The sequence below is a fragment of the Pristiophorus japonicus genome, chromosome 23, assembly GCF_044704955.1.
Source record: "Pristiophorus japonicus isolate sPriJap1 chromosome 23, sPriJap1.hap1, whole genome shotgun sequence".
In the NCBI taxonomy this organism is placed as follows: Eukaryota; Metazoa; Chordata; class Chondrichthyes; family Pristiophoridae; genus Pristiophorus; species Pristiophorus japonicus.
The window spans coordinates 47,736,934-47,809,022 of record NC_091999.1 but is presented as its reverse complement, the minus strand read 5'-3'; the positions used below and the strand labels follow the sequence as shown (position 1 = coordinate 47,809,022).

At 44.2% G+C, this 72,089-nt stretch overlaps 15 non-coding genes across 15 annotated transcripts; all 15 read right to left on the bottom strand.

The window, feature by feature from the left end:
* Positions 1–14,539: 14,539 nt before the first annotated feature.
* trnaf-gaa (transfer RNA phenylalanine (anticodon GAA)) lies at positions 14,540–14,622 on the bottom strand. Its single transcript has one exon. It is a non-coding gene; the product is annotated as a tRNA-Phe (tRNA).
* A 12,215-nt stretch (positions 14,623–26,837) lies between these two features.
* Positions 26,838–26,918, bottom strand: trnas-aga (transfer RNA serine (anticodon AGA)). Its single transcript has one exon. It is a non-coding gene; the product is annotated as a tRNA-Ser (tRNA).
* Positions 26,919–33,001: 6,083 nt separating this feature from the next.
* trnad-guc (transfer RNA aspartic acid (anticodon GUC)) lies at positions 33,002–33,073 on the bottom strand. The gene has a single exon. It is a non-coding gene; the product is annotated as a tRNA-Asp (tRNA).
* Positions 33,074–34,957: 1,884 nt separating this feature from the next.
* On the bottom strand, positions 34,958–35,029 carry trnad-guc (transfer RNA aspartic acid (anticodon GUC)). Its single transcript has one exon. It is a non-coding gene; the product is annotated as a tRNA-Asp (tRNA).
* A 1,578-nt stretch (positions 35,030–36,607) lies between these two features.
* On the bottom strand, positions 36,608–36,688 carry trnas-aga (transfer RNA serine (anticodon AGA)). Its single transcript has one exon. It is a non-coding gene; the product is annotated as a tRNA-Ser (tRNA).
* Positions 36,689–38,545: 1,857 nt separating this feature from the next.
* On the bottom strand, positions 38,546–38,626 carry trnas-aga (transfer RNA serine (anticodon AGA)). The gene has a single exon. It is a non-coding gene; the product is annotated as a tRNA-Ser (tRNA).
* Positions 38,627–40,499: 1,873 nt separating this feature from the next.
* On the bottom strand, positions 40,500–40,580 carry trnas-aga (transfer RNA serine (anticodon AGA)). The gene has a single exon. It is a non-coding gene; the product is annotated as a tRNA-Ser (tRNA).
* Positions 40,581–40,799: 219 nt separating this feature from the next.
* trnad-guc (transfer RNA aspartic acid (anticodon GUC)) lies at positions 40,800–40,871 on the bottom strand. The gene has a single exon. It is a non-coding gene; the product is annotated as a tRNA-Asp (tRNA).
* A 3,536-nt stretch (positions 40,872–44,407) lies between these two features.
* On the bottom strand, positions 44,408–44,488 carry trnas-aga (transfer RNA serine (anticodon AGA)). The gene has a single exon. It is a non-coding gene; the product is annotated as a tRNA-Ser (tRNA).
* Positions 44,489–48,549: 4,061 nt separating this feature from the next.
* trnad-guc (transfer RNA aspartic acid (anticodon GUC)) lies at positions 48,550–48,621 on the bottom strand. The gene has a single exon. It is a non-coding gene; the product is annotated as a tRNA-Asp (tRNA).
* A 1,580-nt stretch (positions 48,622–50,201) lies between these two features.
* Positions 50,202–50,282, bottom strand: trnas-aga (transfer RNA serine (anticodon AGA)). The gene has a single exon. It is a non-coding gene; the product is annotated as a tRNA-Ser (tRNA).
* Positions 50,283–52,141: 1,859 nt separating this feature from the next.
* On the bottom strand, positions 52,142–52,222 carry trnas-aga (transfer RNA serine (anticodon AGA)). The gene has a single exon. It is a non-coding gene; the product is annotated as a tRNA-Ser (tRNA).
* Positions 52,223–54,060: 1,838 nt separating this feature from the next.
* On the bottom strand, positions 54,061–54,141 carry trnas-aga (transfer RNA serine (anticodon AGA)). Its single transcript has one exon. It is a non-coding gene; the product is annotated as a tRNA-Ser (tRNA).
* Positions 54,142–55,979: 1,838 nt separating this feature from the next.
* trnas-aga (transfer RNA serine (anticodon AGA)) lies at positions 55,980–56,060 on the bottom strand. The gene has a single exon. It is a non-coding gene; the product is annotated as a tRNA-Ser (tRNA).
* Positions 56,061–58,198: 2,138 nt separating this feature from the next.
* Positions 58,199–58,270, bottom strand: trnad-guc (transfer RNA aspartic acid (anticodon GUC)). Its single transcript has one exon. It is a non-coding gene; the product is annotated as a tRNA-Asp (tRNA).
* Between the last annotated feature and the right edge of the window lie 13,819 nt (positions 58,271–72,089).

Here is a 72,089-nt window from a genome sequence, read left to right as displayed (position 1 = left end):
CATCCATCTCTGTACAGCAGACGGCCACAGAAAAAGTCTCCGTTTGCTAAAAATCTGGAAGAGGCAATCTCCTCTTCCTGTATTTGTACTGTTCTGTATTGCTCTGGAACTTTTTAACATGAATCAACACCAAGAAACAGAAGTACAATTCTACATTTTGTAAATGCTGCCACCGCGTCGGGAAGTAGAACCACGGTCTCCGGCGGAACAGGCGGGGATACTCACCACGATACTAACGAGCATGAGTTCTATCAGAGCAGGAATCGAGCTGTGAACAGAACTGGACACCATGAGAAGTCGACAGACACATTGAGCTACAGATACAAACCGACAACCAGGGAGAGACAGACAGCGAGATAGAGACAACGAGAGACAGAAAGTGTGAGACTGAGAAGGCGAGGCAGACTGAGTGAGCAAAAGACTCAAACACATACATATATAGAGATGTATGTGTGTGATCTATTAAGAGAGAGAGGGAAAGAGTGAGAGAAAGACAATGATAAAGACAGTGACAAGGAGAGAGACAGATAGAGAGAGAGAGATAGAGATTAAAACAGAAAATGATAGAAATACTTTTCAGGTTAGAGGCAGGGACTAACAGAGACTGGCAAAGACATGGACAGACCGAAATGATGGCAAAGAGAGAGCCAGTCAGACAAAGAGTCTGAGAGAATCCCATTGGAACAGACGTGGACACCGTGAGAAAGAGCCAGATTCAGAGACAGAGACAAATGGAGATACAGGGACAGACAGAGTGAGTCAGACTGAGAGAGACAAAGACTCAAACATTCAAACACAGATACAGCTCTCTGAAGAGAGAGAGACAGGTAGAGACCGAGCGACACAGATAGATTTCACAATTTCATTTCATTATCGGTTCAGAGTGTCACACAGTTACAGAAAATCGTTGATTCAACCGATGAAAATCTGGCACTACTGATCAGAATGGGAGGAAATATGTGTTAAATTCAAGAGATATTAGGAGTGGGGTATGAACCCACGCGGGAAAAACCCCATTGATTTGTAAGGCCAACACCTCAGCCACTCGGCTATCCTGGTCGTGTGCGAGCCTCGATTCGATCTCTGTGAGAATCTGGGCTTCAACCCCAATCCCACATACAAACGCATGCACATCGGCTTTTAGTGAGCATTTACGAACATTTTTAGTAATATTGACACGGGGGCAACTCTCCTATTCTGTTTCGAGTCATGCTCTGGGACCTTTGATATCGACCCGAGGGTGCAGATGGAGCTTCAATTTAAAATTTCATCCGAAAGTCAACAGCTACAACATTGCAAAATTCCCCAAGTGGTGCACTTGAGTGTTAGCCAAGATGATATGCTCAAGTCTCAGGAGTGCGACTTGACCACACACACGCCTGATTCAATCGAGGATGCTGCCACTGAACCAAAGCCGATACAAAAGTTCACAACCGTATTATTTTCCCCAAGCCTTTTTTATAAGTTCCAGGATATACCAAATTCATGGTTATAATTTCCATAGACAGTTGCACATACACAGAGACATATATAGAGATAGACAGACACAGAGACGCACACACACACATACCCAAAAAATTACACGCACCAACGGGCATGCACAGATGCTTTCGACATCTCGAGGGATAGACAGGCTGAATCACTGTAGCAACTTTGACTGATTTTTGCGATTTTTTTAAACGGATGTATCGTGAATATTTCAGATTAATAAAAACGAGAAAAAAATTTCAGTGTTGAAAGTTATTCCATCAATCTCAGGATCAGTTTGGCAGAGAACTGGAATGAAAAATGCTGAGAATCGGAGTCGAACCAGCACGGGAATAACCCAATGGATCTCTAGTCCATCGCCTTTACCACTCGGCCACGACAACTGTGTCGCTGCTGGGTGCAACGTTACTAAGAAAAAAACGCACTCATCCATCTCGGTGCAGCAGACGGCCAAAGAATCCTGAAAAAGTCTCCGTTTGCTAAAAGTCTGGAACAGGCAAACTCCTCTACCTGTATTTAATATGTATCTCTACCAAGAAACAGAAGTAAAATTCAACATTTTGAAACAACTGCCTCCCCGCCAAGGGAATTGGACTCCGGTCTCCAGCGTAACAGGTAGAGATACTCACCACGATACTAACGAGGAACTGACAGGTACCATCGCTGTCAGAGCAGGAATCGAGATGTGAACAGAACTGGATACCATGAGAAGTCGACAGACACGTTGGGAGACAGCGACAAACCGACAAACAGTGAGAGACAGACAGCGAGATAGAGACAACGAGAGACAGAAAGTGTGAGACTGAGAAGGAGAGGCAGACTAAGTGAGAAAAAGACTCAAATACATACATATACAGAGATGTGTGTGTGTGATCTAGTAAGAGAGAGAGGGAAAGAGTGAGAGAAAGATAATGATAAAGATAGTGACAAGGAGAGGGACAGATCGAGAAAGAGAGATCGAGACTAAAAGAGAAAATGATGGAAATACTCAGCAGGTTAGAGACAGGGCAAAGAATGACAGGCAGGCAGGGACATAGACAGATAGAGAGAGACGATGGGAAAGAGAGAGACAGTCAGACATAGAGGGATGATGGGAAAGAGAGAGCCAAATAGACAGCGAGACTGAGCGAATCCCATTGGAGCAGAACTTTGACACCGTGAGAAAGTAAGAGTCAGATTGAGAGATAGGGACAAACAAAGAAACATAGAAAATAGGTGCAGGAGTAGGCCATTCGTGTTTCGAGTCTGCACCACCATTCAATAAGATCATGGCTGATCATTCAGCTCAGTACGCCTTTCCTGCTTTCTCTCCATACCTTTTGATGCCTTTAGCCTTAATGGCCATATCTAACTCCCTCTTGAATATAGCCAATGAACTGGCATCAACAACTCTCTGCGATAGGGAAATCCACAGGTTAACAACTCTCTGAGTGAAGAAGTTTCTCCTCATCTCGGTCCCAAATGGCCTGCCCCTTATCCTTAGACTGTGTCCCCTAATTCTGGACTTCCCCAACATCGGGAAAGTTCTTGCTGCATCTAACCTGTCAAGTCCCGTCAGAATTTTTAATGTTTCTATGAGATCCCCTCTCATGCTTCAAATCTCCAGTGACTTCAAGCACAGTCGATCCAGTCTCTCCTCATTTGTCAGTCCTGTCATCCCGGGAATCAGTATGGTGAAACTTCGCTGCACTCCATCAATAGCAAGAAAGTCCTTCCTCAGTTTACGATACCAAAACTGAACACAATATTCCAGCTGAGGTCTCACAAAGGCCCTGTACAACTGCAGTAAGACCTCCGTACTCCTATACCCAAAACCCCTAGCTATAAAGGCCAACATACCATTTGCCTTCTTCACCACCTGCTGTAACTGCATTTCAACTTTCAATGACTGATGTACTACGACACGCAGCTCCCATTGCACCTCCCCTTTTCCTAATCTGCCGCCATACAGATAATATTCTGCCTTCGTGTTTTTGCCACCAAAGTGGATAACCTCACAATTATCCACATTATACTGCATCTGCCATGCATTTGCCCACTCACCTAACCTGTCCAAGTCAACCTGCAGCCTCTTAGCGTCCTCCTCACAGCTCACGCCGCCACCCTGTTTGTATCATCTGCAAACTTGAAGATATTACACTCAATTCCTTCATCTAAATCATTAATGTATATTGTAAATAGCTGGGGTCCCAGCACTGAGCCCTGCGGCACCCCACTTGTCACTGCCTGCTTTTCTGAAAAGGACCCGTTTATCCCGACTCTCTGCTTCCTGTCTGCCAACCAGTTCTCTATCCACGTCAGTACATTAACCCCAATACCATGTGCTTTAATTTTGCACACCAATACGTGTATGGGACCTTGTTGAAAGCCTTTTGAAAGGCCAAATACACCACATCCACTGGTTCCACTTATCCACTATACTAGTTACTTCCTCAATAAATTCCAGAAGATTTGGCAAGCTTGATTTCCCTTTCATAAATTCATGCAGCTTGGACCGATCCTGTCATTGCTGTCCAAATGCACTGCTATTTCATCTTTAATAATTGATTCCTACATTTTACCCAATACTGATGTCAAGCTAACCGGTCTATAATTATCCATTTTCTATCTCCCTCCTTTTTTAAAATGTGGTGTTTCATTAACTAATCTCCAGTCCATACGAACTGATCTAGAGTCCATTGACTGTTGGACAATGATCACCAATGAATCCGCTATTTCTAGGGACACTTCCTTAAGTACTTTCCAATGCAGACTATCAGGCCCCGGGAATTTATCAGTCTTCAATCCCATCAATTTCCCTAACACAATTACCTGACTGATAAGGATTTCCTTCAGTTCCTCCTTCTCGCTAGATCCTCGGTGCCCTCGTATTTCTGGAAGGTTATGCGTGTCTTCCTTCGTGAAGACAGAAAAAAAGTAATTGTTCAACTGGTCTACCATTTCTTTGTTCCCCATTATAAATTCACCTGAATCTGACTGCAAGGGACCTACGTTTGTCTTTTCTAATCTTTTTGTCTTCACATATCTATAGAACTTTATTATGTTTCCAACAAGCTTCCTCTCATAATCTATTTCCCCCCTCCTAATTTAACCCTTTGTCCTCCTCTGCTGTATTCTAAACGTCTACCAGTCATCAGGTTGCGGCTTTTTGTGGCCAATTGATATGCCTCTTCCTTGCATTTAACACTATCCTTAATTTCCCTTGTTAGCTACGGTTGAGCCACCTTCCCCGTTTTATTTTTACTCCAGACAGGGAAATACAATTGTTGAAGTTCGTCTATGTGATTTTTAAATGTGTGCCATGGCCTATCAACCTTCAACCCTTTAAGTATCATTCGCCAGTCAATTCTAGCCAATTCACGTCTCATACCATCAATGTTACTTTTCCTTAAGTTCAGGACCCAATTCTCTGAATTAACTGTATCACTCGCCACCTTAATAAAGAATTCTACCTTATTATGGTCACTCTTTCTAAGCGGCCTCGCACAACAAGATTTCTAATTTGTCCTTTCTCATTGCACACCAACCAGTCTAGGATGGCCAGCCCTCAAGATGGTCCCTCGACATATTGGTCGAGAAAACCATCCCTAATACGCTCGAGGAAATCCTCCTCCACCGTATTGCTTCCTGTTTGGTTAGCCCAATCTACATGTAGAGTAAGGTCGTCCTTGATAACTGCTGTATCTTTATGGCACGCATCCCTTATTTCTTGTTTGATGCTGTCCCCAACCTCACTACTACTGTTTGCTGATCTGTACACAACTCCTCGAGCGTTTTCTTCCCTTTGGTATTCCGCAGCACCACCCATAAATGTTCCACATCATCCAAGCTAATGTCGTTCCTTACTATTGCCTTAATTTCCCCTTTAACCAGCAACGCTACCCCACCACCTTTTCATTTCTGTCTATGCTTCCTGAATGTTGAATTCTCAGCCTTGGTCACCCTGGAGCTATGTCTCCGTCATGCCATTTATATCATATTCAGTAATTGCTGCTTGTGCAGTTAATTCATCCGCCTTATTACGAATACTTCTCGCAATGAGGCACAGAGCCTTCAGGCTTGTTATTTCAATACATTTTGACCCTTTAGAATTTTGCTGTAAATTGGCCCGATTTGATTTTTGCTGTGGGTTTCTCTGCCCTCCACCTGTACTTTTAATATTTCGTTCTGCGCTCATTCTACTTCCCTCTGTCTCCTGTCGCCCTGCCATATTACTTTAAACCCTCCCCAACAACGCTAGCAAATACTCCCCCTTGGACATTGTTTCTGGTCCTGCCCAGGTGCAGACCGTCCGATTTAGTTCTGGTCCCACCTCCCCCAGAACTGGTTCCAAAGTCCCAGAAACTTGAAACCCTCCCATCTGCATCACATTTCAAGCCACGTATTCATCTGAGCTATCCTGCGATTCCTGCTCGCACTAGCAGGTGGCACTGGTAGCAATCCTGAGTTTGCGACTTTTGAGGTCCTACTTTTTAATTTAACTCCGAGCTCTCTGAATTCAGCTTGTCGATCCTCAGACAGAGTGAGTCAGAGAGTGACAGAGACTCAAACACATAAAAATAGACAGGGCTCTCTAAAGACAGAGAGTGAGAGGCACAGATACATTTCACAATCCCATTTCATTGTCAGTTGAGAGTGTGACAGAGTTACAGATGCAACAGAAGGCAATCGGGTAACACTGAGCAGGATGGGAGAAAATCGGTGCAAAATTCAAGAGTTATGAGGAGTGGGGTTCGAACCCACGCGGGTATAAACCCATGAGATTCTAACTGCAATGACTTCTACACTCGGCCATTCTGGATTTGTGAACCTTTACATTCTGTCTCGATGAGGATCTGGGCTTGAGCTCCACCCTCACAGACACACGCATACACACAGGTTTTCAGTGAGCATTTCAGAATATTTATATAAAAGTGACACGGGGACAACTCACTACTCTTTTTCGAATAATGCTGTGGGAACTTTCACATTAACCGGAGAGAACAGACGGAGCTTCAATTTAACATTCATCCAAAAGTCAACAGCTTCAACAATGTAAAATCCCGCAAGTACTGCGCTTGAGTGTCAGCCAAGATTATATGCTCAAGTCTCAGGAGTGGGACTTGAAGTCGAAAATGCTGCCGCTGAACCAAAGCCGATATCAAATGTCACAACTGTATTATTTTCTCCAAGTCTTTTAAAAAGTTCCAGTACATACCAAATTCATGGTGATGATATCCAGACAGTTGCACATACACAGTGACATACATACAGATAGACAAACACACACACACATAACCAAAAATATACACGCACCAATGGACAACACAGAGTGCCTTAGTATAAAGAAGGATAGACAGGCTGAATCACTGTCGCTCATTTGGCTGATTTTTGCGTTTTTCTATCCGTATGTATCGTGAATATTGAAAATTAATGAACATGAGAAAAAATGTCAGTGTTGAAAGGTGTGGGACGTTATTCCACCGACCTCAGGATCCGTTTTGCAGGGATCTGTTTAAATTGTGAAATGGAATGAAAAATGCTGAAATCAGTAGTCGGCAGGATCGAACCTACATGGTGAAACCCGAATGGGTTTCTTGGTCCATCGTCTTAATCATCCAGGCACGACTACTGGGTTTCTACCTCTTTAAATGTTACTCAGATAAAACTCAATCATCCATCTCTCTGCATCAGAACGCCACAGAGTCCTGAAAAAGTCTCCGTTTCCTAAAAATCTGGAAGAGCCAATCTCCTCTTGCTGTATTTTTACTCTTCTATGTTGCTCTGGAACTTTTAATATGAATCTATACTGATAACAGTAGTACAATTCTACATTTCGAAAATGCTTCCTCCCGCGTGACAGGCGGGGATACTCACGACTATACTGATGAGGTACTGACTGGTGTAGATTTTGAGACAGCAGGAATCGAGCTGTGAAAAGAACTGGACACCATGAGAAAGAGACAGACACATTGAGAGACAGACACAAACAGAGAAACAGGGAGATACAGACAGCGAGCTAGAGAAAAAGAGAGAGATCAAGTGTGAGACTGAGAGGGATAGGCAGACTGAGTGAGACAAAGACTCAAACACACACATACACAGAGACGTGTGTGTGTGTGTGCTCCATAAAGAGAGGGAGGCAAATAGTAATGGAAAACCAGAGACAAAGACAAAGACATGGACAAAGAAAGCGACAAAGAGAGAGAGAGAGATAGTGAGAGAGAAGATAGAGAGAGAGAGACAGAGATAAAAACAGAAAATGACGGAAATACTCAACAGGTTAGAGACAGGATTGAACAGAGAGAGACAAAGAGAGACAGGCAGGCAGAGACATAGACATACAGTAATGATGGGAAAGAGAGAGACAGTCAGACAGAGAGACTGAGAGAATCCCATTGCAACAGAACTGGACACTGTGAGAAAGACACGGGCAGATTGAGACACCAAGACAAACAGAGAAACAGGGAGAGACAGAGTGAGTCAGAGCGAGGCAGAGTGAGGGAGAGAAAGACTCAAACACGCAAACACATGCACAGATCTCTAAAGAGACAGAGGTAGAGAGTGAGGCAGAGACTGAGAGACACAGATACATTTCACGATTCCATTTCTTTATCGGTTCAGAATGTCATAGAATTACAGTAAAATGCAGATTCAACAGATTCTTACTGCAGTTGTACAGGGCCTTGGTGAGGCCTCACCTGGAATATTGTGTTTAGTTTTGGTCTTCTAATCTGAGGAAGGTCGTTCTTGCTATTGAGGGAGTGCAGCGAAGGTTCACCAGATTGATTCCCGGGATGGCTGGACTGTCATATGAGGAGAGACTGGATCAACTGGGTTTTTTTTATACAATGGAGTTTCGAAGGATGAGAGGGTATTTCATAGAAACATAAAGATTCTGGCCAGAAGTATTGCTAAGCAGATATTTTTCTGAAGACCCAAATAAAAACTGTTAGTGAATATCTTAAGTGAAGTATGGATCCAAAATTAGAGCCGGCCAAACAATCAGCTTTGTTGATTGAAGAGAGACTTTTGTGAATGTCTGTCTTTGAATTAAAGTGCTTCTGTGATTTTTGACTGCGGAATATTTGAGGTGGGAATTAATGAATTTTTCAAGTGTCTGAAAGCCTGCTTCAGAAAGTGGTGGAGCTGTCTGTTGTTTTGGCCCCACCCACTTTTTCAAACAGAGTTAACGTTTTTTTTAACCCTTTACAGTGTTGTCCTGTATGAGGGAAGTTTTAAGAAAGTATGAACCTAGAATTGAATTACATTTTGATTTAGAAACCCAGGTGTGGATTTATTCGGATGATATGTTATGGAGTTAGGAAATGCACAAAGGATAGGTTTGTTGAGCAAAAGATAAAAAATGCGAGGTCCCGTTGGTGTAAATGTTTTTTTTCGACACGCATCACTTGTCAAAAGAAAACACGTATGCATTGATTACATTTGGTTGAAAGACAATACATTTAGTCTGGGAATGAAATAAAGAACGATGAAGGGAAATTGTAATGCCTTAAAAAAAGTAGCCTGCGTGGGTATCTCAAGGCTGTGGGCTGGGGAAATACGCCCCCATATTCCTTTGTGTAAAATCTTGATGTGAAAGCTTCTAGCTCAGTAAAAAGATTTTTAAATAAAAGATTAGCAATACAATATTTGAATTGGGACTTTGAGATATTTCAGGTGATTCTCCTTGACAAACATTTTGGTTGTATTGGAAAATATTGTGTTTGGAAGCCTTTTAATAAAAGTAAACATACTGCGTCAGAAGCTGAAGCTTACGAAGAGGTAATTTATGAGATACTGTATCACAAAATTGAAGTTACAGCGCAAAAGATTCGAGTTTTTGACGTTCAGCTTCTAAAACAGAAGATAGGCACATAATTATAAAACAAGTACTCTGCATTCTGTGACCTGTGAATTACTATAAGCATTAATGAGAAGTCCGATTAAAAAACAGTTTTACCATACTTGACATTTCATAATCCAACAATAAATACAAATACTACAAAAGGTGAGCAGAAATTATGATGGGAGCAATGAAGAGTTAATTTTGTTGTGAAAATTTTAAGTACCACTGTTTAAGAAAATATACAACAAAATGAGTTACATTTAACATAAAAAGTTAAATCTGATCTCTTAAAAAAAATAAATAAAACTATAATGTTTCGAAACAATGTAGAAATACCTTCCAGCATCAGGTCAAACTCCTGGGCAAGTGGGGAGCTATCTGTGAAAGTTAAAAGGAACTTTGAAAAAATTAAAATGTTAAAACGGCAGGCTTTAGCAGTTTAGAACAAAGGAAAATATAAGTTGAACTTGTGATTTCAGATACGGTGGTTGAAGAACCACAGAAAGTGAGACATGAAGGCTTTGAAACTGGAACATTTGAGATAACGGAAAGCAGTTATCAAAGCCTACATGTTAGACTCTGTTCTAGTTATGGAAAAGACATTTGAGATAACGGAAAGCAGGATTTAAAGTAAATCCCAAAAAGGCACAAATCGGACAAGCTGTGGTACAGTACCTGGGACACGAAATATCCCAAGGAACTCGGACCATGTCCAATGACAGGAAGGAGGACATTAGGATTATGCCCCGACTAAAACCAGCCTGAGGGGTGTGTAAGATATTGGGGTTCTTTAGCTACTGCAGGAATTTTGTGCCTAACCACAGCAATTGCAGAAGCAATACAGTGGCTAGTGAAAGGAAACTCCGGTTGAAATGGAAATGGAAAGATTCTAACTAAAACCTGGAATAGCCAGGATGTGTTTTATCAACAGAATATAAACGTGATCATCACCTTGCTTTCGATTCTACAAGGACAAGCTACAAGGCCGCCCCTTGAGGGCCCAGAAGTAATTTACCACACCGGAGGGTACAACAACTACGTAAAGCAGCCTCTAGGGGGCGGCATCTAAGTGTCAGGAGCGTTTGTCTTGAAGCCATAAGATAAGTGTGTACAAAATGTTACCTGAATATTGTAAACCAGGGGAATTAACCTTGGGAAATTGCGTGGTAGTTAAACCTGGAACAGAAGTCATGTTGTTATTGACAATGTCCAGCATGAAATGTGACCTGTGAGCATAAGTTGAACAGCCAGAAAAAAATAGCCACAAGACTAAAGCATTGTAAATACGATTGCTAGACACAATCCTGGGAATAGCTAGTGACACATCAGGAGCAAGGGAGTAACACAAGCAGCTGAGACACAAAGAAGGAAGACAGAGGAGATCTATAGCAAATGACGCATTAACTGTACAGGGACATCTCTAGTGGATACACCAGATATACAGGCGATCCAGGCAGTTGCAGATAGTTTGAGGGGAACAACGGAGTTACTAATCAGGAAACAGACCAGGATTGGGATACAATCTTCACAGTTAGGATCCAAAACATCCAAAAAAATGCTACAGGGTGTATCCGTATTGGAATCCCATGCACGAACAATTAACGAGCTAAATAAGCAGCAATTGAGAGGACGATGCCGAGGACAGGAAAAGAGACACATGTCATGCCTATGGAGATGGATGATTGGTCAGGTGAGACACAATATGGATCAGATACAAACCGGGCGAGTTACAGATTCAATAAATAGCACCCAGTTGAAAGAAATGGAACAACACACTGGGCCATTAGATGCATGCACCCTGAAACATAGAAACATGGAAACATAGAAAAAGGTTGCAGGAATAAACCATTCGCCCCTTCGAGCATGCACCAACATTCAATAAGATCATGGCTGATCGTTCACCTCAGTACCCCTTTCCTGCTTTCGCTCCACACCTCTTGATCCCATTACCTTAAGGGCCATATCCAACTCCCTCTTGAATATATCTGATGAACAGGCATCAACAACGTTCTGCGGAAGAGAATTCCACAGGTTAACAACTCTATGAGTGAAGAAGTTTCTCCTCATCTCGGTCCTAAATGGCTTATCACTTGTCCTCAGACTGTGACCACTGGTTCTGGACTTCCTCAACATCGGGAACATTCTTCGTGCATCTAACCTGCCTAGTCCAGTCAGAATGTTTCTGAGGTCCCCTCTCATTCTTCTAAACTCCAGTGAATACAGGCCCGGCCGATCCTATCTCTCCTCATATGTCAGTCCTGCCATACCGGAAATCAGTCTGGTGAACGTTTGCTGCACTCCCTCAATAGCAAGAACGTCCTTCCTCAGATTATAACAAAACTGAACACAGTATTCCAGGTGAGGCCTCACCAAGGCCCAGTACAGCTGTTATATTCAAATCCCCAAGATATGGGGCTAACATGCTATTTGCCTTCTTTCTGTCTGCTGCACCTGCATGCCAACCATCAATGACTGATGTGCCATGACACCCGGATCTCGTTGCACCTCCCCTTTTCCTCATCTGCCGCCATTCAAATAATATTCTGCCTTCGTGTTTCTGCCACCAGAGTGCATAACCTCATATTTATCCACATTACACTACATCTGCCATGCAAGTGCCCACTCAGCTAACCTGTCCAAGTCACCCTGCAGCCTGTTAGCATCCTCATCACATTTCACACCGCCATCCAGCATAATGTCATCTGCAAACTTGGAGATATTATACAAAATTCCTTCATCTAAATAATTGATGTAAATTGCTGGCGTCCCAGCACTGAGCCCTGCGGCACCCAACTAGTCACTACCTCCCATTATGAAAAGAACCCGTTTATCCCGACTCTCTGCTTCCTGTCTGCCAACGAGTTCTCTATCCACGTCAATACATTACCCCCAATACCATGTACTTTAATTTTGCACACCAACCTCTTGTGTGGGACCTTGTCAAAAGTATTTTGAAAGTCCCACTACACCATATCCACTTGTTCTCCCTTGTCGACTCTACTAGTTACATCCTTACAAAATTCTAGAAGATTTGTCAAGCATGATTTTCATTTCATAAATCCATGCTGACTTGGACCAATCCTGTCACTGCTTTCCAAATGGGCTGCTATTTCATCTTTAAAAATTAATTACAACATTTTCCCCACCACTGATGTCAGGCTAACCGGTCTATAATTACCCGTTTTCTCTCTCCCTCATTTTCAAAATGTGGTGTTACATTAGCTACCCTCCAGTCCATATAAACTGATCGAGAATCGATGGACTGTTGGAAAATAATCACAATGCATCCACTATTTCTAGGACCACTTCCTTAAGTACTCTGGGATGCAGACCTTCAGGCCCCGGGGATTTATCGGCCTTTAGTCCCATCAATTTCCCTAACACAATTTCCCACAAATAAGGATTTTCTTCAGTTCCTCCTTCTCACTAGCCCCTCGGTCACGTACTATTTCCAGAAGATTATGCGCATCTTCCTTCGTGAAGGCAGAACCAAAGTATTTGTTCAACTGGTCCACCATTTCTTTGTTCCCTATTCACCTGAATCTGACTGCAAGAGACCTACGTTTGCCTTCACTACTCTTTTTCTCTTCACATATTTATAGAAGTGTTTATGTTCGCAGCAAGCTTCCTCTCATACTCTATTTTCCCCCTCCTAATTAAACCCTTTGTCCTCCTCTGCTGAATTCTAAGTTTCTCCCCGTCCTCGGGTTGATGCTTTTTCTGACCAATTTATATGCCTCTTCCTTGGAATTAACGCTATCCTTAATTTCCCTTGTTGGCCACGGTTGAGCCACCTTCCCCGTTTCATTTCTACTCCAGACAGGGATGTACAATTGTTGAAGTTCATCGATGTGATCTTTATATGCTTTCCATTGCCTATCTGCCGTCAACCCTTTATGTATCATTTGCAAGTCTATTCTAGCCAATTCATGTCTCATACCATCGATGTTACCTTTCCTTAAGTTCAGGACCCCAGTCTCAGAATTAACCATTTCACTCTCCACCTTAACAAAGAATTCTACCTTATTGTGGTTACTCTTCCCGAAGGGGCCTCGCACAACAAGATTGCTAATTAGTCCTTTCTCATTACACATCAAGCAGTCGAGGATGGCCAGCCCTCTATATGGTCCCTCGACATATTGGTCGAGAAAACCATCACTAATACACTCCAGCAAAGCCTCCTCCACCGTATTGCTACCAGTTTGGTTAGCCCAATCGATATGTAGATTAAAGTCGCCCATGATAACTGATGTACCTTTATTGCACACATCCCTACTTTCTTGTTGGATGCTGTCAGCAAACTCACTACGATTGTTTGGTGGTACACAACTCCCACTAGCGTTTTTGTCCCTTTGATATTCCACAGATCCACCCACACAGAAGCCACGCGAATGTGCTTCCTGACTCTTGTGTAAATTTCCTCTTCAACCAGCAATGCCACCCCACCTCCTTTTCCTTTGTGTCTATCCTTTCTGAATGGTGAATACCCCTGGATGTTGCGTTCCTAGCCTTCGTCACCCTGGAGCCATTTCTCCGTGATGCCAATTACATCATATTCATTAATTGCTGCCTGTGCAGTTAATTTGTACAACTTATTACTAATACTCCTCGCATTGAGGCACAGTGCCTTCAGGCTTTTTATCTTAGCAGACCTTGTCCCTTTAGAATTTTGCTGCAATGTGGCCCTTTTTGATTTTTGCTTTCGGTTTCTCTGCCCTCCACCCTTAATTTTTTTACCCCAAAGGTTCCCATCCCGCTGCCATATCAGTTTAACCACTCCCCAACAACACGAGCAAACTCTCCCTCGTGGACATTGGTTCTGCTGAGGTGCAGACCGTCCGGTTTGCACAGGTCCCAGCTCCCCCAGAACGGTTCCAATGTCCCAAGAAATTGAATCCCTCCCTTCTGCAACACACATTCATCTGAACTATCCTGCGATTCCTACTCTGAAAAGTGGTAGCTATCCCTGAGATTGCTACCTTTGAGGTCCGATTTGTTAATTTACCTCCCAGCTCCCTGAACTCAGCTTCTAATTCCTCAGACACAGGGAGTCAGACTCAAACACATAAAGAGCACTCTAAAGACAGAGAGTGAGAGGCAGAGATACATTGCACAATCCCATTTCTTTGAATGTTACAATGTTAACGACAAATACAGATTCAACAGAATAGATTTGGATATAACTGAGCAGGATGGGAGGAAATCGGTTTGAATTTAAAGATGTACTACGAGTGGGGTTCGAACCCACGCAGGTATAAACCCATTGGATTTTCCGTCCAACGCCTTAACAACTCGGCCATCCTGGTTTTGTCAATGTTCGGATTTTGTCGATATTCGGATTTTGTCTCTGTGAGAATCTGGGCTGCAGCTCCAGTCTCACAAACACAGGTTTTTAATGAGCATTTTCGAATATTTATAGTAATATTGACAAAGGGGCAACTCTCCTGTTCTTTTTCGAGTAATGCACTGGGAACTTTGACATCCAACCGATGGTGCAGACGGAACTTCACTTTAACATTTCATCTGAAAGTCAACAGCTTCAACATTGCAAAATTCCCCAAGTACTGCACTTGAGTGTCAGCCAAGATTATATGCTTAAGTCTCAGTAGTGGGACTTACACACACAACCTCCTTATTCAGTCGAGAATGCTGCCACTGAAGCAAAGCCTATACCAAAGTTCACATCCGTATTATTTTCCCCAAGTCATTTAATGAAGTTTCAGGACATACAGAAGTAATATTCAACATTTTAAAAAAGCTTCATCCTCGTTGGGGAATTGAACGCCTACCTCGCGTGTGACAGAGAGGGTTATTAACTAAGACACGAATGAGGAGCAGACGGGTGTGGATTCTGTCAGTGCAGGAATCAAGCTGAGAACAGAAATGGACACCATGAGAAGTAGACAGGCACATTGAGAGACAGAGACAAACCGACAAACAGGGAGAGACAGACAGCGAGATAGAGACAACGTGAGACAGAAAGTGTGAGACTGAGAAGGAGAGGTAGACTGAGTGAGAAAAAGACACAAACACACACACATACAGATATAAAGAGAGAGAGGGAAACAGTGAGAGAAAGACCGTGATAAAGACAGTAACAAGGAGAGAGACAGATGAAGAGTGAGCGACAGATAGAGAGATATACAGAGATATAAACAGAAAATGATGGAAATACTCAGCAGGTTAGTGACCGGAACTAACAGAGACAGGCAAATAAAGACAGACAGGTAGAGACATAGACAGACAGAGATGATGGGAATGAGTGAGACAGTGAGACAGAGAGACTGAGAGAATCCCACTGGAACAGAACTGGACATCATGAGAAAGAGACAGACACATTGAGAGACAGACAAACAGGGAAACAGGGAGAGACAGACAGCGAGATAGAGGCAAAGAGAGACAGAAAGTTTGAGACTGAGAGGGAGGGTCAGACTGAATGAGATAAAGACTCAAACACATACATACACAGAGATGTGTTTGTGTGCTCCATAAAGAGAAGGAATCAAATATGATGCAATGAAAGAGACAAAGACAGGGACAAAGAGAGAGACAAAGAGGGAGACAGATAGAGAGAAAGTCAGTTCCAGACAATAATTCGGTTCTGTCTTTACAAAGGAAGATACAAAAAACCTTCCGAATGTACTAGGGGACTGTGCGTCTCGTGAGAATGAGGAACTGAAAGATATTCTTATTGGCGGGAAATTGTGTTGGAGAAATTGATGGGATTAAAGGCCGATAAATCCCCGGCTCCTGATAGTCTGCATGCCAGAGTACTTAAGGAAGTGGCCGTAGAAATAGTGGATGCATTGGTGATAATTTTCCAACAATCTATCAACTCTGGATCAGTTCCTATGGACTAGAGGGTAGCTAATGTGACGGCACTTTTTAAAAAAGGAGGGACCGAGAAAGCGGGTAATTATAGACCGGTTAGCCTGACATCGGTAGTGGGGAAAATGTTGGAATCAATCATTAACGATGAAATAGCAGCCCATTTGGAAAGCAGTGACAGGATCGGACCGAGTCAGCATGGATTTATGAAAGTAAAATCAAGCTTGACGAATCTTCTGGAATTTTTTGAGGATGTAACGAGTAGAGTGGACAAGGGAGAACCAGTGGATGTGGTGTATGTGGACTTTCAATAGGCTTTTGACAAGGTCCCGAACAAGAGATTGGCGCACAAAATCAAAGTGCATGGCATTGGGATTAATGTACTGACATGGATAGAGAACTGGTTGGCAGACAGGAAGCAGAGAATCGGGATAAACGGGTCATTTTCAGACTGGCAGTAAGTGACTAGTGGGGTGCCGCAGGGCTCAGTGCTGGGACTCCAGCTCTTTACAATATACATGAACAATTTGGTTGAAGGAATAGAGTGTAATATCTCCAAGTTTGCGGATGACACTAAGCTGGGTGGCGGTACGGGCTGTGAGGAGGACGCTAAGAGGCGAATTGGACAGGTTAGGTGAGTGGGCAAATACATGGCAGATGCAGTATAATGTGGATAAATGTGAGGTTATCCATTTTGGGGGCAAAAACACGAAGGCAGAATATTATCTGAATGGCGGAAGACTAGAAAAAGGTGAGGTGCAATGAGACCTTGGTGTTATGGTTCATCAGTCACTGAAAGTGGGCATGCAGGTACAGCAGGCGATAAAGAAGGCAAATGGTGTGTTGGCCTTCGTAGCGAGGGGATTTGAATATAGGAGCTAGGAGATCTTACTGTAGTTGTGCAAGGCCTTAGTGTGAGGAAGGACGTTCTTGCTGTTGAGGGTGTTCAGCGAAGGTTCACCAGAGTGATTCCAGTGATGGCAGGACTGTCATATGAGGAGAGATTGGATCAACTAGGCCTTTTATCACTGGCGTTTAGAATGATGAGAGGGGATCTCATAGAATCACATAAGATTCTGACGGGACTGCACAGGTTAGATTCGGGAAGAATGTTCTCGATGTTGGGGAAGCCAGAACCAGGGGACATACACTTAGGATAAGGGGTAGGACATTTAGCAGTGAGATGAGGAGAAACTTCTTCACTCAGAGAGTTGTTGACCTGTGGAATTTCCTACCACAGAGAGTTGTTGAAGCCAGTTCATTGGATATATTCAAGAGGGAGTTAGATATGGTCCTTCCGGTTAAGTGGATGAAGTGGTATGGAGAGAAAAACAGGAAAGGGTAACTGAAGGAATGATCAGCCATGATCATATTGAATGGCGGCGCAGGCTCGAAGGGCCTAATGTCCTACTCCTGCAGTTATTTTCCATGTTTCTATGTTTCAAAAACATGGAAACATAGTCATCAGATTAGAGACTCGTCAGATTAGAGACAAGTACAAAATGAGACAGGCAAAGACACGGGCAGGGATGATGGGAAAGAGAGAGACAGTCAGACAGAGAGTCTGAGAGAATCCCATTGGAACAGAACTGGACACCGTGAGAAAGAGACAGATTGAGAGACAGAGACAAACAGAGAACCATTCACCGACAGAGTGAGTCAGAGAGAGGCAGACTGAGGGAGACAAAGGATCAAGCACACAAACACATACACAGCTCTCTGAAGAGAGAAAGGCAGAGGCTGAGATAAACAGATACATTTCACAATTTCATTTCATGATCGGCTCAGAGTGTCACAGAGTTACAGAAAATTGCAGATTCAACAGATGAAAATCCGGTATCATTGGGCAGAATGGGAAAAATCTCTGTTAAATTAAAGAGATTCTAGGATTGGGGTTCGAAACCACGCGGGAAAAACCCATTGAATTTTAAGGCAAACGGCTTAACCACTCGCCCATCCTGGTCTTTGCAGCGTTTGGATTCTATCTCTGTGAGAATCTGGGCTTCAGCTCCACCTCCACAGCAACACAAACACATACAAATCGGGTTTCAGTGAGCATTTACGAAAATGTTTAGTAATATTGACACAGGCGCAACTCTCCTATTCTTTTTCGTGAAATGCTCTGGGAACTTTCACATCCACCCGAGGTTGCAGACGGAGCTTCAATTTAACATTTCAGCCGATGGTCAACAGCTTCAACAATGCAAAATTCCCCAGGTACTGCACTTGAGTGTCAGCAAAGATTATCTGCTCAAGTCTCAGGAGTGGGACTTACACACACAACCTCCCGATTCAGTCGAGAATGGAGCCAATGAACCAAGGCCGATACCAAAGATCACAACCGTATTATTTTCCCAAAGTTTTTTAAAAATTTCCAGGACATACCAAATTCATGGTGATGATTTGCATCGACAGTTGTGCATACACAGAGACATACATGCAGATAGACATACACGGACACACACACACACAATAACCAAAAATATACACACATCAACAAAAAAACATAGAAACATAGAAATTAGTTGCAGGAGCAGGCCATTAGGCTCTTTGAGCCTGCACCACCGTTCTTTAAGCTCATGGCTGATCATTCAACCTCAGTACCCATTTCCTGCTTTCTCTCCATACCCCTTGAACCCTTGAGCCGTAAGGGCCATATCTAACTCCCTCTTGAATATATGTAACAAACTGGCCTCAAGAACTTTCTGCGGTAGAAAATTCCACAGGTTAACCACTTTCTGAGTGAAGACGTTTCTCCTCATCTCGGTCCTAAATGGCTTACCCCTTATTCTTAGACTGTGACCCCTGCTTCTCGAACTCCCCAGTAACGGAAACATTCGTCCTGCCTCTCACTTGTCAAATTTCGTCACAATTTTATTTGTTTCTATAAGATCCCCTCTCATTCTTCTAAACTCAAGTGGATACCAGTCCAGTTGATCCAGTCTCTCCTCCTATTTCAGTCCTGCCATCACATGAATCATGCTGGTGAACCTTCGCTGTGCTCCCTCAATAGCAAGGACGTCCTTCCTCAGATTCGGAGACCAAAACTGAACATAATATTCCAGGTGTGGCCTCATCGAGGCCCTGTACAACTGCAGTAAAACCTCCCTGCTCCTATACTCAAATCCCCTCGCTATGAAGGCGAACATGCCATTTGCCTTCTTCACCGCCTGCTGCACCTGCACGCCAAATTTCAATGACTGATGTACCATGACACCCAGATCAAGATACACACAGGTTGCCTTAGACAAATAGATGGATAGACAGGCAGGGTCACTGTCGCTACTTTATCTTGCTTTTGAGTTTTTCAGTCGAGGATGCTGCCACTGAATCAAAGCCGATACCAAAGTTCACAACCGTATTATTTTCCCCAAGTCTTTTGAAAAAGTTCCAGGACATACCAAATTCATGGTGATGATTTCCACAGACAGTTGCACATACACAGAGAAATATATACAGATAGACAGACACAGAGAGACAAACATACATACATAACCAAAAATATACATGCACCAACGGACATGCACAGATGCCTTCCACATCTCGAGGGACAGACAGGCTGAATCACTGTCGCTACTTTGGCTGATTTTTGCATTTTTCTATCCGTATGTATCGTGAATATTGCAGATTAATAAAAATGAGAAATTGATGTCAGTGTTGAAAGATGTGGGACGTTATTCCACATATCTCAGGATTAGTTTTGCAAAAACCTGGTTAAATTGTAAAATGGAATGAAAATTGCAGTCGGCAGGATTCGAACCTGAGCGCAGAAAACCCAAAGGATTTCAAATTCATCACGTTAACCACTCGGCCACAACTACTGCGGCTCTGGCACTTTAAATGTTACTCAGTCATCCATCTCTGTGCAGCAGACATCCACAGAATCCTGAAAAAGTCTCTGTTTGCAAAAAATCTGGAAGAGGCAATCTCCTCTTGCTGTATTTTTACTGTTCTATATTGTTCTGGAACTTTTTAATATGAATCTATTCCAAGAAACAGCAATAAAATTAGACATTTTAAAAAAACTGCTTTTCCGTCGGGGAATTGAACCCGGTTCTCCTGCATAACAGGGGAGCAAAATCACGACTTTACGGACGAAGGTACGGGCTCTGTTCGAGCAGTAATCGAGCTGGGAACTGAAGTCGACAGACACTTTGAGAGACAGAGACAAACCGACAAACAGGGAGAGACAGACAGCGAAAGAGGGACAACGAGAGACAGAAAGGGTGAGACTGAAAAGTCAGGCAGACTCTGAGGAAAAGACTCAAACACTTACATATACAGAGATGTGTGTGTGTGATCAATAAAGAGAGCGAGGGAAAGAGTGAAAGAAAGACAGTGATAAAGACAGTGACAAGGAGAGAGACAGTAAGAGAGAGAGCGACAGATCGAGAGAGAGACAACGATATAAACAGAAAATGATGGAAATACTCAGCAGGTTAGAGACAGGAACTACCAGCGACAGGCAAAGAGAGACAGATAGGCAGAAACATAGACAGACAGAGATGATGGAAAAGAGTGAGACAGTCAGACAGAGAGACTGAGAGAATCCCATTCGAACAGAACTGGACACCGTGAGAAAGTGACAGACACATTGAGAACCAGAGACAAACAGGGAAACGGTGACAGACAGAGAGCGAGATAGAGACAAAGAGAGACAGAAAGTTTGAGACTGAAAGGGAGGATCAGATTGAAGGAGAAAAAGACTCAAATATATGTATTTGCATGCTCCATAAAGAGAGTGAGGCAAATAGTGATGGAATGACAGAGAAAAGGACAGGGACAAAGAGAGAGTAAAAGAGGGCGACAGATAGAGAGAAAGACAGATAGAGAGAGAGACATAGAAACAAAAACAGAACAGAATGGAAATACTTATCAGGTTAGAGACAGGGATTAACAGAGACAGGCAAAGCCATGGACAGACAGAGATAATGGGACAGATATAGGCAGTCAGACTGAGAGTCTGAGAGAATCCCATTGCAACAGAACTAGACACCGTGAGAAAGAGACAGATTGAGAGACAGAGACAAACAAAGAAACAGGGACAGAGAGTGTGTGATAGAGAGAGGCAGACACTCAAACACATTCACAGCCCTCTAAAGAGAGAGAGAGGCAGAGACCGAGCAACACAGATACATTTCACAATGTCATTTCATTGTCGGCTCAGAATGTCACATAGTTGCAGAAAATTGGAGATTCAGCACATGAAAATCGGGTATCACTAGGCAGGATGGGAAAAATCTCTGTTTAATTAAGGAATCACCAGGAGTGCGGTTTGAACCCACGCGAGTATATAACCCATTAGATCTTAAATCCAACGCCTTTACTATTCGGCCATCCTGGTCCTGATCCTGTTAGTGGTTGGACGCTGCATCTGTGAGAATCTGGGCTTCAGCTCCAGCCACACAGCGACACACAGACACAGAGGATTTCAGGGAGCATTTACGAACATTTTTCGGAATATTGACACGGGCGCAACTCTCCTATTCTTTATCGACTAAGGCTCTGGGAACTTTCACATCCACCCGAGGGTGCAGATGGAGCTTCAATTTAAAATTTCAGCCGATGGTCAACAGCTTCAACAATGCAAAATTCTCCAAATACTGCATTTGAGAGTCACCCAAGATGATGTGTTCAAGTCTCAAGAGTGGGACTTACACACACAACCTCCTGATTCAGTCGAGAATGGAGCCACTGAATCAAAACCGATAGCAAAGATCACAACCGTATTATTTTCCCCAAGTGTTTTAAAAAGTTGCGGGACGTACCAAATTCATGGTGATGATTTCCACAGACAGTTGCACATACACAGAGACATACATACAGATAGACATACACAGACACGCGCATACACAATAACCAAAAATATACACGCATCAACATAGAAATATAGAAATTAGTTGCAGGAATATGTCATTCGGCCCTTCGAGCCTGCACCATCATTCAATAAGATCATGGCTCATCATTCAACCTCAGTACCCCTTTCCTGCTTTCTCTCCATACCCCTTGATCTCTTTAGCTGTAAGGGCCATATCTAACTCCCTTTTGAATATATCTAACGAACTGCCTTCAACGACTTTCTGCGGTAGAAAATTTCACAGGTTAACCACTCTCTGAGTGTAGAAGTTTCTCATCATCTCGGTCATAAATGGCTTATCCCTTATTTTTACACTGTAAACCTTGGTCTCAAACTCCCCAGCAATGAGAACATTCTTCCAGCCTCAAATCTCGTCAGAATTTTATATGTTTCTGTGAGATACCCTCTCATTCTTCTAAACTCCAGTGGATACCAGCCCAGTTGATCCAGTCTCTCCTCATATGTCAATCCTGCCATCCCGGGAATCATGCTGGTGAACCTTCGCTCTACTCCCTCAATAGCAAGGACGTCCTTCCTCAGATTCGGGGACCAAAACTGAACACAATATTCCAGGTGTGACCTCACCAAGGCCCTGTACAACTGCAGTAAGGTCTTCCTGCTCCCATACTCAAATCCCCTAGCTATGAAGGCGAACATGCCATTTTGTTTTCTTCACCGCCTGCTGCACCTACATGGCAACTTTCAATGACTGATGTACCATGACACTCAAATCAAGATATACACAGGTTGCCTTCGACAAATAGATGGATAGACAGGCAGTGTCAATGAGGCTACTTTGGCTGGTTTTTGCGTTTTTCTATCCGTATTTATCGTGAATACTGCAGGTTAATGAAAGAAAGAAAACAGCGGCTGCATCGATAGATGTGGGACGTTGCTCCATCTATCTCAGAATCAGTTTCGCAGTAACGTGGTTAAATTGTGAAACAGAATGAAATATGCTGAGAAACATAGTCGGCAGAGTTCAAAACTGCGCAGAGACACCCCGATGGATTTTTTGTCTATTGTCTTACCCACTCGGCCACGACAACTAGCTCGCTGCATCATTAAATGTTACTCAGATAAAACTCAGTCATCCATCTCTGTGCAGCAGATGGCCACAAAATCCGGAAAAAGTCTCCGTTTGCTAAAGATCTGGAAGAGGCAATCTCCTCTTCCTGTATTTGTACTGTTCTATATTGCTCTGGAACTTTTTAATATGAACCAACACCAAGAAACACGTAAAATTCTGCATTTTTTAAATGCTGCCACCGCGTTGGGAAGTAGAACCACGGTCTCCAGCGGAACAGGCGTGGATACTCACCACTATACTAACGAGCATGAGTTCTATCAGAGCAGGAAGCGAGCTGAGAATGGAACTGGACACCATGAGAAGACGACAGACACATTGAGAGACAGAGACAAACCGACAAACAGGGAGAGACTGACAGCGAGATAGAGACAATGAGAGACAGAAAATGTGAGACTGAGAAGGAGAGGCAGACTGAGTGAGAAAAAGACTCAAACACACACATATACAGAGATGTGTGTGTGTGTGATCTATAAAGAGAGAGGGAAAGAGTGAGAGAAAGAGAATAATAAAGACAGTGACAAGGAGAGAGAGAGCGACAGATAGAGAGTGTCAGAGATAGAAACACAAATGCTGGAAATACTCAGCAGGTTAGAGGCAGGAACTAACAGAGGCAGGCAAAGACATGGACAGAGAGAAATTATGAAAAAGAGAGAGCCAGTCTGACAAAGAGTCGAAGAGAATCCCATTGGAACAGAACTGGACACCGTGAGAAAGAGACAGAGACACAGGAACAGACAGAGTGAGTCAGACTGAGAGTGAAAAACACACAACCACAAACACACCTCTCTAAAGAAAGAGAGAGGAGAGACCGAGCGACACAGATACATCTCACAATTTCGTTTCATTGTCGGCTCAGAGTGTCACAGAGTTGCACATTCAACAGATGAAAATCGGGTATCACTGGTGAGAATGGGAGGAAATCCGTGTTAAATTAAAGAAGTACCAGGAGTCAGGTACGAGAACACGCGGGAAACATCCCATTGAATTTTGAGGCCAACGCCGAAACCACTCGGCCATCCTGGTCCTGTCAGAATATGGATTCTGTCTCTGTGAGAAACTGGGCTTCAACCCCACCCCCACAGACACACATAGATGTAGGCTTTCATTGAGCATTTCCGAACATTTTTAGTAATATTGACACGGGGTAAACTCTCTTTTTCTTTTTCGAGTAAGGCTCTGGAACCTTTCACATCCACCCGAGGGTGCAGACTCAGCTTCAATTTAACATTTCATACTAAAGTCAACAGCTTCAACATTGCAAAATTCCCCAAGTGCTGCACTTGATTGTTAGCCAAGATGATATGCTCAAGTCTCAGGAGTGCGACTTGAACACACAAACTCCCGATTCAGTCGAGAATGCTGCCACCGAACCAAAGTCGATACAAACGTCCACAACCGTCTTATGTTCCCCAAGTCTTTTTTATAATTTCCAGGACATAACAAATTCATGGTGATGATTTCCACAGATAGTTGCACAAACACAGAGACATATATTCAGATCGACAGACACAGGGAGACACCCACATAGAAAACCAAAAATTTACACGCACCAACGGACATGCACAGATGCCTTCAACATATAAAGGGATAGACAGGCTGACTCACTGTCGCAACTTTGACTGATTTTTGTGTTTTCCTATGCGTATGTATCGTAAATATTGCAGATTAATAAAAATGAGAAAAAAATGTCAGTCGTGAAAGGTGTGGGACGTGATACCATCTGTCTCAGGATCAGTTTTGCAAAGTTCTGGTTAAATTGTGAAATGGAATGAAAAATGCCGAGAATCGTAGTGGACAGGATTCAAAACTACGCAGGGGAAACCCAATGGATTTCTAATCTATCGTCTTAAGCACTCGGCCACTTCGAATGCGACTCTGCCTTCTTAAACGTTACTCAAAAAAACTCAGTTATCCATCTCTGTGCAACATACGGCCAAAGAATCCTGAAAAATTCTCCGCTTGCTAAAAATCTGGAAGAGTCAATCTCCTCTATGTGTAGTTTTCCAGTTCTATATTGCTCTGGAACTTTTTAATATGAATCTCGACCAAGAAACAGAAGTAAAATGCTACATTTTTAAACACCTGGCTTCGAGTCGGGTAATTGAACCCCAGTCTCCCGCGTGACAGGCAGGGATAGTTACCACTATACTAACGATGAACTGACAGACACCAGCTCTGTCAGAGCAGGAATCGAGCTGTGCACAGAACTGGACACCATGAGAAGTCGACAGACACATTGAGAGACAGAGACAAACCGACAAGCAGGGAGAGACAGACAGCGAGATAGAGACAACATGAGTCAGAAAGAGTAAGACTGAGAAGGAGAGGCAGACTTAGTGAGAAAAAGACTCAAACACATACATATACAGAGATGTGTGTATGTGTGATCAATTAAGAGAGAGAGGGTAAGAGTGAGAGAAAGAAAATGATAAAGACAGTGACAATAAGAGGAACTGACAGAGAGAGAGATCGAGACTAAAACAGAAAACGATGGAAATACTTATCAGGTTAAAGGCTGGACTAACAGAGACAGGCAAAGACAATGACGGACCGAAATGATGGGAAAGAGAGAGCCAGTCAGACAAAGAGTCTGAGAGAATCCCATTGGAACAGACGTGGCACCGTGAGAAAGAGACAGATTGAGAGACAGAGACAAACAGAGAAACAGGGACAGACAGAGTGAGTCAGACTGAGAGAGACAAAGACTCAAACATACAAACACATACACAACTCTCTGAAGAGAGAGAGAGAGGTAGAGACCGAGCAACGCAGATACATTTCACAATTTCATTTGATTATCGGTTCAGAGTGTCACATTGTTACAGAAAATTGCTGATTCAACCGATGAAAATCCGGTCTCACTGATCAGAATGGGAGGAAATCCGTGTTAAATTAAAGAGATAACAGGAGTGGGGTACGAACCCACGCGGGAAATAACCATTAAAATTTAAGGCCAACGCCTCAACCACTCGGCTATCCTGGTCCTGTGAGACCTGCATTCTGTCTCTGTGAGAATCTGGGCTTCAACCCCAACCCCACATACAAACACATGCACATCGGCTTTCAGTCAGCATTTACAAACATTTTTAGTAATATTGAGACGGGGGCAACTCTCCTATTCTTTTTCGAGTAATCTACTGGAAACTTTCATATCCACCCGAGTGTGCAGACGGAGCTTCAATTTAACATTTCATCCGAAAGTCAACAGCTTCAACATTGCAAAATTCCCCAAGAGCTGCACTTAAGTGTTAGTCAAGATGATAATGCTAAAGTCTCAGAAGTGCGACTTGAACACACAAACTCCCGATTCAGTCGAGAATGCTGCCACTGAACCAAAGCCGATACAAAAGTTCACAACCTTTTTATTTCCACCAATTCTTTTTTATATGTTCCAGGACATACCAAATTCATGGTGATGATTTCCACAGACAGTTGCACATACACAGAGACATATATAGAGATAGACAGACACAGAGACACGCACACACATAACCAAAAATTTGCACGCAATTACGGGAATGCACAGATGCCTTCGTCATCTCGAGGGATAGACAGGCTGAATCACTGTCGCAACTTTGACTGACGTTTGCGATTTTTGAAACAGATGTATCGTGAATATTGCAGATTAGCAAAAATGAGAAAAAAATGTCAGTGTTGAAAGGTGTGGGACGATTTTCCATCCATCTCAGGATCAGTTTGGCAGAGAACCGGTTAAATTGTGAAATGGAATGAAAAATGCTGATAATCGTAGTCGGCAGGATTCGAACCTGCGCGGGATAACCCAATGGATTTCTAGTCCATCGCCTTAACCACTCGGCCACGACTACTGTGTCGCTGCCTTTTTAAACTTTACTCAGAAAAAACTCAGTCATCCATCTCTGTGCAGCAGACGGCCAAAGACTCTTGAAAAATTCTCCGTTTGCTAAAAATCTGGACGAGGCAATCTCCTCGACCTGTATTTTTAGAGTTCGATATTGCTCTGCAATTTTTTAATATGAATCTCTTCCAAGAAACAGAAGTAAAATTGTACAATTTGAAACAACTGCCTCCCCGTCGGGGAATTGAACCCCTTTCTCCCGTGTGACAGGCGGGGATACTCACCACTATACTAACGAGGAACTGACGGGTACCAGTTTTGTCAGAGCAGGAATCGAGTCACTGTGAACAGAACTGGACACCAGGAGAAGTCGACAGACACATTGAGAAACAGAGACAAACCGACAAACAGGGAGAGACAGACAGCGAGATCGAGACAACGAGAGACAGAAAGTGTGAGACTGAGAAGGAGAGGCAGACTGAGTGAGAAAAAGACTCAAACATATACATATGCAGAGATGTGTGTGTGTGATCTATTAAGAGAGAGGGGGAAAGAGTGATAGAAAGACAATGATAAAGACAGTGACAAGGAGACAGATGGAGAGAGATCGATAGAGACTAAAACAGAAAATGATGAAAATACTTCTCAGCTTACAGGCAGGGACTAACAGAGACATGCAAGGACATGGACAGACCGAAATGATGGGAAAGAGAGAGCCAGTCAGACAAAGAGTCTGAGAGAATCCAATTGGAACAGACGTGGCACCGTGAGAAAGAGACAGATTGAGAGACAGAGACAAACAGAGAAACAGGGACAGACAGAGTGAGTCAGACTGAGAGAGACAAAGACTCAAACATACAAACACATACACAACTCTCTGAAGAGAGAGAGAGGTAGAGACCGAGCGACGCAGATACATTTCACAATTTCATTTCATTATCGGTTCAGAGTGTCACATTGTTACAGAAAATTGCTGATTCAACCGATCAAAATCCGGTCTCACTGATCAGAATGGGAGGAAATCCGTGTTAAATTAAAGAGATACCAGGAGTGGGGTACGAACCCACGCGGGAAAAAAACATTAAAATTTAAGGCCAACGCCTCAACCACTCGGCTATCTTGGTCCTGTGAGACCTGCATTCTGTCTCTGTGAGAATCTGGGCTTCAACCCCAACCCCACATACAAACACATGCACATCGGCTTTCAGTGAGCATTTACGAACATTTTTAGTAATATTGGGACGGGGGCAACTTTCCTTTTCTTTTTCGAGTAATGTACTGGAACTTTCATATCCACCCGAGGGTGCAGACGGAACTTCAATTTAATATTTCATCCGAAAGTCAACAGCTTCAACATTACAAAATTCCCCAAGAGCTGCACTTGAGTGTTAGTCAAGATGATAATGCTCAAGTCTCAGAAGTGCGACTTGAACACACATACTCCCGATTCAGTCGAGAATGCTGCCACTGAACCAAAGCCGATACAAAAGTTCACAACTTTATTGTTTCCCCCAAGTCTGTTTTATAAGTTCCAGGACATACCAAATTCATGGTGATGATTTCCACAGACAGGTGCACATACACAGAGACATATATAGAGATAGACAGACACAGAGACACACACACATAACCAAACATTTGCATGCACCAACGGGCATGCACAGATGCCTTCGTCATTTCGAGGGATAGACAGGCTGAATCACTGTCGCAACTTTGACTGATGTTTGCGATTTTTGAAACGGATGTATCGTGAATATTGCAGATTAATACAAATGAGAAAAAAATGTCAGTGTTGAAAGGTGTGGGACGTTATTCCATCCATCTCAGGATCAGTTTGGCAGAGAACCGGTTAAATTGTGAAATAGAATGAAAAATGCAGATAATTGCAGTCGGCAGGATACCAACATGCGCGGGATAACCCAATGGATTTCTCGTCCATCGCCTTAACCACTCGTCCACGACTACTGTGTTGCTGTCTTCTTTAACGCTACTCAGAAAAAACTCAGTCATCCATCTCTGTGCAGCAGACGGCCAAAGACTCCTGAAAAATTATCCGTTTGCTAAAAATCTGGACGAGGCAATCTCATCTACCTGTATTTTTACAGTTCCATGTTGCTCTGGAACTTTTTAATGTGCATCTCTTCCAAGAAGCAGAAGTAAAATTCGACATCTTGAAACAACTGCATCCCCGTCGGGGAATTGAACCACGGTCTCCCGCGTGACAGGCGGGGATACTCACCACTATACTAAAGAGGAACTGACGGGTACCAGCGCTGTCAGAGCAGGAATCGAGTCACTGTGAACAGAACTGGACACCAGGAGAAGTCGACAGACACATTGAGAGAGAGAGACAAACCGACAAACAGGGAGAGACAGACAGCGAGATAGAGACAACGAGAGACAGAAAGTGTGAGACTGAGAAGGAGAGGCAGATTAAGTGAGAAAAAGACTCAAATATATACATATACAGAGATGTGTGTGTGATCTATTAAGAGAGAGAGGGAAAGAGTGAGAGAAAGACAATGACAAAGACAGTGACAAGGAGAGAGACAGATAGAGAGAGAGCGATAGAGACTAAAACAGAAAATGATGGAAATACTTCTCAGCTTACAGGCAGGGACTAACAGAGACAGGCAAAGACATGGACAGACCGAAATGATGGGAAAGAGAGAGCCAGTCAGACAAACAGTCAGAGAGAATCCCATTGGACTAGACGTGGCACCGTGAGAAAGAGACAGATTGAGAGACAGAGACAAACAGAGAAACAGGGACAGACAGAGTGAGTCAGACTGAGAGAGACAAAGACTCAAACATACAAACACATACACAACTCTCTGAAGAGAGAGAGAGGTAGGGACCGAGCGACGCAGATACATTTCACAATTTCATTTCATGATCGGTTCAGAGTGTCACATTGTTACAAAAAATTGCTGATTCAACCGATCAAAATCCGGTCTCACTGATCAGAATGGGAGGAAATCCGTGTTAAATTAAAGAGATACCAGGAGTGGGGTACGAACCCACGCGGGAAAAAAACATTAAAATTTAAGGCCAACGCCTCAACCACTCGGCTATTCTGGTCCTGTGAGACCTGCATTCTGTCTCTCTGAGAATCTGGGCTTCAACCCCAACCCCACATACAAACACATGCACATCGGATTTCAGTGAGCATTTACGAACATTTTTAGTAATATTGAGACGGGGGCAACTTTCCTTTTCTTTTTCGAGTAATGTACTGGAACTTTCATATCCACCCGAGGGTGCAGACGGAACTTCAATTTAATATTTCATCCGAAAGTCAACAGCTTCAACATTACAAAATTCCCCAAGAGCTGCACTTGAGTGTTAGTCAAGATGATAATGCTCAAGTCTCAGAAGTGCGACTTGAACACACATACTCCCGATTCAGTCGAGAATGCTGCCACTGAACCAAAGCCGATAAAAAAGTTCACAACTTTATTGTTTCCCCCAAGTCTTTTTTATAAGTTCCAGGACATACCAAATTCATGGTGATGATTTCCACAGACAGTTGCACATACACAGAGACATATATAGAGATAGACAGACACAGAGACACGCACACACATAACCAAAAATTTGCACACACCAACGGGAATGCACAGATGCCTTCGTCATCTCGAGGGATAGACAGGCTGAATCACTGTCGCAACTTTGACTGATGTTTGCGATTTTTGAAACGTATGTATCGTGAATATTGCAGATTAGTAAAAATGAGAAAAAAATGTCAGTGTTGAAAGGTGTGGGACGTTATTCCATCCATCTCAGGATCAGTTTGGCAGAGAACCGGTTGAATTGTGAAATGGAATGAAAAATGCTGAGAATCGTAGCCGGCAGGATTCGCAGGATAATCCCAATGGATTTCCAATCCATCGCCTTAACCACTCGGCCACAACTACTGTTTCGCTGCTTTATTAAACGTTACTCAGAAAAAACTCAGTCATCCATCTCTGTGCAGCAGACGGCCAAAGACTCCTGAAAAATTCTCCGTTTGCTAAAAATCTGGACGAGGCAATCTCCTCTACCTGTATTTTTACAGTTCGATATTGCTCTGCAATTTTTTAATATGAATCTCTTCCAAGAAACAGAAGTAAAATTCTACAATTTGAAACAACTGACTCCCTGTCGGGGAATGGAACCCCGGTCTCCCACGTGACAGGCGGGGATACTCACCACTATACTAACGAGGAATTGACGTGTACCCGCTCTGTCAAAGCAGGAATCGAGCCACTGTGAACAGAACTGGACACCATGAGAAGTCGACAGACACATTGAGAGACACAGACAAACCGACAAACAGGGAGAGACAGACAGCGAGATAGAGACAACGAAAGACAGAAAGTGTGAGTCTGAGAAGGAGAGGCAGACTGAGTGAGAAAAAGACTCAAACAGATACATATACAGAGATGTGTGTGTGTGATCTATTAAGAGAGAGAGGGAAAGAGTGATAGAAAGACAATGATAAAGACAGTGACAAGGAGACAGATGGAGAGAGATCGATAGAGACTAAAACAGAAAATGATGAAAATACTTCTCAGCTTACAGGCAGGGACTAACAGAGACAGGCAAAGACATGGACAGACCGAAATGATGGGAAAGAGAGAGCCAGTCAGACAAAGAGTCTGAGAGAATCCAATTGGAACAGACGTGCCACCGTGAGAAAGAGACAGATTGAGAGACAGAGACAAACAGAGAAACAGGGACAGACAGAGTGAGTCAGACTGAGAGAGACAAAGACTCAAACATACAAACACATACACAACTCTCTGAAGAGAGAGAGAGAGGTAGAGACCGAGCAACGCAGATACATTTCACAATTTCATTTCATTATCGGTTCAGAGTGTCACATTGTCACAGAAAATTGCTGATTCAACCGATGAAAATCCGGTCTCACTGATCAGAATGGGAGGAAATCCGTGTTAAATTAAAGAGATAACAGGAGTGGGGGACGAACCCACGCGGGACAAACCCATTGAATTTAAGGCCAACGCCTCAACCACTCGGCTATCCTGGTCCTGTGAGAACCTGCATTCTGTCTCTGTGAGAATCTGGGCTTCAACCCCAACCCCACATACAAACACATGCACATCGGCTTTCAATGAGCATTTACGAACATTTTTATTAATATTGAGACGGGGGCAACTCTCCTTTCTTTTTCGAGTAATGTACTGGGAACTTTCTTATCCACCCGAGGGTGCAGACGGAGCTTCAATTTAACATTTCATCCGAAAGTCAACAGCTTCAACATTGCAAAATTCCCCAAGTGCTGCACTTGAGTGTTAGCCAAGATGATAATGCTCAAGTCTCAGAAGTGCGACTTGAACAGACAAACTCCCGATTCAGTCGAGAATGCTGCCACTGAAACAAAGCCGATACAAAAGTTCACAACCTTATAATTTCCTCCAAGTCTGTTTTATAAGTTCCAGGACATACCAAATTCATGGTGATGATTTCCACAGACAGGTGCACATACACAGAGACATATATAGAGATAGACAGACACAGAGACACACACACATAACCAAACATTTGCACGCACCAACGGGCATGCACAGATGCCTTCGTCATTTCGAGGGATAGACAGGCTGAATCACTGTCGCAACTTTGACTGATGTTTGCGATTTTTGAAACGGATGTATCGTGAATATTGCAGATTAATACAAATGAGAAAAAAATGTCAGTGTTGAAAGGTGTGGGACGTTATTCCATCCATCTCAGGATCAGTTTGGCAGAGAACCGGTTAAATTGTGAAATAGAATGAAAAATGCAGATAATTGCAGTCGGCAGGATACCAACATGCGCGGGATAACCCAATGGATTTCTCGTCCATCGCCTTAACCACTCGTCCACGACTACTGTGTTGCTGTCTTCTTTAACGCTACTCAGAAAAAACTCAGTCATCCATCTCTGTGCAGCAGACGGCCAAAGACTCCTGAAAAATTCTCCGTTTGCTAAAAATCTGGACGAGACAATCTCATCTACCTATATTTTTACAGTTCCATATTGCTCTGGAACTTTTTAATATGCATCTCTTCCAAGAAACAGAAGTAAAATTCGACATCTTGAAACAACTGCATCCCCGTCGGGGAATTGAACCCCGGTCTCCCGCGTGACAGGCGGGGATACTCACCACTATACTAACGAGGAACTGACGGGTACCAGCTCTGTCAGAGCAGGAATCGAATCACTGTGAACAGAACTGGACACCAGGAGAAGTCGACAGACACATTGAGAGACAGAGACAAACCGACAAACAGGGAGAGACAGACAGCGAGATAGAGACAACGAGAGACAGAAAGTGTGAGACTGAGAAGGAGAGGCAGACTGAGTGAGAAAAAGACTCAAATATATACATATACAGAGATGTGTGTGTGATCTATTAAGAGAGAGAGGGAAAGAGTGAGAGAAAGACAATGATCAAGACAGTGACAAGGAGAGAGACAGATAGAGAGAGAGCGATAGAGACTAAAACAGAAAATGATGGAAATACTTCTCAGCTTACAGGCAGGGACTAAAAGAGACAAGCAAAGACATGGACAGACCGAAATGATGGGAAAGAGAGAGCCAGTCAGACAAAGAGTCAGAGAGAATCCCATTGGACCAGACGTGGCACCGTGAGAAAGAGACAGATTGAGAGACAAAGACAAACAGAGAAACAGGGACAGACAGAGTGAGTCAGACTGAGAGAGACAAAGACTCAAACATACAAAACTCTCTGAAGAGAGAGAGAGAGGCAGAAAGCGAGCGACACAGATACATTTCACAATCGGTTCAGAGTGTCACATTGTTACAGAAAATTGCTGATTCAACCGATGAAAATCCAGTCTCACTGATCAGAATGGGAGGAAATCCGTGTTAAATTAAAGAGACAGCAGGAGTGGGGGACGAACCCACGCGGGAGACGAACCCACGCGGGACAAACTCATTGAGTTTTAAGGCCAACGCCTCAACCACTCGGCTATTCTGGTCCTGTGAGAACCTGGATTCTGTCTCTGTGAGAATCTGGGCTTCAACCCCAACCCCACATGCAAACACATGCACATCGGCTTTCAGTGAGCATTTACGAACATTTTTAGTAATATTGACACGGGGGCAACTCTCCTATTCTTTTTCGAGTAATGCACTGGGAACTTTCATATCCACCCGAGGGTGCAGACGGAGCTTCAATTTAATTTTTCATCCGAAAGTCAACAGCCATAACATTGCAAAATTCCCCAAGTGCTGCACTTGAGTGTTTGCCAAGATGATATGCTCAAGTCTCAGGAGTGCGACTTGAACAGACAAACTCCCGATTCAGTCGAGAATGCGGCCACTGAACCACAGCCGATACAAAATTTCACAACCGTATTATTTTCCCCAAGTCGTTTTTATAAGTTCCAGGACATACCAAATTCATGGTGATGATTTCCAGTGACAGTTGCACATACACAGAGACATATAAATAGATAGACAGACACAGAGACCCACACACATGTAACCAAAAATTTGCACGCACCAACGGGCATGCACAGATGCCTCAGACATCTCGAGGGATAGACAGGCTGAATCACTGTCGCAACTTTGACTGATGTTTGCGATTTTTGAAACGGATGTATCGTGAATATTGCAGATTAATAAAAATGAGAAAAAAATGTCAAAGTTGAAAGGTGTGGGACGTTATTCCATCTACCTCAGGATCAGTTTGGCAGAGAACCGGTTAAATTGTGAAATGGAATGAAAAATGCTGAGAATCGTAGTCGGCAGGATTCGAATCTGCGCGGGATAACCCAATGGATTTCTAGTCCATCGCCTTAACCACTCGGCCACGAGTACTGTGTCGCTGCCTTTTTAAACTTTACTCAGAAAAAACTCAGTCATCCATCTCTGTGCAGCAGACGGCCAAAGACTCCTGAAAAATTCTCCGTTTGCTAAAAATCTGGACGAGACAATCTCATCGACCTGTATTTTTACAGTTCCATATTGCTCTGGAACTTTTTAATATGCATCTCTTCCAAGAAACAGAAGTAAAATTCGACATCTTGAAACAACTGCCTCCCCGTCGGGGAATTGAACCCCGGTCTCCCGCGTGACAGGCGGGGATACTCACCACTATACTAACGAGGAACTGACGGGTACCAGCTCTGTCAGAGCAGGAATCGAGTCACTGTGAACAGAACTGGACACCAGGAGAAGTCGACAGACACATTGAGAGACAGAGACAAATCGACAAACAGGGAGAGACAGACAGCGAGATAGAGACAACGAGAGACAGAAAGTGTGAGACTGAGAAGGAGAGGCAGACTGAGTGAGAAAAAGACTCAAATATATACATACACAGAGATGTGTGTGTGATCTATTAAGAGAGAGAGGGAAAGAGTGAGAGAAAGACAATGATAAAGACAGTGACAAGGAGAGAGACAGATAGAGAGAGAGCGATAGAGACTAAAACAGAAAATGATGGAAATACTTCTCAGCTTACAGGCAGGGACTAACAGAGACAGGCAAAGACATGGACAGACCGAAATGATGGGAAAGAGAGAGCCAGTCAGACAAACAGTCAGAGAGAATCCCATTGGACCAGAAGTGGCAACGTGAGAAAGAGACAGATTGAGAGACAAAGACAAACAGAGAAGCAGGGACAGACAGAGTGAGTCAGACTGAGAGAGACAAAGACTCAAACATACAAAACTCTCTGAAGAGAGAGAGAGGCAGAAACCGAGCGACACAGATACATTTCACAATTTCATTTCATTATCGGTTCAGAGTGTCACATTGTTACAGAAAATTGCTGATTCAACCGATGAAAATCCGGTCTCACTGATCAGAATGGGAGGAAATCCGTGTTAAATTAAAGAGACACCAGGAGTGGGAGACGAACCCACGCGGGACAAACTCATTGAGTTTTAAGGCCAACGCCTCAACCACTCGGCTATTCTGGTCCTGTGAGAACCTGGATTCTGTCTCTGTGAGAATCTGGGCTTCAACCCCAACCCCACATACAAACACATGCACATCGGCTTTCAGTGAGCATTTACGAACATTTTTAGTAATATTGACACGGGGGCAACTCTCCTATTCTTTTTCGAGTAATGCACTGGGAACTTTCATATCCACCCGAGGGTGCAGACGGAGCTTCAATTTAATTTTTCATCCGAAAGTCAACAGCCATAACATTGCAAAATTCCCCAAGTGCTGCACTTGAGTGTTGGCCAAGATGATATGCTCAAGTCTCAGGAGTGCGACTTGAACAGACAAACTCCCGATTCAGTCGAGAATGCGGCTACTGAACCAAAGCCGATACAAAAGTTCACAACCGTATTATTTTCCCCAAGTCGTTTTTATAAGTTCCAGGACATACCAAATTCATGGTGATGATTTCCAGTGACAGTTGCACATACACAGAGACATATAAATAGATAGACAGACACAGAGACCCACACACATGTAACCAAAAATTTGCACGCACCAACGGGCATGCACAGATGCCTCAGACATCTCGAGGGATAGACAGGCTGAATCACTGTCGCAACTTTGACTGATGTTTGCGATTTTTGAAACGGATGTATCGTGAATATTGCAGGTTAATAAAAATGAGAAAAAAATGTCAAAGTTGAAAGGTGTGGGACGTTATTCCGTCTATCTCAGGATCAGTTTGGCAGAGAACCGGTTCAATTGTGAAATGGAATGAAAAATGCTGAGAATCGTAGTCGGCAGGATTCGAACCTGCGCGGGATAACCCAATGGATTTCTAGTCCATCGCCTTAACCACTCGGCCACGACTACTGTGTCGCTGCCTTTTTAAACTTTACTCAGAAAAAACTCAGTCATCCATCTCTGTGCAGCAGACGGCCAAAGACTCCTGAAAAACTCTCCGTTTGCTTAAAATCTGGACGAGACAATCTCATCTACCTGTATTTTTACAGTTCCATATTGCTCTGGAACTTATTAATATGCATCTCTTCAAAGAAACAGAAGTAAAATTCGACATCTTGAAACAACTGCATCCCCATCGGGGAATTGAACCACAGTCTCCCGCGTGACAGGCGGGGATACTCACCACTATACTACCGAGGAACTGACGGGTACCAGTTCTGTCAGAGCTGGAATCGAGTCACTGTGAACAGAACTGGACACCAGGAGAAGTCGACAGACACATTGAGAGACAGAGACAAACCGACAAACAGGGAGAGACAGACAGCGAGATAGAGACAACGAGAGACAGAAAGTGTGAGACTGAGAAGGAGAGGCAGACTGAGTGAGAAAAAGACTCAAATATATACATATACAGAGATGTGTGTGTGATCTATTAAGAGAGAGAGGGAAAGAGTGAGAGAAAGAAAATGATAAAGTCAGTGACAAGGAGAGAGACAGATAGAGAGAGAGCGATAGAGACGAAAACGGAAAATAATGGAAATACTTCTCAGCTTACAGGCAGGGACTAACAGAGATAAGCAAAGACATGGACAGACCGAAATGATGGGAAAGAGAGAGCCTTTCAGACAAAGAGTCAGAGAGAATCCCATTGGACCAGACGTGGCACCGTGAGAAAGAGACAGATTGAGAGACAAAGACAAACAGAGAAACAGGGACAGACAGAGTGAGTCAGACGAAGAGAGACAAAGACTCAAACATACAAACTCTCTGAAGAGAGAGAGAGAGGCAGAAACCGAGCGACACAGATACATTTCACAATCGGTTCAGAGTGTCACATTGTTACAGAAAATTGCTGATTCAACCGATGAAAATCCGGTCTCACTGATCAGAATGGGAGGAAATCCGTGTTAAATTAAAGAGACACCAGGAGTGGGAGACGAACCCACGCGGGACAAACTCATTGAGTTTTAAGGCCAACGCCTCAACCACTCGGCTATTCTGGTCCTGTGAGAACTTGGATTCTGTCTCTGTGAGAATCTGGGCTTCAACCCCAACCCCACATACAAACACATGCACATCGGCTTTCAGTGAGCATTTACGAACATTTTTAGTAATATTGACACGGGGGCAACTCTCCTATTCTTTTTCGAGTAATGCACTGGGAACTTTCATATCCACCCGAGGGTGCAGACGGAGCTTCAATTTAATTTTTCATCCGAAAGTCAACAGCCATAACATTGCAAAATTCCCCAAGTGCTGCACTTGAGTGTTGGCCAAGATGATATGCTCAAGTCTCAGGAGTGCGACTTGAACAGACAAACTCCCGATTCAGTCGAGAATGCGGCTACTGAACCAAAGCCGATACAAAAGTTCACAACCGTATTATTTTCCCCAAGTCGTTTTTATAAGTTCCAGGACATACCAAATTCATGGTGATGATTTCCAGTGACAGTTGCACATACACAGAGACATATAAATAGATAGACAGACACAGAGACCCACACACATGTAACCAAAAATTTGCACGCACCAACGGGCATGCACAGATGCCTCAGACATCTCGAGGGATAGACAGGCTGAATCACTGTCGCAACTTTGACTGATGTTTGCGATTTTTGAAACGGATGTATCGTGAATATTGCAGGTTAATAAAAATGAGAAAAAAATGTCAAAGTTGAAAGGTGTGGGACGTTATTCCATCTATCTCAGGATCAGTTTGGCAGAGAACCGGTTAAATTGTGAAATGGAATGAAAAATGCTGAGAATCGTAGTCGGCAGGATTCGAACCTGCGCGGGATAACCCAATGGATTTCTAGTCCATCGCCTTAACCACTCGGCCACGACTACTGTGTCGCTGCCTTTTTAAACTTTACTCAGAAAAAACTCAGTCATCCATCTCTGTGCAGCAGACGGCCAAAGACTCCTGAAAAACTCTCCGTTTGCTAAAAATCTGGACGAGACAATCTCATCTCCCTGTATTTTTTCAGTTCCACATTGCTCTGGAACTTTTTAACATGCATCTCTTCCAAGAAACAGAAGTAAAATTCGACATCTTGAAACAACTGCAGCCCCGTCGGGGAAGTGAACCACGGTCTCCCGCGTGACAGGCGGGGATACTCACCACTATACTAACGAGAAACTGACGGGTACCAGTTCTGTCAGAGCAGGAATCGAGTCACTGTGAACAGAACTGGACACCAGGAGAAGTCGACAGACACATTGAGAGACAGAGACAAACCGACAAACAGGGAGAGACAGACAGCGAGATAGAGACAACGAGAGACAGAAAGTGTGAGACTGAGAAGGAGAGGCAGACTGAGTGAGAAAAAGACTCAAATATATACATATACAGAGATGTGTGTGTGATCTATTAAGAGAGAGAGGGAAAGAGTGAGAGAAAGACAATGATAAAGACAGTGACAAGGAGAGAGACAGATAGAGAGAGAGCGATAGAGACTAAAACAGAAAATGATGGAAATACTTCTCAGCTTACAGGCAGGGAGTAACAGAGATAAGCAAAGAAATGGACAGACCGAAATGATGGGAAAGAGAGAGCCAGTCAGACAAAGAGTCAGAGAGAATCCCATTGGACCAGACGTGCCAACGTGAGAAAGAGACAGATTGAGAGACAAAGACAAACAGAGAAACAGGGACAGACAGAGTGAGTCAGACTGAGAGAGACAAAGACTCAAACATACAAAACTCTCTGAAGAGAGAGAGAGGCAGAAACCGAGCGACACAGATACATTTCACAATCGGTTCAGAGTGTCACATTGTTACAGAAAATTGCTGATTCAACCGATGAAAATCCAGTCTCACTGATCAGAATGGGAGGAAATCCGAGTTAAATTAAAGAGACACCAGGAGTGGGGGACTAACACACGCGGGAGACGAACCCACGCGGGACAAACTCATTGAGTTTTAAGGCCAACGCCTCAACCACTCGGCTATTCTGGTCCTGTGAGAACCTGGATTCTGTCTCTGTGAGAATCTGGGCTTCAAACCCAACCCCACGTACAAACACATGCACATCGGCATTCAGTGAGCATTTACGAACATTTTTAGTAATATTGAGACGGGGGCAACTCTCCTATTCTTTTTCGAGTAATGCACTAGGAACTTTCATATCCACCCGAGGGTGCAGACGGAGCTTCAATTTAATTTTTCATCCGAAAGTCAACAGCCATAACATTGCAAAATTCCCCAAATGCTGCACTTGAGTGTTAGCCAAGATGATATGCTCAAGTCTCAGGAGTGCGACTTGAACAGACAAACTCCCGATTCAGTCGAGAATGCGGCCACTGAACCAAAGCCGATACAAAATTTCACAACCGTATTATTTTCACCAAGTCGTTTTTATAAGTTCCAGGACATACCAAATTCATGGTGATGATTTCCAGTGACAGTTGCACATACACAGAGACATATAAATAGATAGACAGACACAGAGACCCACACACATGTAACCAAAAATTTGCACGCACCAACGGGCATGCACAGATGCCTCAGACATCTCGAGGGATAGACAGGCTGAATCACTGTCGCAACTTTGACTGATGTTTGCGATTTTTCAAACGGATGTATCGTGAATATTGCAGATTAATAAAAATGAGAAAGAAATGTCAAAGTTGAAAGGTGTGGGACGTTATTCCATCTATCTCAGGATCAGTTTGGCAGAGAACCGGTTAAATTGTGAAATGGAATGAAAAATACTGAGAATCGTAGTCGGCAGGATTCGAACCTGCGCGGGATAACCCAATGGATTTCTAGTCCATCGCCTTAACCACTCGGGCACGACTACTGTGTCGCTGCCTTTTTAAACTTTACTCAGAAAAAACTCAGTCATCCATCTCTGTGCAGCAGACGGCCAAAGACTCCTGAAAAATTCTCCGTTTGCTAAAAATCTGGACGAGACAAACTCATCTACCTGTATTTTTACAGTTCCATATTGCTCTGGAACTTTTTAACATGCATCTCTTCCAAGAAACAGAAGTAAAATTCGACATCTTGAAACAACTGCATCCCCGTCGGGGAATTGAACCCCGGTCTCCCGCGTGACAGGCGGGGATACTCACCACTATACTAACGAGGAACTAACGGGTACCACTTCTGTCAGAGCAGGAATCGAGTCACTGTGAACAGAACTGGACACCAGGAGAAGTCGACAGACACATTGAGAGACAGAGACAAAACGACAAACAGGGAGAGACAGACAGCGAGATAGAGACAACGAGAGACAGAAAGTGTGAGACTGAGAAGGAGAGGCAGACTGAGTGAGAAAAAGACTCAAATATATACATATACAGAGATGTGTGTGTGATCTATTAAGAGAGAGAGGGAAAGAGTGAGAGAAAGACAATGATAAAGACAGTGACAAGGAGAGAGACAGATAGAGAGAGAGCGATAGAGACTAAAACAGAAAATGATGGAAACACTTCTCAGCTTACAGGCAGGGACTAACAGAGACAAGCAAAGACATGGACAGACCGAAATGATGGGAAAGAGAGAGCCAGTCAGACAAAGAGTCAGAGAGAATCCCATTGGACCAGACGTGGCACCGTGAGAAAGAGACAGATTGAGAGACAAAGACAAACAGAGAAACAGGGACAGACAGAGTGAGTCAGACTGAGAGAGACAAAGACTCAAACATGCAAAACTCTCTGAAGAGAGAGAGAGAGGCAGAAACCGAGCGACACAGATACATTTCACAATCGGTTCAGAGTGTCACATTGTTACAGAAAATTGCTGATTCAACCGATGAAAATCCAGTCTCACTGATCAGAATGGGAGGAAATCCGTGTTAAATTAAAGAGACACCAGAAGTGGGGGACTAACCCACGCGGGAGACGAACCCACGCGGGACAAACTCATTGAGTTTTAAGGTTAACGCCTCAACCACTCGGCTATTCTGGTCCTGTGAGAACCTGGATTCTGTCTCTGTGAGAATCTGGGCTTCAAACCCAACCCCACATACAAACACATGCACATCGGCTTTCAGTGAGCATTTACGAACATTTTTAGTAATATTGACACGGGGGCAACTCTCCTATTCTTTTTCGAGTAATGCACTGGGAACTTTCATATCCACCCGAGGGTGCAGACGGAGCTTCAATTTAATTTTTCATCCGAAAGTCAACAGCCATAACATTGCAAAATTCCCCAAGTGCTGCACTTGACTGTTGGCCAAGATGATATGCTCAAGTCTCAGGAGTGCGACTTGAACAGACAAACTCCCGATTCAGTCGAGAATGCGGCCACTGAACCAAAGCCGATACAAAAGTTCACAAGCGTATTATTTTCCCCAAGTCGTTTTTATAAGTTCCAGGACATACCAAATTCATGGTGATGATTTCCAGTGACAGTTGCACATACACAGAGACATATAAATAGATAGACAGACACAGAGACCCACACACATGTCACCAAAAATTTGCACGCACCAACGGGCATGCACAGATGCCTCAGACATCTCGAGGGATAGACAGGCTGAATCACTGTCGCAACTTTGACTGATGTTTGCGATTTTTGAAACGGATGTATCGTGAATATTGCAGATTAATAAAAATGAGAAAAAAATGTCAAAGTTGAAAGGTGTGGGACGTTATTCCATTTATCTCATGATCAGTTTTGCAGAGAACCGGTTAAATTGTGAAATGGAATGAAAAATGCTGAGAATCATAGTCGGCAGGATTCGAACGTGCGTGGGATAACCCAATGGATTTCTAGTCCATCGCCTCAACCACTCGGCCACGACTACTGTGTCGCTGCCTTTTTAAACTTTACTCAGAAAAAACTCAGTCATCCATCTCTGTGCAGCAGACGGCCAAAGACTCCTGAAAAATTCTCCGTTTGCTAAAAATCTGGACGAGAAAATCTCATCTACCTATATTTTTACAGTTCCATATTGCTCTGGAATTTTTTAATATGCATCTCTTCCAAGAAACAGAAGTAAAATTCGACATCTTGAAACAACTGCCTCCCCGTCGGGGAATTGAACCACGGTCTCCCGCGTGACAGGCAGGGATACTCACCACTATACTAACGAGGAACTGACGGGCACCAGCTCTGTCAGAGCAGGAATCGAGTCACTGTGAACAGAACTGGAAACCAGGAGAAGTCGACAGACACATTGAGAGACAGAGACAAATCGACAAACAGGGAGAGACAGATAGCGAGATAGGGACAACGAGAGACAGAAAGTGTGAGACTGAGAAGGAGAGGCAGACTGAGTGAGAAAAAGACTCAAATATATACATATACAGAGATGTGTGTGTGATCTATTAAGAGAGAGAGGGAAAGAGTGAGAGAAAGACAATGATAAAGACAGTGACAAGGAGAGAGACAGGTAGAGAGAGAGCGATACAGACTAAAACAGAAAATGATGGAAATACTTCTCAGCTTACAGGCAGGGACTAACAGAGACAGGCAAAGACATGGACAGACCGAATTGATGGGAAAGAGAGAGCCAGTCAGACAAACAGTCAGAGAGAATCCCATTGGACCAGACGTGGCAACGTGAGAAAGAGACAGATTGAGAGACAAAGACAAACAGAGAAACAGGGACAGACAGAGTGAGTCAGACTGAGAGAGACAAAGACTCAAACATACAAAACTCTCTGAAGAGAGAGAGAGAGGCAGAAACCGAGCGACACAGATACATTTCACAATTTCATTTCATTATCGGTTCAGAGTGTCACATTGTTACAGAAAATTGCTGATTCAACCGATGAAAATCCGGTCTCACTGATCAGAATGGGAGGAAATCCGTGTTAAATTAAAGAGATACCAGGAGTGGGGGACGAACCCACGCGGGACAAACCCATTGAGTTTTAAGGCCAACGCCTCAACCACTCGGCTATTCTGGTCCTGTGAGAATCTGGATTCTGTCTCTGTGAGAATCTGGACTTCAACCCCAACACCACATACAAACACATGCACATCGGCATTCAGTGAGCATTTAGGAACATTTTTAGGAATATTGAGACGGGGGCAACTCTCCTATTCTTTTTCGAGTAATGCACTGGAAACTTTCATATCCACCCGAGGGTGCAGACGGAGCTTCAATTCAACATTTCATCCGAAAGTCAACAGCTCCAACATTGCAAAATTCCGCAAGTGCTGCACTTGAGTGTTAGCCAAGATGATATGCTCAAGTCTCAGGAGTGCGACTTGAACAGACAAACTCCCGATTCAGTCGAGAATGCGGCCACTGAACCAAAGCCGATACAAAAGTTCACAACCGTATTATTTTCCCCAAGTCGTTTTTATTAGTTCCAGGACATACCAAATTCATGGTGATGATTTCCAGTGACAGTTGCACATACACAGAGACGTATAAATAGATAGACAGACACAGAGACCCACACACACGTAACCAAAAATTTGCACGCATCAAAGGGCATGCACAGATGCCTCAGACATCTCGAGGGATAGACAGGCTGAATCACTGTCGCAACTTTGACTGATGTTTGCGATTTTTGAAACGGATGTATCGTGAATATTGCAGATTAATAAAAATGAGAAAAAAATGTCAAAGTTGAAAGGTGTGGGACGTTATTCCATTTATCTCAGGATCAGTTTGGCAGAGAACCGGTTAAATTGTGAAATGGAATGAAAAATGCTGAGAATCGTAGTCGGCAGGATTCGAACCTGCGCGGGATAACCCAATGGATTTCTAGTCCATCGCCTTAACCACTCGGCCACGGCTACTGTGTCGCTGACTTTTTAAACTCTACTCAGAAAAAACTCAGTCATCCATCTCTGTGCAGCAGACGGCCAAAGACTCCTGAAAAATTCTCCGTTTGCTAAAAATCTGGACGAGACAATCTCATCGACCTGTATTTTTACAGTTCCATATTGCTCTGGAACTTTTTAATATGCATCTCTTCCAAGAAACAGAAGTAAAATTCGACATCTTGAAACAACTGCATCCCCGTCGGGGAATTGAATCACGGTCTCCCGCGTGACAGGCGGGGATACTCACCACTATACTAACGAGGAACTGACGGGTACCAGTCCTGTCGGAGCTGGAATCGAGTCACTGTGAACAGAACTGGACACCAGGAGAAGTCGACAGACACATTGAGAGACAGAGACAAACCGACAAACAGGGAGAGACAGACAGTGAGATAGAGACAACGAGAGACAGAAAGTGTGAGACTGAGAAGGAGAGGCAGACTGAGTGAGAAAAAGACTCAAATATATACATATACAGAGATGTGTGTGTGTGATCTATTAAGAGAGAGAGGGAAAGAGTGAGAGAAAGAAAATGATAAAGACAGTGACAAGGAGAGAGACAGATAGAGAGAGAGCGATAGAGACTAAAACAGAAAATGATGGAAATACTTCTCAGCTTACAGGCAGGGACTAACAGAGATAAGCAAAGACATGGACAGACCGAAATGATGGGAAAGAGAGAGCCAGTCAGACAAAGAGTCAGAGAGAATCCCATTGGACCAGACGTGGCACCGTGAGAAAGAGACAGATTGAGAGACAAAGACAAACAGAGAAACAGGGACAGACAGAGTGAGTCAGACTGAGAGAGACAAAGACTCAAACATACAAACTCTCTGAAGAGAGAGAGAGAGGCAGAAACCGAGCGACACAGATACATTTCACAATCGGTTCAGAGTGTCACATTGTTACAGAAAATTGCTGATTCAACCGATGAAAATCCGGTCTCACTGATCAGAATGGGAGGAAATCCGTGTTAAATTAAAGAGACACCAGGAGTGGGGGACGAACCCACGCGGGACAAACTCATTGAGTTTTAAGGCCAACGCCTCAACCACTCGGCTATTCTGGTCCTGTGAGAACCTGGATTCTGTCTCTGTGAGAATCTGGGCTTCAACCCCAACCCCACATACAAACACATGCACATCGGCTTTCAGTGAGCATTTACGAACATTTTTAGTAATATTGAGACGGTGGCAACTCTCCTATTCTTTTTCGAGTAATGCACTGGGAACTTTCATATCCACCCGAGGGTGCAGACGGAGCTTCAATTTAATTTTTCATCCGAAAGTCAACAGCCATAACATTGCAAAATTCCCCAAGTGCTGCACTTGAGTGTTGGCCAAGATGATATGCTCAAGTCTCAGAAGTGCGACTTGAACAGACAAACTCCCGATTCAGTCGAGAATGCGGCCACTGAACCAAAGCCGATACAAAAGTTCACAACCGTATTATTTTCCCAAAGTCGTTTTTATAAGTTCCAGGACATACCAAATTCATGGTGATGATTTCCAGTGACAGTTGCACATACACAGAGACATATAAATAGATAGACAGACACAGAGACCCACACACATGTAACCAAAAATTTGCACGCACCAACGGGCATGCACAGATGCCTCAGACATCTCGAGGGATAGACAGGCTGAATCACTGTCGCAATTTTTGAAACGGATGTATCGTGAATATTGCAGATTAATAAAAGTGAGAAAAAAATGTCAAAGTTGAAAGGTGTGGGACGTTATTCCATCTATCTCAGGATCAGTTTGGCAGAGAACCGGTTAAATTGTGAAATGGAATGAAAAATGCTGAGAATCTTAGTCGGCAGGATTCGAACCTGCGTGGGATAACGCAATGGATTTCTAGTCCATCGCCTCAACCACTCGGCCACGACTACTGTGTCGCTGCCTTTTTAAACTTTACTCAGAAAAAACTCAGTCATCCATCTCTGTGCAGCAGACGGCCAAAGACTCCTGAAAAATTCTCCGTTTGCTAAAAATCTGGACGAGACAATCTCATCGACCTGTATTTTTACAGTTCCATATTGCTCTGGAACTTTTTAATATGCATCTCTTCCAAGAAACAGAAGTAAAATTCGACATCTTGAAACAACTGCATTCCCGTCGGGGAATTGAATCACGGTCTCCCGCGTGACAGGCGGGGATACTCACCACTATACTAACGAGGAACTGACGGGTACCAGTCCTGTCAGAGCTGGAATCGAGTCACTGTGAACAGAACTGGACACCAGGAGAAGTTGACAGACACATTGAGAGACAGAGACAAACCGACAAACAGGGAGAGACAGACAGTGAGATAGAGACAACGAGAGACAGAAAGTGTGAGACTGAGAAGGAGAGGCAGACTGAGTGAGAAAAAGACTCAAATATATACATATACAGAGATGTGTATGTGTGATCTATTAAGAGAGAGAGGGAAAGAGTGAGAGAAATAAAATGATAAAGACAGTGACAAGAAGAGAGACAGATAGAGAGAGAGCGATAGAGACTAAAACAGAAAATGATGGAAATACTTCTCAGCTTACAGGCAGGGACTAACAGAGATAAGCAAAGACATGGACAGACCGAAATGATGGGAAAGAGAGAGCCAGTCAGACAAAGAGTCAGAGAGAATCCCATTGGACCAGACGTGGCACCGTGAGAAAGAGACAGATTGAGAGACAAAGACAAACAGAGAAACAGGGACAGACAGAGTGAGTCAGACTGAGAGAGACAAAGACTCAAACATACAAACTCTCTGAAGAGAGAGAGAGAGGCAGAAACCGAGCGACACAGATACATTTCACAATCGGTTCAGAGTGTCACATTGTTACAGAAAATTGCTGATTCAACCGATGAAAATCCGGTCTCACTGATCAGAATGGGAGGAAATCCGTGTTAAATTAAAGAGACACCAGGAGTGGGGTACGAACCCACGCGGGACAAACTCATTGAGTTTTAAGGCCAACGCCTCAACCACTCGGCTATTCTGGTCCTGTGAGAACCTGGATTCTGTCTCTGTGAGAATCTGGGCTTCAACCCCAACCCCACATACAAACACATGCACATCGGCTTTCAGTGAGCATTTACGAACATTTTTAGTAATATTGACACGGGGGCAACTCTCCTATTCTTTTTCGAGTAATGCACTGGGAACTTTCATATCCACCCGAGGGTGCAGACGGAGCTTCAATTTAATTTTTCATCCGAAAGTCAACAGCCATAACATTGCAAAATTCCCCAAGTGCTGCACTTGAGTGTTGGCCAAGATGATATGCTCAAGTCTCAGAAGTGCGACTTGAACAGACAAACTCCCGATTCAGTCGAGAATGCGGCCACTGAACCAAAGCCGATACAAAAGTTCACAACCGTATTATTTTCCCCAAGTCGTTTTTATAAGTTCCAGGACATACCAAATTCATGGTGATGATTTCCAGTGACAGTTGCACATACACAGAGACATATAAATAGATAGACAGACACAGAGACCCACACACATGTAACCAAAAATTTGCACGCACCAACGGGCATGCACAGATGCCTCAGACATCTCGAGGGATAGACAGGCTGAATCACTGTCGCAATTTTTGAAACGGATGTATCGTGAATATTGCAGATTAATAAAAGTGAGAAAAAAATGTCAAAGTTGAAAGGTGTGGGACGTTATTCCATCTATCTCAGGATCAGTTTGGCAGAGAACCGGTTAAATTGTGAAATGGAATGAAAAATGCTGAGAATCTTAGTCGGCAGGATTCGAACCTGCGTGGGATAACGCAATGGATTTCTAGTCCATCGCCTCAACCACTCGGCCACGACTACTGTGTCGCTACCTTTTTAAACTTTACTCAGAAAAAACTCAGTCATCCATCTCTGTGCAGCAGACGGCCAAAGACTCCTGAAAAATTCTCCGTTTGCTAAAAATCTGGACGAGAAAATCTCATCTACCTATATTTTTACAGTTCCATATTGCTCTGGAACTTTTTAATATGCATCTCATCCAAGAAACAGAAGTAAAATTCGACATCTTGAAACAACTGCCTCCCCGTCGGGGAATTGAACCACGGTCTCCCGCGTGACAGGCGGGGATACTCACCACTATACTAACGAGGAACTGACGGGCACCAGCTCTGTCAGAGCAGGAATCGAGTCACTGTGAACAGAACTGGAAACCAGGAGAAGTCGACAGACACATTGAGAGACAGAGACAAATCGACAAACAGGGAGAGACAGATAGCGAGATAGAGACAACGAGAGACAGAAAGTGTGAGACTGAGAAGGAGAGGCAGACTGAGTGAGAAAAAGACTCAAATATATACATATACAGAGATGTGTGTGTGATCTATTAAGAGAGAGAGGGAAAGAGTGATAGAAAGACAATGATAAAGACAGTGACAAGGAGAGAGACAGGTAGAGAGAGAGCGATACAGACTAAAACAGAAAATGATGGAAATACTTCTCAGCTTACAGGCAGGGACTAACAGAGACAGGCAAAGACATGGACAGACCGAATTGATGGGAAAGAGAGAGCCAGTCAGACAAACAGTCAGAGAGAATCCCATTGGACCAGACGTGGCAACGTGAGAAAGAGACAGATTGAGAGACAAAGACAAACAGAGAAACAGGGACAGACAGAGTGAGTCAGACTGAGAGAGACAAAGACTCAAACATACAAAACTCTCTGAAGAGAGAGAGAGAGGCAGAAACCGAGCGACACAGATACATTTCACAATTTCATTTCATTATCGGTTCAGAGTGTCACATTGTTACAGAAAATTGCTGATTCAACCGATGAAAATCCGGTCTCACTGATCAGAATGGGAGGAAATCCGTGTTAAATTAAAGAGATACCAGGAGTGGGGGACGAACCCACGCGGGACAAACCCATTGAGTTGTAAGGCCAACGCCTCAACCACTCGGCTATTCTGGTCCTGTGAGAACCTGGATTCTGTCTCTGTGAGAATCTGGGCTTCAACCCCAACCCCACATACAAACACATGCACATCGGCTTTCAGTGAGCATTTAGGAACATTTTTAGGAATATTGAGACGGGGGCAACTCTCCTATTCTTTTTCGAGTAATGCACTGGAAACTTTCATATCCACCCGAGGGTGCAGACGGAGCTTCAATTCAACATTTCATCCGAAAGTCAACAGCTCCAACATTGCAAAATTCCGCAAGTGCTGCACTTGAGTGTTAGCCAAGATGATATGCTCAAGTCTCAGGAGTGCGACTTGAACAGACAAACTCCCGATTCAGTCGAGAATGCGGCCACTGAACCAAAGCCGATACAAAAGTTCACAACCGTATTAGTTTCCCCAAGTCGTTTTTATTAGTTCCAGGACATACCAAATTCATGGTGATGATTTCCAGTGACAGTTGCACATACACAGAGACGTATAAATAGATAGACAGACACAGAGACCCACACACACGTAACCAAAAATTTGCACGCATCAAAGGGCATGCACAGATGCCTCAGACATCTCGAGGGATAGACAGGCTGAATCACTGTCGCAACTTTGACTGATGTTTGCGATTTTTGAAACGGATGTATCGTGAATATTGCAGATTAATAAAAATGAGAAAAAAATGTCAAAGTTGAAAGGTGTGGGACGTTATTCCGTCTATCTCAGGATCAGTTTGGCAGAGAACCGGTTAAATTGTGAAATGGAATGAAAAATGCTGAGAATCGTAGTCGGCAGGATTTGAACCTGCGCAGGATAACCCAATGGATTTCTAGTCCATCGCCTTAACCATTCGGCCACGACTACTGTGTCGCTGCCTTTTTAAACTCTACTCAGAAAAAACTCAGTCATCCATCTCTGTGCAGCAGACGGCCAAAGACTCCTGAAAAATTCTCCGTTTGCTAAAAATCTGGACGAGACAATCTCATCGACCAGTATTTTTACAGTTCCATATTGCTCTGGAACTTTTTAATATGCATCTCTTCCAAGAAACAGAAGTAAAATTCGACATCTTGAAACAACTGCATCCCGTCGGGGAATTGAACCACGGTCTCCCGCGTGACAGGCGGGGATACTCACCACTATACTAACGAGGAACGGACGGGTGCCAGTTCTGTCAGAGCTGGAATCGAGTCACTGTGAACAGAACTGGACACCAGGAGAAGTCGACAGACACATTGAGAGACAGAGACAAACCGACAAACAGGGAGAGACAGACAGCGAGATAGAGACAACGAGAGACAGAAAGTGTGAGACTGAGAAGGAGAGGCAGACTGAGTGAGAAAAAGACTCCAATATATACATATACAGAGATGTGTGTGTGTGATCTATTAAGAGAGAGAGGGAAAGAGTGAGAGAAAGAAAATGATAAAGACAGTGACAAGGAGAGAGACAGATAGAGAGAGAGCGATAGAGACTATAACGGAAAATGATGGAAATACTTCTCAGCTGACAGGCAGGGACGAACAGAGATTAGCTAAGACATGGACAGACCGAAATGATGGGAAAGAGAGAGCCAGTCAGACAAAGACTCAGAGAGAATCCCATTGGACCAGACGTGGCACCGTGAGAAAGAGACAGATTGAGAGACAAAGACAAACAGAGAAACAGGGACAGACAGAGTGAGTCAGACTGAGAGAGACAAAGACTCAAACATACAAACCTCTCTGAAGAGAGAGAGAGAGGCAGAAACCGAGCGACACAGATACATTTCACAATCGGTTCAGAGTGTCACATTGTTACAGAAAATTGCTGATTCAACCGATGAAAATCCGGTCTCACTGATCAGAATGGGAGGAAATCCGTGTTAAATTAAAGAGATACCAGGAGTGGGGGACGAACCCACGCGGGACAAACTCATTGAGTTTTAAGGCCAACGCCTCAACCACTCGGCTATTCTGGTCCTGTGAGAACCTGGATTCTGTCTCTGTGAGAATCTGGGCTTCAACCCCAACACCACATACAAACACATGCACATCGGCTTTCAGTGAGCATTTACGAACATTTTTAGTAATATTGACACGGGGGCAACTCTCCTATTCTTTTTCGAGTAATGCACTGGGAACTTTCATATCCACCCGAGGGTGCAGACGGAGCTTCAATTTAATTTTTCATCCGAAAGTCAACAGCCATAACATTGCAAAATTCCCCAAGTGCTGCACTTGAGTGTTAGCCAAGATGATATGCTCAAGTCTCAGGAGTGCGACTTGAACAGACAAACTCCCGATTCAGTCGAGAATGCGGCCACTGAACCAAAGCCGATACAAAATTTCACAACCGTGTTATTTTCCCCAAGTCGTTTTTATAATTTCCAGGACATACCAAATTCATGGTGATGATTTGCAGTGACAGTTGCACATACACAGAGACATATAAATAGATAGACAGACACAGAGACCCACACACATGTAACCAAAAATTTGCACGCACCAACGGGCATGCACAGATGCCTCAGACATCTCGAGGGATAGACAGGCTGAATCACTGTTGCAACTTTGACTGATGTTTGCGATTTTTGAAACGGATGTATCGTGAATATTGCAGATTTATAAAAATGAGAAAAAAATGTCAAAGTTGAAAGGTGTGGGACGTTATTCCATCTATCTCAAAATCAGTTTGGCAGAGAACCGGTTAAATTGTGAAATGGAATGAAAAATGCTGAGAATCGTAGTCGGCAAGATTCGAACCTGCGCGGGATAACCCAATGGATTTCTAGTCCATCGCCTTAACCACTCGGCCACGACTACTGTGTCGCTGCCTTTTTAAACTTTACTCAGAAAAAACTCAGTCATCCATCTCTGTGCAGCAGACGGCCAAAGACTCCTGAAAAATTCTCCGTTTGCGAAAAATCTGGACGAGACAATCTCATCTACCTGTATTTTTACAGTTCCATATTGCTCTGGAACTTTTTAATATGCATCTCTTCCAAGAAACAGAAGTAAAATTCGACATCTTGAAACAACTGCATCCCCGTCGGGGAATTGAATCACGGTCTCCCGCGTGACAGGCGGGGATACTCACCACTATACTAACGAGGAACTGACGGGTACCAGTCCTGTCAGAGCTGGAATCGAGTCACTGTGAACAGAACTGGACACCAGGAGAAGTCGACAGACACATTGAGAGACAGAGACAAACCGACAAACAGGGAGAGACAGACAGTGAGATAGAGACAACGAGAGACAGAAAGTGTGAGACTGAGAAGGAGAGGCAGACTGAGTGAGAAAAAGACTCAAATATATACATATACAGAGATGTGTGTGTGATCTATTAAGAGAGAGAGGGAAAGAGTGAGAGAAAGAAAACGATAAAGACAGTGACAAGGAGAGAGACAGATAGAGAGAGAGCGATAGAGACTAAAACAGAAAATGATGGAAATACTTCTCAGCTTACAGGCAGGGACTAACAGAGATAAGCAAAGACATGGACAGACCGAAATGATGGGAAAGAGAGAGCCAGTCAGACAAAGAGTCAGAGAGAATCCCATTGGACCAGACGTGGCACCGTGAGAAAGAGACAGATTGAGAGACAAAGACAAACAGAGAAACAGGGACAGACAGAGTGAGTCAGACTGAGAGAGACAAAGACTCAAACATACAAACTCTCTGAAGAGAGAGAGAGAGGCAGAAACCGAGCGACACAGATACATTTCACAATCGGTTCAGAGTGTCACATTGTTACAGAAAATTGCTGATTCAACCGATGAAAATCCGGTCTCACTGATCAGAATGGGAGGAAATCCGTGTTAAATTAAAGAGACACCAGGAGTGGGGGACGAACCCACGCGGGACAAACTCATTGAGTTTTAAGGCCAACGCCTCAACCACTCGGCTATTCTGGTCCTGTGAGAACCTGGATTCTGTCTCTGTGAGAATCTGGGCTTCAACCCCAACCCCACATACAAACACATGCACATCGGCTTTCAGTGAGCATTTACGAACATTTTTAGTAATATTGAGACGGGGGCAACTCTCCTATTCTTTTTCGAGTAATGCTCTGGGAACTTTCATATCCACCCGAGGGTGCAGACGGAGCTTCAATTTAATTTTTCATCCGAAAGTCAACAGCCATAACATTGCAAAATTCACCAAGTGCTGCACTTGAGTGTTGGCCAAGATGATATGCTCAAGTCTCAGAAGTGCGACTTGAACAGACAAACTCCCGATTCAGTCGAGAATGCGGCCACTGAACCAAAGCCGATACAAAATTTCACAACCGTATTATTTTCCCCAAGTCGTTTTTATAAGTTCCAGGACATACCAAATTCATGGTGATGATTTCCAGTGACAGTTGCACATACACAGAGACATATAAATAGATAGACAGACACAGAGACCCACACACATGTAACCAAAAATTTGCACGCACCAACGGTCATGCACAGATGCCTCAGACATCTCGAGGGATAGACAGGCTGAATCACTGTCGCAATTTTTGAAACGGATGTATCGTGAATATTGCAGATTAATAAAAGTGAGAAAAAAATGTCAAAGTTGAAAGGTGTGGGACGTTATTCCATCTATCTCAGGATCAGTTTGGCAGAGAACCGGTTAAATTGTGAAATGGAATGAAAAATGCTGAGAATCGTAGTCGGCAAGATTCGAACCTGCGCGGGATAACCCAATGGATTTCTAGTCCATCGCCTTAACCACTCGGCCACGACTACTGTGTCGCTGCCTTTTTAAACTTTACTCAGAAAAAACTCAGTCATCCATCTCTGTGCAGCAGACGGCCAAAGACTCCTGAAAAATTCTCCGTTTGCGAAAAATCTGGACGAGACAATCTCATCTACCTGTATTTTTACAGTTCCATATTGCTCTGGAACTTTTTAATATGCATCTCTTCCAAGAAACAGAAGTAAAATTCGACATCTTGAAACAACTGCATCCCCGTCGGGGAATTGAATCACGGTCTCCCGCGTGACAGGCGGGGATACTCACCACTATACTAACGAGGAACTGACGGGTACCAGTCCTGTCAGAGCTGGAATCGAGTCACTGTGAACAGAACTGGACACCAGGAGAAGTCGACAGACACATTGAGAGACAGAGACAAACCGACAAACAGGGAGAGACAGACAGTGAGATAGAGACAACGAGAGACAGAAAGTGTGAGACTGAGAAGGAGAGGCAGACTGAGTGAGAAAAAGACTCAAATATATACATATACAGAGATGTGTGTGTGATCTATTAAGAGAGAGAGGGAAAGAGTGAGAGAAAGAAAACGATAAAGACAGTGACAAGGAGAGAGACAGATAGAGAGAGAGCGATAGAGACTAAAACAGAAAATGATGGAAATACTTCTCAGCTTACAGGCAGGGACTAACAGAGATAAGCAAAGACATGGACAGACCGAAATGATGGGAAAGAGAGAGCCAGTCAGACAAAGAGTCAGAGAGAATCCCATTGGACCAGACGTGGCACCGTGAGAAAGAGACAGATTGAGAGACAAAGACAAACAGAGAAACAGGGACAGACAGAGTGAGTCAGACTGAGAGAGACAAAGACTCAAACATACAAACTCTCTGAAGAGAGAGAGAGAGGCAGAAACCGAGCGACACAGATACATTTCACAATCGGTTCAGAGTGTCACATTGTTACAGAAAATTGCTGATTCAACCGATGAAAATCCGGTCTCACTGATCAGAATGGGAGGAAATCCGTGTTAAATTAAAGAGACACCAGGAGTGGGGGACGAACCCACGCGGGACAAACTCATTGAGTTTTAAGGCCAACGCCTCAACCACTCGGCTATTCTGGTCCTGTGAGAACCTGGATTCTGTCTCTGTGAGAATCTGGGCTTCAACCCCAACCCCACATACAAACACATGCACATCGGCTTTCAGTGAGCATTTACGAACATTTTTAGTAATATTGAGACGGGGGCAACTCTCCTATTCTTTTTCGAGTAATGCTCTGGGAACTTTCATATCCACCCGAGGGTGCAGACGGAGCTTCAATTTAATTTTTCATCCGAAAGTCAACAGCCATAACATTGCAAAATTCACCAAGTGCTGCACTTGAGTGTTGGCCAAGATGATATGCTCAAGTCTCAGAAGTGCGACTTGAACAGACAAACTCCCGATTCAGTCGAGAATGCGGCCACTGAACCAAAGCCGATACAAAATTTCACAACCGTATTATTTTCCCCAAGTCGTTTTTATAAGTTCCAGGACATACCAAATTCATGGTGATGATTTCCAGTGACAGTTGCACATACACAGAGACATATAAATAGATAGACAGACACAGAGACCCACACACATGTAACCAAAAATTTGCACGCACCAACGGGCATGCACAGATGCCTCAGACATCTCGAGGGATAGACAGGCTGAATCACTGTCGCAATTTTTGAAACGGATGTATCGTGAATATTGCAGATTAATAAAAGTGAGAAAAAAATGTCAAAGTTGAAAGGTGTGGGACGTTATTCCATCTATCTCAGGATCAGTTTGGCAGAGAACCGGTTAAATTGTGAAATGGAATGAAAAATGCTGAGAATCGTAGTCGGCAGGATTCGAACCTGCGCGGGATAACCCAATGGATTTCTAGTCCATCGCCTTAACCACTCGGCCACGACTACTGTGTCGCTGCCTTTTTAAACTTTACTCAGAAAAAACTCAGTCATCCATCTCTGTGCAGCAGACGGCCAAAGACTCCTGAAAAATTCTCCGTTTGCGAAAAATCTGGACGAGACAATCTCATCTACCTGTATTTTTACAGTTCCATATTGCTCTGGAACTTTTTAATATGCATCTCTTCCAAGAAACAGAAGTAAAATTCGACATCTTGAAACAACTGCATCCCCGTCGGGGAATTGAATCACGGTCTCCCGCGTGACAGGCGGGGATACTCACCACTATACTAACGAGGAACTGACGGGTACCAGTCCTGTCAGAGCTGGAATCGAGTCACTGTGAACAGAACTGGACACCAGGAGAAGTCGACAGACACATTGAGAGACAGAGACAAACCGACAAACAGGGAGAGACAGACAGTGAGATAGAGACAACGAGAGACAGAAAGTGTGAGACTGAGAAGGAGAGGCAGACTGAGTGAGAAAAAGACTCAAATATATACATATACAGAGATGTGTGTGTGATCTATTAAGAGAGAGAGGGAAAGAGTGAGAGAAAGAAAACGATAAAGACAGTGACAAGGAGAGAGACAGATAGAGAGAGAGCGATAGAGACTAAAACAGAAAATGATGGAAATACTTCTCAGCTTACAGGCAGGGACTAACAGAGATAAGCAAAGACATGGACAGACCGAAATGATGGGAAAGAGAGAGCCAGTCAGACAAAGAGTCAGAGAGAATCCCATTGGACCAGACGTGGCACCGTGAGAAAGAGACAGATTGAGAGACAAAGACAAACAGAGAAACAGGGACAGACAGAGTGAGTCAGACTGAGAGAGACAAAGACTCAAACATACAAACTCTCTGAAGAGAGAGAGAGAGGCAGAAACCGAGCGACACAGATACATTTCACAATCGGTTCAGAGTGTCACATTGTTACAGAAAATTGCTGATTCAACCGATGAAAATCCGGTCTCACTGATCAGAATGGGAGGAAATCCGTGTTAAATTAAAGAGACACCAGGAGTGGGGGACGAACCCACGCGGGACAAACTCATTGAGTTTTAAGGCCAACGCCTCAACCACTCGGCTATTCTGGTCCTGTGAGAACCTGGATTCTGTCTCTGTGAGAATCTGGGCTTCAACCCCAACCCCACATACAAACACATGCACATCGGCTTTCAGTGAGCATTTACGAACATTTTTAGTAATATTGAGACGGGGGCAACTCTCCTATTCTTTTTCGAGTAATGCTCTGGGAACTTTCATATCCACCCGAGGGTGCAGACGGAGCTTCAATTTAATTTTTCATCCGAAAGTCAACAGCCATAACATTGCAAAATTCACCAAGTGCTGCACTTGAGTGTTGGCCAAGATGATATGCTCAAGTCTCAGAAGTGCGACTTGAACAGACAAACTCCCGATTCAGTCGAGAATGCGGCCACTGAACCAAAGCCGATACAAAATTTCACAACCGTATTATTTTCCCCAAGTCGTTTTTATAAGTTCCAGGACATACCAAATTCATGGTGATGATTTCCAGTGACAGTTGCACATACACAGAGACATATAAATAGATAGACAGACACAGAGACCCACACACATGTAACCAAAAATTTGCACGCACCAACGGTCATGCACAGATGCCTCAGACATCTCGAGGGATAGACAGGCTGAATCACTGTCGCAATTTTTGAAACGGATGTATCGTGAATATTGCAGATTAATAAAAGTGAGAAAAAAATGTCAAAGTTGAAAGGTGTGGGACGTTATTCCATCTATCTCAGGATCAGTTTGGCAGAGAACCGGTTAAATTGTGAAATGGAATGAAAAATGCTGAGAATCTTAGTCGGCAAGATTCGAACCTGCGCGGGATAACCCAATGGATTTCTAGTCCATCGCCTTAACCACTCGTCCACGACTACTGTGTCGGTGCCTTTTTAAACTTTACTCAGAAAAAACTCAGTCATCCATCTCTGTGCAGCAGACGGCCAAAGACCCCTGAAAAATTCTCCGTTTGCTAAAAATCTGGACGAGACAATCTCATCCACCTGTATTTTTACAGTTCCATATTGCTCTGGAACTTTTTAACATGCATCTCTTCCAAGAAACAGAAGTAAAATTCGACCTCTTGAAACAACTGCCTCCCCGTCGGGGAATTGAACCCCGGTCTCCCGCGTGACAGGCGGGGATACTCACCACTATACTAACGAGGAACTGACGGGTACCAGCTCTGTCAGAGCAGGAATCGAGTCACTGTGAACAGAACTGGACACCAGGAGAAGTCGACAGACACATTGAGAGACAGAGACAAATCGACAAACAGGGAGAGACAGACAGCGAGATAGAGACAACGAGAGACAGAAAGTGTGAGACTGAGAAGGAGAGGCAGACTGAGTGAGAAAAAGACTCAAATATATACATATACAGAGATGTGTGTGTGATCTATTAAGAGCGAGAGGGAAAGAGTGAGAGAAAGACAATGATAAAGACAGTGACAAGGAGAGAGACAGATAGAGAGAGAGCGATAGAGACTAAAACAGAAAATGATGGAAATACTTCTCAGCTTACAGGCAGGGACTAACAGAGACAGGCAAAGACATGGACAGACCGAAATGATGGGAAAGAGAGAGCCAGTCAGACAAACAGTCAGAGAGAATCCCATTGGACCAGACGTGGCACCGTGAGAAAGAGACAGATTGAGAGACAAAGACAAACAGAGAAACAGGGACAGACAGAGTGAGTCAGAATGAGAGAGACAAAGACTCAAACATACAAAACTCTCTGAAGAGAGAGAGAGAGGCAGAAACCGAGCGACACAGATACATTTCACAATTTCATTTCATTATCGGTTCAGAGTGTCACATTGTTACAGAAAATTGCTGATTCAACCGATGAAAATCCGGTCTCACTGATCAGAATGGGAGGAAATCCGTGTTAAATTAAAGAGATACCAGGAGTGGTGGACGAACCCACGCGGGACAAACCCATTGAGTTTTGAGGCCAACGCCTCAACCACTTGGCTATTCTGGTCCTGTGAGAACCTGGATTCTGTCTCTGTGAGAATCTGGGCTTCAGCCCCAACCCCACATAGAAACACATGCACATCGGCTTTCAGTGAGCATTTAGGAACATTTTTAGGAATATTGAGACGGGGGCAACTCTCCTATTCTTTTTCGAGTAATGCACTGGAAACTTTCATATCCACCCGAGGGTGCAGACGGAGCTTCAATTCAACATTTCATCCGAAAGTCAACAGCTTCAACATTGCAAAATTCCCCAAGTGCTGCACTTGAGTGTTAGCCAAGATGATATGCTCAAGTCTCAGGAGTGCGACTTGAACAGACAAACACCCGATTCAGTCGAGAATGCGGCCACTGAACCAAAGCCGATACAAAAGTTCACAACCGTATTATTTTCCCCAAGTCGTTTTTATAAGTTCCAGGACATACCAAATTCATGGTGATGATTTCCAGTGACAGTTGCACATTCACAGAGACATATAAATAGATAGATAGACACAGAGACCCACACACACATAACCAAAAATTTGCACGCACCAACAGGCATGCACAGATGCCTCAGACATCTCGAGGGATAGACAGGCTGAATCACTGTCGCAACTTTGACTGATGTTTGCGACTTTTGAAACGGATGTATCGTGAATATTGCAGATTAATAAAAATGAGAAAAAAATGTCAAAGTTGAAAGGTGTGGGACGTTATTCCATCTATCTCAGGATCAGTTTGGCAGAGAACCACTGTGTCGCTGCCTCTTTAAACTTTACTCAGAAAAAACTCAGTCATCCATCTCTGTGCAGCAGACGGCCAAAGACTCCTGAAATATTCTCCGTTTGCTACAAATCTGGACGAGGCAATCTCATCTGTCTGTATTTTTACAGTTCCACATTGCTCTGGAACTTTTTAATATGCATCTCTTCCAAGAAACAGAAGTAAAATTAGACATCTTGAAACAACTGCCTCCCCGTCGGGGAATTGAACCCCGGTCTACCTCGTAAAAGGCAGGGATACTCACCACTATACTAACGAGGAACAGACGGGTCCCAGTTCTGTCAGAGCAGGAATCGAGTCACTTTGAACAGAACTGGACACCAGGAGAAGTCGACAGACACATTGAGAGACAGAGACAAACCGACAAACAGGGAGAGACAGACAGCGAGATAGAGACAACGAGAGACAGAAAGTGTGAGACTGAGAAGGAGAGGGAGACTGAGTGAGAAAAAGACTCAAATATATGCATATACAGAGATGTGTGTGTGATCTATTAAGGGAGAGACGGAAAGAGTGAGAGAAAGACAATGATAAAGACAGTGACAAGGAGAGAGACAGATAGATAGAGAGCGACAGAGACTAAAACAGAAAATGATGGAAATACTTCTCAGCTTACAGGCAGGGACTAACAGAGACAGGCAAAGAGATGGACAGACCGAAATGATGGGAAAGAGAGAGCCAGTCAGACAAACAGTCAGAGAGAATCCCATTGGACCAGGCGTGGCACCGTGAGAAAGAGACAGATTGAGGGACAAAGACAAACAGAGAAACAGGGACAGACAGAGTGAGTCAGACTGAGAGAGACAAAGACTCAAACATACAAAACTCTCTGAAGAGAGAGAGAGATGCAGAAACCGAGCGACACAGATACATTTCACAATTTCATTTCATTATCGGTTCAGAGTGTCACATTGTTGCAGAAAATTGCTGATTCAACCGATGAAAATCCGGTCTCACTGATCAGAATGGGAGGAAATCCGTGTTAAATTAAAGAGATACCAGGAGTGGGGGACGAACCCACGCGGGACAAACCCCTTGAGTTTTAAGGCCAACGCCTCAACCACTCGGCTATTCTGGTCCTGTGAGAACCTGGATTCTGTCTCTGTGAGAATCTGGGTTTCAACCCCAACCCCACATACAAACACATGCACATCGGCTTTCAGTGAGCATTTCCGAACATTTTTAGTAATGTTGACACGGGGGCAACTCTCCTATTCTTTTTCGAATAATGCACTGGGAACTTTCATATCCACCCGAGGGTGCAGACGGAGCTTCAATTTAACATTTCATCCGAAAGTCAACAGCTTCAACATTGCAAAATTCCCCAAGTGCTGCACTTGAGTGTTAGCCAAGATGATATGCTCAAGTCTCAGGAGTGCGACTTGAACAGACAAACTCCCGATTCAGTCGAGAATGCGGCCACTGAACCAAAGCCGATACAAAATTTCACAACCGTGTTATTTTCCCCAAGTCGTTTTTATAAGTTCCAGAACATACCAAATTCATAGTGATGATTTCCACAGACAGTTACACATACACAGAGACATATAAAGAGATAGACAGACACAGAGACACACACACACATAACCAAAAATTTGCACGCACCAACGGGCATGCACAGATGCCTTAGACATCTCGAGGGATAGACAGGCTGAATCACTGTCGCAACTTTGACTGATGTTTGCGATTTTTGAAACGGATGTATCGTGAATATTGCAGATTAATATAAATGAGAAAAACATGTCAAAGTTGAAAGGTGTGGGATGTTATTCCATCTATCTCAGGATCAGTTTGGCAGAGAACCGGTGAAATTGTGAAATGGAATGAAAAATGCTGAGAATCGTAGTGGGCACGATTCGAACCTCCGCGGGATAACCCAATGGATTTCTAGTCCATCGCCTTAACCACTCGGCCACGACTACTGCGTCGCTGCCTTTTTAAACGTTACTCAGAAAAAACTCAGTCATCCATCTCTGTGCAGCAGACGGCCAAAGACTCCTGAAAAATTCTCCGTTTGCTAAAAATCTGGACGAGGCAATCTCATCTACCTGTATTTTTACAGTTCGATATTGCTCTGGAACTTTTTAATATGCATCTCTTCGAAGAAACAGAAGTAAAATTCGACATCTTGAAACAACTGCCTTCCCGTTGGGGAATTCAAACCCGGTCTCTCGCGTGACAGGCAGGGGTACTCACCAGTATACTAACGAGGAACTGACGGGTACCAGTTCTGTCAGAGCAGGAATCGAGCCACTGTGAACAGAACTGGACACCATGAGATGTCGACAGACACATTGAGAGACAGAGACAAACCGACAAACAGGGAGAGACAGACAGCAAGATAGAGACAACGAGAGACAGAAAGTGTGAGACTGAGAAGGAGAGGAAGACTGAGTGCGAAAAAGAATCAAATATATACATATACAGAGATGTGTGTGTGTGATTTATTGAGAGAGAGAGGGAAAGAGTGAGAGAAAGACAATGATAAAGACAGTGACAAGGAGAGAGACAGATCGAGAGAGAGCGATAGAGATTAAAACAGAAAATGATGGAAATACTTCTCAGCTTACAGGCAGGGACTAACAGAGACAGGCAAAGACAGGGACAGACGGAAATGATGGGAAAGAGAGAGACAGTCAGACAAAGCGGCTGTGAGAATCCAATTGGAACAGACGTGTATTTAGATTTACAGAAGGCATTCGATGAGGTGCCTCACAAGAGATTATTATACGAGCAAGGATTAAGGATTGGTTAATTGACAGAAAACAGGGAGTAGGAATAAACGGGTGATTTTCGGGTTGGCAGGCTGTAACTGGTGGGGTGCTGCAAGAATCGGTGCTTGGGCCCCAGCTATTCACAATCTATATCAATAATTTGGATGAGGGGACCAAATGTCATATATCGAAGTCTGCTGAGGCTACAAAGCTCGTTGGGGATGTAAGTGTGAGGAGGATGAAAAGAGGTTTCAAACGGATATGTACAGGCTCAGTGAGTGGGCAAGAACATGGAAAATAAAATATAATGTGAAGAAATGTTAAGTTAGACACTTATAGTAAAAATAGAAAGGCAGAGTATTTTTTTTAAATGGTGAGAGTTTGGGAAACATTCTGTTCAGAGGGACGTGGGTGTTCTTGTACACAAATCGCTAAAAGTTAATATGCAGGTGCAGCAAGCAATTAAGAAATCAATAGGTTTATTGGCCTTTATTAAAAGAGGATTTGAATATTTACGTCTTACTGCAATTATACAGGGCCCTGGTGAGACCACACCTGGAGTATTGTGTGCAGTTTTGGTCTCCTGACCGAAGGAAAGATAAACTTGCTATAGAGGGAGTGCAATGAAGATTCACCAGACTGATTGCTGGGATGGGGGGATTGTCCTATGAGCGATTGAGTAGACTAGGCCTTTCTTCTCCAGCGTTTCGAAGAATGAGAGGTGAGAGACGAGACACACATCCCCTGAACAAATTTTTAAAAAGAGATGTGAGGTGCTTAAATTTAATCAAGGGCACCAGCTAAATTATTAGAGACACTCCCGGTCCTTCAGGGCCTGTGTCCAGGGGAGAAGCTGATGGGTTTATCTGATCATCTTTGGTTAAAATGTTGTGTTCATTGAGCTGAGCACCTCGTGCCAGCATCAAACACTCTCCAGTCGGGCACAGCATGGGTTAGATGCAGATTGAACCCATCGGTCGCTCCTCGACACAGATACTGAGGGACAGGGAGTGTCTGGGACACTGACATTTCTCACTCAATAAGGTATAAATTGATCCTGTACCTCTCCCCATTAATCCTGGGCTCCACACGGCTCGCATCCTGCTCCTGTTGCCCTTCCTGTGACAGCACTGAGCTCAACCCAGCCCATAATGAGCAGGGCTCAGGAAGGATGGTTGCTAGGCGCTGCAGTGATGTCACTAAGCAGGGCCATTCAGCCAAGCTGGTCCTCTCCTTGTCCCTTTAAAGGTGGAGAACTGGGACATCCTGTCTCAACACACACACCCTGTTCATACTGAGAATCCCCAGGGAAGGCCCAAGGCCCAGAATGTGGAACACAACCAAGGGGGAAAGAGGAGGAGAGAAGGGGATGTAAATCAAGGAGTAGGGACTGAGGGCCACCAAGCTTCAGTTTTAGAGCCTGTAGACTTCAGGAGGGGGAAGAGTTAGTTAGAAATATAGAAACATAGAAAATAGGTGCAGGAATTGGCCATTCGGCCCTTCGAGCCTGCACCACCATTCAATAAGATCATGGCTGATCATTCACCTCAGTACCTCTTTCCTGCTTTCTCTCCATACCACTTGATCCCTTTAGAGGTAAGGGCCATATCTAACCCACTCTTGAATATATGTAACGAACTGGCATCAACAACTCTCTGCGGCAGAAAATTCCACAGGTTAACAACTTTGAGTGAAGAAGTTTCTCCTCATCTCGGTCCTAAATGGCTTACCTCTTATCCTTAGACTATGTCCCCTGGTTCTGGACTTTCTCAACATCGGGAACATTCTTCCTGCATCGAACCTGTCCAGTGCCATCAGAATCTTATATGTTTCTAGGAGATCCCCTCTCATTCTTCTAAACTCCAGTGAATACAGGCCCAGTCGATCGAGTCTCTCATCATAGGTCAGTCCTGCCGACCCTGGAATCAGTCACGTGAACCTTTGCTGCACTCCCTCAATAGCAAGAATGTCCTTCTTCAGATTAAGAGACCAAAACTGAGCACAAAATTCCAGTTGAGGCCTCAGGAAGGCCCTGCACAACTGTAGTAAGACCTCCCTGCTTCTATACTCAAATCCGCTTGCAATGAAGGCCAACTTACCATTTGCCTTTTTCACCACCTGCTGTACCTGCAAGCCAACTTGCAATGACTGATGTACCATGACACCCTTGTCCCATTGCAACTCCCCTTTTCTTAATCTGTCGCCATTCAGATAATATTCTGTCTTCATGTTTTAGCCATCAAGTGGATAACCTCACATTTATCCACATTATACTTCATCTGCCATGCATTTGCCTGTCCAAGTCACCCTGCAGCCTCTTAGCATCCTCCTCACAGCTCACACCGCGATCCAGCTTAGTATCATCTGCAAACTTGGAGATATTACACTCCATTCCTTCATCTAAATCATTGATGTATATTGTAAATAGCTGGGGTCCCAGCACTGAGCCATGCGGCACCTCACGAGTAACTGCCTGCCATTCTGAAAAGTACCCGTTTATCCAGACTTTATGCTTCCTGTCTGCCAACCAGTTCTCTATCCACATCCATACTTTAACCCTAATACCATGTGCTTTAATTTTGCACACCAATCTCTTGTGTGGGACCTTGTCAAAAAACTTTTGAAAGTCCAAATACACCACATCCACTGGTTCACCCTTGTCCACTCGACTAGTTACATCCTCAAACAATTCTCGAAGATTTGTCAAGCATGATTTCCCTTTCATAAATCCATGCTGACTTGGACCGATCCCGTCACTGCTTTCCAAATGTGCTGCTATTTCATCTTTAATAATTGATTCCAACATTTTCCCCACGACCGATGTCAGGCTAACCAGTCTATAATTACCCGTTTTCCTCTCCCCCCTTTTTTAAAAAGTGGTGTTACATTAGCCACCCTCCAGTTCATAGGAACTGATACCGAGTCGATAGACTGTTGGAAAATGATGAGCAATGCATCCACTATTTCTCGGGCCACTTCCTTAAGTACCTTGGGATGAAGACTGTAGTTTCAGGATCCAGGGAGAGAACAAGGAGCAGATGGGGAGACTGGCGTGGACTCCAGCACAGTGAGGATGTCGGGGGAGGGAGATTGTGTCGGGTCGTGTATTAAGGGTGAAGGAGGGAGAAGAGAGGAAAAGTCAAAGGAGCAATTACTGCAGCAGTGTCCATCAATAGTGATAGAGAGAAGGTGGGGGCCAGAGTGGGCCTGGACTGGCAGGTAAACTGTTTGTTTGCTGTGACCAGCTTTCCTTCTGTCACAAATAGCCTCCTGTAGCCCAGTGACACAAACAGCCCATTAAACGCCTCCAATGTCCTTTGGTCTGGTGAGGTCTCCCTTTGTGAAACATCAGCTGTTGTTAAAGCTTCTCATTCTGAATCGCTGACAGTGAGACAGTATCCACTGTCCGTTTTATTCCATGGGCTTCGTCTTTGCTGGTATTGGTAACACGCCCGGGATCACTAAACATAAAACCCAGTCTGTGAATCACTTTCAGCTACTGGACTTAGTATGTTCCCCACTGCACCTCTCTCACCTTCTATGTGTGAATAGAGTATCACGTCTGCAAAGCTGGTTTATGTTTATATCCAGGCAAAAAATATATTTAAGAAAAGCCTGTAGGCCGATGAGACAGTGCTCAGGTGCCAGTGTGCTGCTCGTTTGCCCGGCATTTTGCCTGTAATGGAAGATAACTGAACATGTCTCCCAGTGTAACCTTTGCTGTAATGAAATGTGTCTTTTAATAAGCCTCATGTCCTTGCTCATGTCTGCTGCAATTGTGTAGAAAGGGGATGTGTGGATGATGGTGTTTGTATGGAGATGTGAAACAAGGAAACGGTATGTGTGTGTGGCAGTGACACAGCCTTGTGGTCACAGGCAGAACCATGCACCGATATCCTTGTGGTTATGGTTTGAGCAGGGTCAGTTCATGAATGCTCAAGCTCAGAGGTGCCAGAGATCGGGAGCAGAGGCAGTAAATCAAATCTAAATGTAAATTCCGATGTAGTTTATTTCATGTATTCCTATTTTAATAGCTTTTTCTGAATGTGGCCTATGCAAAGTGCCAGGATATTGGATCAGGCCCACTATAGAAAATGAGTTTGACACCTTGAGGTAGACAATGTCAACCAGATTCCCCCATCCACCAACCGAACAACTTCTTCACAAACTCAAGCTAGCTTGTAAGACGTGACCATGTTTACCGGAATCCATGTTCAGTATCTCTAATGGCCCCTTCCCTTTCCCCATGATGGAAAACAGCATCTCCCAGGAACCCTTCAAGCACCTTCCCAGTGATTGAGGTCACGTTGATGGGCCTTCAATTCCAGAGCTCTGACTTGTGACCAATTTGAAAAATGGGAACTATGTGTGCTACCTTCCACTCTCAGGGAACTACCCATGATTCTACTGAGCTGTTGGAGATATGGGCAAGGGGCTAACAGAGCACCCATCCCATCTCTTTAAACACACTTGGGTGGATATCATCCGCACCTTACACCATCAAGTTTACCCCGCTCGGTGACTTTGCTGACAGTGAAGTGTGATGAGAAAGACCAAAGTGCCGTTTGCCCCTCTCAGTGTGACCCTGAAGGACTGTGCCCATGCAGAAGTTCTCCCCCCATACAATCCTCCCCACAGATTGTCCTCACTGAGCTCCAGCCAGGTGATGCTAAACACTCCCGCATGGTAAAGACAAAAATCCACAGCAATATGTTGAAAGCAACACTAATTTATTTGTCTATATCGCAAATATTAAACTCCAGTCAAGTTACAGGAGTTATTAGCATCAGCAGAAACAAACCTCAACTGTCAGAATGAACATGGTTCAGTCGGGATGTGATTAACAGCAGCAATAATAGCAGAATCCCACCCCTGCAGTCACTTGTGAACTCTCTGGTGTTTCATCAGGGTGGATGACTGAGTGAATACCCTCCCACACTCAGAGCAGGTGAATGGCCGCTCCCCAGCGTGAATTCGCTGGTGCCTCAGCAGGTGGGAGGACCGAACGAATCCCTTCCCACAATCGAAGCAGGTGAACGGCCTCTCCCCAGTGTGAACTCGCTGGTGTATCAGCAGGTTGGATGGCTGAGTGAATCCCTCCCCACACTCGGAGCTGGTGAACGGCCTCTCTCCAGTGTGAACTCGCTGGTGTATCAGCAGGTCGGCTGACCAAGTGAATCCCTTCCCACAATCGGACCAGCTGAATGGCCTCTCCCCAGTGTGAACTCGCCAATGTGTTTCCAGCTTGAAACATTTCCCACAGTCCCCATATTTACACAGTTTCTCCCCAGTATGACTGCACTTGTGTCTCTCCAGGTTGGCTGATCGGCTGAAGCCTTGTCCACATGCAGAGCACGTGTACCATTTCTCCCCACTGTGAACAGTGCTTTTTGCTTCCATGGTCAAAGGCCGATGATAGTCCATTCCCGATGAATCGAGTGACTCAGTCATATCTTAATGTGATGTTTGGTTTGAGCCTCTGGTCGACAAATCTTCTCCTTTTAATAACCTGTAAAGTGAGTTTCAAACAAAAAAAAAGGTGGGTGAGAGAGAACCCATAAAAACACAAATGCAGGTTCTGAAATTGAGCTGAATGAACCTGGCTATTTGTGCGGCCGCCAACAGAAAAAGTGACCACGAAAGCTGCCGGATTGTCATAATAACCCAACTGATCACCAATGTCCTTCAGGGAAGGGTACCCACCACCCGGTCTGGGCCTACACAAGACTCTGGCCTCTATGGGAGGAGGGAGAGGTGGGCAGGGCGAAGGGGAGGGAATTTAAACATATGTAACTCGACCAGAACTTTGACAGAACCTCCCAAACCCACAACCTCTCCCACCTAGATGGACCAGGGCAGCAGGTGCATGGGAAATCCATCACCTCCAAGTTTCACACCATCCTGACTTGGGCATATATCACCGTTCCTACATCGTCACTGGGTGAAAATCCTGGAACTCCTCACCTAACAGCATTGTGGGAGGGCCTTCACCACACGGACTGCAGCGGTCCGAGAAGGTCCACCATCACCTTGTCAAGGGGCAAATGGAAATTGGAAATATATTCTGGCCCTACGAGCGACACCCACATCCTAAGAATGGATTAAAACAAATCTGTATATTGAAAGCCCCTACAGAAATACTTGTTCCTAAAACAATACTCTTCTACATTGTGCGGGCAGTGTCTGTTTCACAACCTAATCTCCCCTAGAATCCACCGCCGTTGATAGTCTCTCATCGGAAATTGTTGGTCCCGACTGGGCCCAGAGGTACTGGGGTTTAAACCCAGTAGCTTCTCCCCCCTCTCCAATCCAGCTCAAACTGATGCAACAAACAGACCCACACAGGAGGCCAGGGAGCGACTTCTGCATCCAGCGCCCACCCTGATACAGAGCGGCTCTGGATTGGTCGCTCTGTGTTTCCAGTATCGATGCACTGAAGATCAGCATATGAGGGAGAAGGGAATGGAGGCTTATGATGAGAGAGTAAGAACCATAGAATCAGAGAATGGTTACAGCACGGAACAAGAACATTCGGCCCGTCGAGCCCGTGCCAGCTCTCTGCAAGAGCACCTCAGCTAGTCCCACTCCCCCGCCCTTACCCCACAGCGCTGCAAATGTTTTTCTTTCAGGTACTTATCCAACTCCCTTTTGAAAGCCGTGATTGAGTCTGCCTCCACCACCCTTTCAGGCCGTGCAATCCAGATATTAAACACTCGCTACGCAAAACGGTTTTTTCTTGTGTCGCCTTTGGTTCTTTTGCCAATCACCTCAAATTTGTGTCCTCTGGTTCACGACCCTTCTGCCAATGGGAACAGTATCTCACGATCTACTCTGGCAAGACCACTCATGATTTTGAACACCTCTATCAAATCTCCGCTCAATCTTCCCTGCTCTAAGGGGAACATAAGAAATAAGAATGGGAGTCGGCCATTTGCCCCTCGAGCCTGCTCCATCATTCAATAAAATCATGGCTGATCTAATCATGGACTCAGCTCCACTTCCCCGCCCGCTCCCCATAAACCTTTACTCCCATAATCGCTAAAAAATCTATCTATCTTCGCCTTAAATATATTCAATGATCCGGTCTCCACAGCTCTCTGGGGCAAAGAATGCCACAAAATTAGAACCCTGAGAGAAGAAATTCCCCCTCATCTCAGTTTTAAATGGGCAATCCCTTATTTTGAAACTATGCCCCCTAGCTCTAGATTCCCCTATGAGTGGAAATATCCTGTCTGAATGCACCTTGTCAAGCCCCCTCAATATCTTATACGTTTCAATTATATCACCTCTCAGTCTTCTGAACTCGAATGAGTATAGGCGCAAGCTACTCAATCTTTCTTCATAAGTCAACCCACTCATGTCAGGAATCAACCTGGTGAACCTTCTCTGAGCTGCCTCCAATGAAAGTATATCCTTCCTTAAATACAGAGACCAAAACTGTACGCAGTACACCAGGTGTGGCCTCATCAAAACCCTGTACCGTTGTAGCAGGACTTCTCTGCTTTTATACTCTATCCCCCTTGCAACCTCAGCTGCTCCAGTTGTCCAGGTAACTGAAGTCCCTCATCCCTGGAATCATTCTCGTAAATCTTTTCTGCACCCTCTCCGAGGCCTTCACATTATTCCCAAAGTGTGTTGCACAAAATTGGGCATAATACTCCAGTTGAGGCCGAACCAGTGTTTTGTACAGGTTCATCATAATATCCACGCGTTTGTACTCTATACTTCTATTTATAAGCAGTGATACTGTCTAGTGTAATATAAACAGGGACAGGGTCTAGTGTAATATAAACAGAGGCAGGGTCGAATGTAAAATAAACCGAGACAGGGTCATGTGTAATTATAAACAGTGACATGGTCTAAAGTAATATTTAAAATTACTCCTGGTGCCATGAGCTAGTGAGTACAGAAATAGGAGAATAGAGCAGATGAATGCGTGGCTGGAGAGATGGTACAGGAGGGAGGGCTTTAGATTCCTGATGCATTGGGAACGCTTCTGGAGGGAGGTGGGACCAGTACAAGCCGGACGGGTTGCACCTCAACAGAGCCGGGACCAATATCCTCGCCGGAGGTGGGGGGGGTTTGCCAGTGCTGTTGGGGAGAGTTTAAACGAGCTTGGCAGGGGAATGGGAACCTGAGAATAGATTCAGTCGGTAGGGAAGTAAAGCTGGAATGAGAAAGCAAAAATGTAGAAAGTGAGTTTGAAGGACAGAAGAAAAAAGCAGGAAAAACAGGTAAAAAAACCAATTTAAAAGTTCTTTGTCTAAATGCACATAACATTCGTAGGAGAGAGGCGGGAGTCGAGAGAGGCAGCGGCCTATAAAAGGCTCAGCAGTCCGGGGGGAGTCGAGAGAGGCAGCGGCCTATAAAAGGCTGAGCAGTCCGGGGGGAGTCGAGAGAGGCAGCGGCCTATAAAAGGCTCAGCAGTCCAGGGAGCGTCGAGAGAGGCAGCGGCCTATAAAAGGCTCAGCAGTCCGGGGAGCATCGAGAGGCGCGGGAGTCCAGAGAGGCAGCGGCCTTTTAAAGGCTCAGCAGTCCGGGGAGCATCGAGAGAGGCGGGAGTCCAGAGAGGCAGCGGCCGATAAAAGGCTCAGCAGTCCGGGGAGCGTCGAGAGAGGCGGGAGTCGAGAGAGGCAGCGGCCTATAAAAGGCTCAGCAGTCCGGGGAGCATCGAGAGAGATGGGAGTCCAGAGAGGCTGCGGCCTTTCAAAGGCTCAGCAGTCCGGGGAGCGTCGAGAGAACCGGGAGTCGAGAGAGGCAGCGGCCTATAAAAGGCTCAGCAGTCCGGGGAGCGTCGAGAGAGGCGGGAGTCGAGAGAGGCAGCGGCCTATATAAGGCTCAGCAGTCCGGGGAGTCCAGAGAGGCGTGACTTGTGCAGCTCCAGCTGAGAGAAGTCAAAAAAGAAGTAGAAAGAAATCAAAAGGTGACGTCACAGCCAACGTGGTAAGTGATTGGCTGCTTATTGGTGAGTAGTTTTTCTTTTTCTTTATTAATCAGTAACTTTTAACATTGTTGTCGGCAATTTAATTGTATCTAAGGGTTAAGTCATGGCAGGACAGCTCGGTCACGTGATATGCTCCTCCTGTACCATGTGGGAACACGGGGACAACACCAGTGTCCCTGATGACTATATGTGCGGGAAGTGTGTCCACCTCCGGCTACTGACGGTCCGCGTTGCGGAGTTGGAGCTGAAGGTGGATTCACTCTGGAGCATTCACGATGCTGAGAATGACGTGAGTATCACGTGTAGCGAGTTGGTCTTACCGCAGGAGAAGGGTCCACAGCCAGCGAGGGAATGGAAGACCAGCAGGAAGAGTAGTGCAAGGAAGGTAGTGCAGGAGTCCCCTGTGGTCATCCCACTGCAAAACAGATACACTGCTTTGAGTGCTGTTGAGGGGGATGAGTCATCAGGACCGGGCAGCAGCAGCCAAGTTCATGGCACCGTGGCTGGCTCTGTTGCACAGGAGGGCAGGAAAAAGAGTGGGCGAGCGATAGTGATAGGGGATTCAATTGTAAGGGGAATAGATAGG